The sequence below is a fragment of the Apodemus sylvaticus genome, chromosome 9 (assembly GCF_947179515.1).
Source record: "Apodemus sylvaticus chromosome 9, mApoSyl1.1, whole genome shotgun sequence".
Taxonomy (NCBI): domain Eukaryota; kingdom Metazoa; phylum Chordata; class Mammalia; order Rodentia; family Muridae; genus Apodemus; species Apodemus sylvaticus.
In genome coordinates, this window is record NC_067480.1 from 19,179,957 (window position 1) to 19,252,045 (window position 72,089).

Consider the following 72,089-nt stretch of genomic DNA (forward strand, 5'->3'; position numbering starts at 1 on the left):
TTTACTTTTCCATTTCTGTGATAAAATATATAACAATGAGCTGGAGAGATGGCTCAGCCATTATAGGCTAGACACACAACAACAATAACAACAACAACAACAATGAAAAGGACAAGGGCAGCTTATTAAAAAAGAAAGCATTAAATTGAGCTTCAAGTTTTAGAGGAGTAGAATTCATGGTAGCAGAGCAAAATTGTGGCAACAAAAAATAGTAAGAGCTCACATCTTGTTGAATGCAGGAGACAGAGAGGGCATTGTAGGAATGGTACAAGTATCTTAAGGTTATTTCCTGTACTTTTTATGATTATGAGATAATTACATAATTTATCTGCCCCTGTTTTCCCTCTCAAGTATCCCATATATACTTTCTTGTTCTTTACCAAATAAATGACCTCTGTTTTATTGATATATATGTTTGAATATATTCTTAATACACAAGTACAACCTTCTCTGTCTGAACAAATGAATATTAACATATATATATAAAACAACTGCCAATTTATAAACCAGAATAATCCCTAACCACATTCATATATGTTATTTTATCTGCAGGTAAGTATAGTCCCCATCCCACACCAAGAAAATTTCTCTTTGAAAAAGACAGTTACTACTACAAAAAAACATGCAACCAAAGGCAGAATTATGGATCCCAAATCAAATGGATACACCTATAATATAATTCTAATACCTGAGGCTCAAATATAATTGTAAAGAATGAGCAGAAAGATTTTAAGAGTCAGGAGACTAGACAGATTTCTGTGATATTGTGTTTTCTAGGAATGTCAGATGTTACACCCATTCATAATGCAGAATTTATTTAGTCCAATTTCAAAAGTTTCCATATTCTTTCAGTCTTGACACTGTTTAAAATTTAAAAGTTCAACATCTCTTCTAAGACTCAAAGCAGTCTCATACTTAAAACCATCTAAAAAATCAAAAAGCAAATTACATACTTCCAAAGTACAATAGCATAGAATATATATTACTATTCCAAAAGAAAGAGATCACAGAATAGTACGGAAATACTGTACCAAAGTAAGACCATATGCCAACAACAGGGTAATCTCCAAATTCTCTAACTTCAGGTCTAATGTTAATAAGCTTATATAGGGATGTCCTTCCAAATTTGCTGCCTGGCACATATTTTGCACTCATGGACTGGTTCTATTCCCTGTTTGCAACTCTCTTTGGCAGATATCTCTAGGCTTTTCACACAATATTAAACTCTTTTTCTTGCCCAAAACAGCAGTCTTCCACATTTCTCAAAAAACCTAAACATAAAAACAAGAAACTCATATAGCCACATTTATTATTACAGTAGACCATTTCCTAGTACCAATTTTTTTATTAGGTAGAATATCATTTCTGTTATAAAACACCATCTGAAGCAATTTGGGGAGAAATGTATTAATTTGGCTTCTAATTCTATTTCACAGAATAACAAAGAAGTAAATCAAGAGAGTAATGAAAATAAGAAAGTCATCTAGAGTCAGGAGCTAACGTCTGAGCCATGGAAGAGTATTGCTTACTGGCTTACTCTCTAAAGGTTGCTCAGATTTCTTTTTGTAACACCAAGAACCACAAGTACAATGATAGCAACACCCACGGCGAGCTTGGCATCATCATCAATAATCAATCAAGAAGATACACAACGGACTCACAGGAAAATCTCATGGGGGCACATTCTTAATTGAAATTTCCTCTTTGCAAATGACTCTAGCTTGTATCAAATTGACATACAATTTATGAGCACAATCAACAATATGTCAAGGCTGGCCAGCCAATGAGTTTAGAATTTATTAGAGTGACTTACAAATTATCCAACTTTTCCAACAATAGTGATCTCCAAATGGAAAATCTGACAATCCAGTAGCTGTTCAGTCCACAAGGAAAAATATCTCTGCTGGTATTCAGCATATGGCAGAATCCCAATATGGAATGAATGTGCGAGCGAGAATGAGAGCAAACAGGCAAAGAGCTAAAGCTTCCAACTGCCACACCCTTTAAATAGGCTGCTACCAGACAGTGTGGCTAAGACAGAAGGTGGATCATCCCAACTTAAATGATTTGGATTAAAGATGGGTCTACCCACCTTATATCATTTAATTAAGAAAAATGTCCCTCACAAGGATGCCCAGTCACCCGTGTTTTGGTTAATGCAATGTAGTCAATGATTGACAATCAAGAATATCCATCACAAGTCCACCCCTTGTCAATTAAACACATAATTACATCTCTATATTGTGCTTACTTTTCTAATAAAAACAATAAGTCATCAATATTCCTAAAATGATTTAGCTACCTCACAAACATCTTCAAAAGCATTATATATTTAACCAGGTTGTTTTTACTCCTAGCATGATATAACTATCCCACAGACAACTGAAAACCAATTATAAAGTTTAAACTATTTGGCAATGTCCTTGAAGGACTTTCTTTTATTGTCTCAAAACTTAAATACAATAACCATTGATATGCTCTTGTTATGTTACATTACATGGTAAAGAAAACTCAAAGAAAATACAAATATCTGCATAAAAATACTCATGACAAAATATGACAGAAACATTCATGTCAAATATAACCCTTATTTCTGCAACTGGTCACATGACCTTAGCTGTTATTTATAAATAGCTTCGCATCCTACCCATTCAGTACCTCTTCCTCCACCAGCAAGCACCTCAGTAGGTCTTGGCTCCTTTCCTGGAGGATTGACCCATACCTTCATTCCTGAATAATCTGTTCCCTCTATCACTCTGTCTATATTGGTTTGTAGTAGTGTCTAGTTGATTTTAATCTCAGGACATGGTAGCACCAAGATACACACATAAAGAATCTTCTGGATTCCAAACATAATCTTTCATATGTCCATTCAGGAGAAACAATCTAATTGCCCCCTGGTAATCTGGATTAGTTACCAATCCTAACACTATTATTCCTTTCTTGTTGACTTAAGGGCAGTCCAAACCAAAGTGACCAGGAAGGAGGAAGTCTTAGCTCCCAATTCAATGTAGTGTTTGTTGTGGCTATTGGTTGGCAGCAGAACTCCTATATCTGGAACCAAAATTTCTAAGCCAGGAGAACTTAAGGTCTTAAGAATAAGAATCATAAATTTTCCTAATGAGTCACTAGGTGTAATACTGAATGGAACTACTCCTTTTTCTATTACTTGGACCCATGGATGCTGGCTATGGGAGAAACTATATACTGCCTTCCAGTGAAGCCTGCTCCAGACCTCTAGGCTGCTGCCATCTAACTGGCATGGTAACTGTGTCATTAAAAGACCATTCTATCCTTCTATAAGGCCAACTGCTTCAGGATGACAAAGAAAATGGTACGACCAGTAGTTTCCATGATCATGGGCCCACTGTTAACACTTTCTTGGCTTGTGAAGTTAGCTTTTTTATCACAAGCAATACTATCTGTGAGGCAATCATGGAAAATAAGGCATTCTTTAAATGCACAGATGGTGATTTTGGCAGAAGTGTTGCATACTGTAAAGGCAAATCGATAAATCTTCAAGGAGAGAATCATCTCCATGAAGGACAAAGCATTGTCCTTTCTATGTAGGAAGTGGTCCAAAATTGTTAACCTGCCAACCTGCCACCAGGTAGCAGGTCATACCAGGGAAAGGGGCTCAGTGTTGGTCTTTGTTGTTAACAGACTTCACACTCAGTAGTAGTTGTGGCCAGGTCAGTCTTGATGAATAACATTCCATATTGCTGAGCCCATGCATAACCCCTATCTCTGAAACCATGACCATTTTGTTCATGGATCCACTGGGAAATAAAAGTTCTGCCTAGAGAAAAGGCCGTCTGTCTACAGAGAAGGACACTCTATCTTCTTGATTATTGAAATTCCTCTTCTGCTGGTCACCAGTTGAAAATCATTTGAATGGTATAGAGTTATCTTCACATCTTTTACCCATCTGGATAGATCGATCAACATAGTTTTCCCAGATGTCGTTCACACTAATTCCTGACCATAAGCCAACCTATTGACTACAGCTCATGCATCAGTGAACTATCCTTCATCCTACTAAACAAAATGCATGACCATGTGAACTGCCCAAAGTTCTGGCCACTGAGATTTCCTTTCTCTTTCCTTTGTCTTTCATGGTTCTCCAGAAAGGGGTTACAATGCTGTAGACACCCACTTCTGGATGGTGCCTGCTTAAGGTGCTCTTGCCTCTTCTTCTGCCATGAACCCTATTTGAATACAATTGCATGCTTTTTATGAGCACAAAACATTGTAAATTGATTACAAAACATAGGCATTTGGACAATTCTTTTTCATATAATCTTGGGTCTTTAGGGCCTGCTCAGTCTTGATCATGTATGTACATATTCCATTTAATAATAAATTTCTGCTGGGCATGTCCTACATTTTAGCTTGGTGGGTCAGATAATATACAACTCAAGATGGGCAGCTCAGATTACATGGTAATTAGATAGCTCATTGCCAAATGCTCAGCTTGTACAAAGGCTCAATAGTAGACCAAGAGCTGTGTCTCTAAGGAATAATACTTGTCTGCAGATAACAGTAGAGCTTTGCTTTAAAACCTCAATGGTTTCCTCTGTGATTTACCAATAAGGACCTGTCAAAGGTTCCAGACAGCATTCCTATCTGCCACTGATAACTTAAGTATCATTTGACCTGCTTAATGTTATGTTTAAAGTAGTAAATCAGCCTAAATCACAGCAGGACATGTTGAAGGGCCTCTGCCTCTTCCAGACACAACTCAAAGCCAGCAGCTTTCTTATTTACTTGCTATATGATCCCCAGTAATACTCCCAAGTGAGGAATATGCTTTCTCCAGAATCAAAAGAGGCCCACTAATCATTGTGATTCTTTCTTAATGGGGAGAGGAGCCAGGTGCACTAACTTACCTGTCACCATGGAAGAAATATCTCTGTATGCTCCAAACCATAGGACTCTTAACCATTTCACTGAAGTAGAAGGCTTTGAAATTTGGACAGATTGCTTTCCCACCCCTCTGATGTACATATGTGTTAATAAGAAATTCAAAGGGATTGCAACCTCCTGTTCACTTGCGACAAACAGAATAATGTCATCAATATAGTGAACCAATATGATGTTTTTGGAAGAGACTGATGTTCACTATCTCTTCGAACTATGTTAGAACACAGGGCTGGTGAGTTGATATACCCTTGAGGGAAAACTGTATAGTCTTGCCAACTGAAGGTAAAATGTTTCTGGTGGTCCTATTGGACAAATACTGAAAAAAAGGCATTTACTACATTAATAACTGTATTCCATGTGTAAGATGTGTCACTCTTCTCAAGTAAGGAAACTACATCTCGTATAGTAGCTACAATTAAATTTACTACTTAAGATTGTCATAGTCAATTGTCATCTTCCATAGTCCATCCATCTTCTGCCCTGTCTAGATAACTGTTGAGAGTTAAAGTCAGATATCCAGCATCTTTCAAGTCCTCTATGGTGGCACTATTTTTCAGAAATTCCCCCTGCATGGGGTTTTGGCTTTGATTTACTATTTTCCCTGGTAGACACAACTTCAAAGGCATCCATTACGCTTTACCAACCATAATTCTTACTCCAAAGATCAGAAAAACAATGTGGAAATCGACCAACCTCTAGGTATACTCTAGGTATACCTAGGTATATAGGCTCACCACAATTATATATTTAGGAACTGAAAAAATAAGTCACGATGAGTTTGGAGACCTCTTTGTTCAAAGGGTCATGCTTCAGCCAAAACTTCACTAATCGCACAAGCTCCACAAGCTCTCATTTTAATGAAGGGCTCACAATGCTTCTTGGGGTCTCACAGATCCAGCAGCAATTCAGAACCTCAATCCAATGGACCACAGAAAGATAGTTTTCTTTCCCCTAGTGTACTTACTGTTACCCTTGTAAAAGGATGCGCATCTGTCCCTCTGAGAAAGAACTGGAGAAAGAGTAACTATAAAAATCTTACGTATTTTATTAATGTCCTTCCTGAGGAAACCTGGAGTTCCATTCATTTAAGGGGCTTTGGTTCTGAAAACTGGCTCAAGTCTGGAAATTAGTTCAGGTACAAAAATTCCATCTTGTTGTGAGTTGATGTAGCCTTTCATTTGTTTAAGTATATTTTTGGTTATACAGATAAAAGAAAAATGTAGTAGGCGTTTATTTATTTTGTGCCCGGAAACATCATGGTTGTGTTTTCTACATAGGATAGGGAAGCTACACTCATGAAATCTCAATGATGTGGCTTCCTAAATAAAACCTGAACAACGTCTGCACAGTTTTCAAATACAAAAATAGATTGAAGAAAATGTGTGGGGCTTCACACATTGATGAGCAGCTCCGGGAAAATAGCAAATACCAACAGACTGAGAATTAGTCTTTTTCAAAGGTGAGCCCCCTAATTGATTACCAAATTCCAAATGGACTGCCCTAAAAGCATACACATAGGAAGAACACTAAAGGGATTCATCAAGCTTTGTGTACAAGTATGTATATGTGTGTGTTTTTGTGTGTATGTGTGTACAGAAACATATATACATATATGTATATATGTATATCCTAGATAAGCAAATATGTCATTAAGTAAAGTACACCATGAATTTGGCAAGAAGCAGACAAGACATAGGATGGATCACGGAGAGAAGGAGGGAGTCAAATTATATAAACACAGTACAAAGATATTCATTTAATAAAAATATATAAAATATCTTAACCTAAATGCATGTAATTTCAACATGGTTTTCCTAATCCAAAATAGAATCAACTTTATCTTTGTAAAGAATATTTAAAATATGTCTCTCCATATTTTGCAAAGCTCTTGACTGTCGGAGTACCTCTGGATTCAGAGTTATAGGTCACTCTGTTCAGTTCTCCTTGGGTTATTCTGCAGTCAGTCTACTAATCAGCATGCTCGCTTGGCTCTGCATGACCGGTCAGTCTTCCCGTGTAATGAGTGTCCAGTGTACCTAGGCACACAATTTCCTATAGGTAACTGAAGTATGAGAGTTACTGGCATTTTAGTGTTCTTCCTGCTCTCTCTCTTTCTCTCTCTCTCTTTCTCTCTCTCTCTCTCTCTCTCTCTCGCTCCCTCTCCTCCTCTCTCTCTCTTTCTCTCCTTTTTTGATATACTTTCTTAAGCAGTCATATTTTTTCCCATTTCCATTTGAAGAGGTTCACCACTTAAAGTTCCTCGATTATCGTATTTCCCCTGCAGTGATTTCTTCATGGAGGCCATAGAGACTAAAGGATTCTGGCTTTGAATGACACTGGCTACATGACAGGTCAAAATTACAAACTCTTCTAGGAATTACACATTTCAAATGCTAAGTATTTGGGAGGATTAGAAAGGAATTCCCTAAGATAGCCTGGTTCCAAACTGATTCACGTAAATTTCTTTTGATCAGTTCAGATAGGGCTTGGGGCAGGAGTGAAATGCAACATTATGAGTTATAGTGGGTATAGGTGAAAGGCATAAAACCCAGGACTGATAAAAATAAACATTTAAGTAAAACCTATGAGGACATATGTAACTGTGTTTTGCATGTTATAACACAGACACATAAAATATATTAAAATTCTGAAGTAGCTGAAAACTGAGCTAGGACTGGCATCATGGAGAGTACTAGAAATTTGACAAAACACTCTATTGTAGCCATACAACCACTTTCCTTCACATTAGTCTCAAATATTAGGAAATCACAATAGCTCATGCATTAAGCTATGTAAAATAATCACAGCAGAGGTTAATGGGTTTAGCCCATTTCAATTTGGATTCCTATCTTGATACACATACCATAATTACACCAATTTTCTTTTCCACACACATTTCAATATAGGAAAACCCATAAACCCTATTGTCTGGGTAAATATCCATTAATTTCCCCAATTAGATACACTTAGTATTTTGTAAAGTAGGTATGAATAATTTCAAAGGAAACTGATCACTTAGCTATTAATGCTTTCAAATTTCCGCACAGCCTTTGTCTTAATACACTTTCCAGTTGCTCATCCTGCTAGCAAATCCGAAGGCATTACAGGATTTTCCAAGAAAACAAAGAATGAGAGAAAAGGAATCTTATTCATAAAACCACCAAGGAAAACAAGCTAGATATGCAGAGATGCACAGCAGAGCCAATTTGCAGCCAAGCAGAACTGAGACAAAGCAACCAATATGGCAGAGTTCCCACTGAGGTGGCTCTATTTTAAGCAGGCACAGTGGCCATGAATAGAGTCCTTTATTCCTTCCTAATTTAATTCAGGGGGAGCAGGAGTAAACAGATTTTAATTCTGTCACCAAATGAGGTGAAACTGAACAAAATGAGTTTTGCCCTGGCAACACGTGGCAGACTTAGTAAATAGAATCTGAAAGAAGATGGTAAAAGTAAAATAGCTGAAGTATTTAACACTTGGTTTTAGTTTTTTGTTTTATTAAAATATATTTTAGCTTTACAAAGTATCTGAATTCAATACTCTGAGTTCAATTTTAAACCTAGCAGGAGAATGCAAAGCAATAGTTCAGAAACAAATCTAGCCAGGAAGTGTTTATCACATACTTATATTATCTAAATTTTATCCCCCAGTATTTTTTTTCTATAGTCTTAACTATACATCACAAATGTTTTCATTTTTCAAGCTATAGTGTGCTTACAGAATAAAGGATTTCAACAATTTCTTTCCAAATTGGTATTTGTGTGTGTGAACATTTGTGGATGGTTTTCTGTTCAATAATTTCTAACTCTGTGTCTAATTAAATTTTATGAACAGACATTAATTCTACATGTTTACGGAACTCACTGTCACATTTCTGCATATGCACCATGCACACAGCACACATTGATTATATCTACCTACCAGTCTACTCTCTCTCCACCCTTGCTCTGCTCCCAATCACCCTTCATCATTACTTACTTCCAGCAAAGGTTTGCAGTTTCTATGTTAATGTTAGCATATGAACATATATTACATTTTGGCATTAATCTATTCCAACTATAATGCAATTTTTTATGCATTTCATAGCATGAAGATAAGAGATAGGTTAAATAAACTCATACAACTCTTGGTGGCGGTTTTAATTCAGCACCCTGGGAGTCTAAGTGAAGAGAACTCAGGGCTTACCTGAAATAAAAATACACAGACATCTTTAGCTCTCTATAAGTCAGACCTTAGGCACTGTTTCCTCTTTGCAGCACTTTCCCCTGAATTACTTAAAATCTTATCACAATCTAAAAAGGTATCTGTTAGTCTCAAGATCCAGAACATTGTATACAAATAATCATGAAACACTTAAAAATCTATATAAAATGAATAGGTCCATTATATAACTAGAAATAATAAAATACACTATGTGTACCTGAACAATTATTGACACAACAATCAAAGATGATAACTATGAAGCCTCTTAAATGAAGTTAGCCATTAAATTCTGTTAGAGTTCGGACCTGTTTTGAAAACTGACTCATTTTATTTCCAGTTCTCCTGACGTCCTAGGAGAAACAACAGATAAAGATGTGTTGTGCCTCCTTGCTACAAGGAGAAACAAGCCGATTGATAAAGAGGGAATAAAATGGCAGTGGGCTTAGAAGGATCAAAGAATATTTCAGCAGGAACATGACATTTGGACACAATGCTGACAAAGCATACAGGAAGGATACCTTGCCAATGTCGAAATGGAAAATTAGGACAGGTAAGAAGCAGTGTGGGGACACTGACAGGTATCAATCCTAGTCTGAACAACCACAAAAAAGATGTCTAGAGCGTGGTTACTGTTGAATTTTGCTTCATCTTGAACAGAGTGGTAAAAAAAATGGTAATAGGTTAAAAAAGTATTCTATGCTTTTTATAATGATAAATATTTATTTCTAGAATCACTATTTTCATTTAAGTTAAAAAAAAAAAAAACTACCAGCATGTCAAAATGTCCAGTTTGAATGGTAGGGTATTTTCTCATGTATAAATAATATATTTAGCTCTTCAATTTTGTTTTACATAATGACAAAAAAAAAGCATTTAGGCAGTTAAATGAAAGTTCCCATCTCTATTTTAAGATGCAAACGTCTGGAAACATCCTTTTAGGTTTTCTTGTGGTGTTTCTTTCTGAAGTTATTCTTTTAGATGAAGATATTTCAGCCATCCTATTATAAACTGTACTGCATAAGTTTTAGACTACATTTCCAACATTTTAGAATATACTTAAAATGTAGAAAATATACTATAACGAAAGTTGTTCCATTCACCGTCTCATTATGGATTATTAGAAAAACCTCATTCATTAAATGCTGCTTGCCTTCACTTTTGATTGTTTTGTTTGTTTGTTTGTTTGTCTTTCATTTTTATTGATATATTTTTTATTTACATTTCAAATGATTTCCCCTTTTCTGGGTTCCCACTCCCCGCAATTCCCATAAGCTCTCTTCCGTCCCCCTGTCCCTCCATCTACCCCTTCCTGCTTCCCTGTTCTGGTATTCCCCTATACTCTTGCACTGAGTCTTTCCAGAACCAGGGGCCACTCCTCCATTCTTTTTGGACATCATTTAATTTATGGATTATGTCTTGGGTATTCAAAGTTTCTAGGCTAATATCCACTTATCAGTGAGTGCATACCATGATTGATCTTTTGAGACTGGGTTACCTCACTTAGTATGATGTTCTCCAGCTCCATCCATTTGTCTAAGAATTTCATGAATTCATTGTTTCTAATGGCTGAATAGTACTCCATTGTGTAAATATACCACATTTCTTGTATCCATTCATCCGTTGAAGGACATCTGGGTTCTTTCCAGCTTCTGGCTACTACAAATAGGGCTGCTATGAACATAGTGGAGCATGTATCCTTATTGCATGCTGAAGAATCCTCTGGATATATGCCCAGGAGTGGTATAACAGGGTCCTCAGGAAGTGTCATGCCCAGTTTTCTGAGGAACAGCCAGACTGATTTCCAAAGTGGTTGCACCATCTTGCAATCCCACCAGCAGTGGAGGAGGGTTCCTCTTTCTCCACATCTTCGTCAACACCTGCTGTCTCCTGAGGTTTTGACCTTAGCCATTCTGACTGGTGTGAGGTGAAATCTCAGGGCTGTTTTGATTTGCATTTCCCTAATGATTAATGATGTTGAGCATTTCTTAAGGTGTTTCTCAGACCTCTGAAGTTCTTCATGTGAAAATTCTTTCTTTAGCTCCGTACCCCACTTTTTAATGGGGTTATTTGGTTCTCTGGGTTCTACCTTCTTGAGTTCTTTGTATATACTAGATATTAGCCCTCTGTCAGATTTAGGGTTGGTGAAGATCCTTTCCCAATCTGTTGGTTGACATTTTGTCCTTTTGACAGTGTCCTTTGCCTTACAGAAACTTTGTAGTTTTATGAGGTCCCATTTGTCAATTCTTGCTCTTAGAGCATAAGCTATTGGTGTTCTATTCAGGAACTTTTCCCCTGTGCCCATGTCCTCCCTGCTTCTATGAGGGTGTTCCTTCACCCACCCACCCACTCCAACCTCCCTACCCTTGATTCCCTTACACTGAGGCATCTATCAAACCTTCATATGACCAAGGACCTCTCCTTCCATTAATGCCTGACAAGGCTGTCCTCTGCTACATGTGGAATCAGAGCCATGTGTACTCTTTGGTTGATGTCTTAGTCCCTGGGAACTCTCAGGGGTCTGGTTGGTTGAATTGTTGCTCTTCCTGTAGGTTACAAGCCCCTTCAGCAGTTTCAGTCTTTTCTCTAACTCCTCCCATTGGGTACTGGGCACTCAGTCCAATGGTTGGCTGCGAGCATCCGACTCTGTATTTGCAAGGCTCTGGCAGGACCTCTCAGGAGACAGCCATATCAGGCTCCTTTCAGCAAGCCTTTCTTAGCATCCAGAATAGTATCAGAGTTTGGTAGCTGTATCTGGGATGAATCCCCAGGTGGGACAGTCTCTGGGTGGTCTTTCCTTCAGTCTCTGCTCTGCACTTTGTCTCCTTATTTGCTCCCTTGAGTATTTTCTTCCCCTTTCTAAGGAAAAGGACAGAAGCACTTACACATTGAGAATCTTTTACAGATATTTTCTTATAGTGTAGCTGATTTTAACAGATAGCTGTTAAAAAAGCCTTTACCTAATTCAGAATAGAGACTTCCAACCATCTTGTACATTGGAAGTTAACTACAAAAACTGTAACCAACCTTTGCAGCTGTGAAGACAAAGAGCTTAATATAATTGTCAAAACTTGAGATACCTGTAAGGTTGACAAGCCAAGCCAGGCAAGTGAGTAATAACAGTCAAGATCAGTACCTAACAAATCAGAAATCATAGATGGACAGACAAGAAATTCTACACCCTATGTGGGTGGGCAGAAAACGACCAGTGCATGACCACCTTCTTATCTAGTCCAGGAGAGTACACAGAGAGCATGTGGATCTCCAACAGCTTGTCCTCTGCTAGGCAAGAGAACTAAACACTCTCCTAGTGATCCTACAGACTTCGTCCAGTTTCTGAAGCAGCACTATAAAAATTCCTTCATGGTGAAGTGTAATGATTTTGTTTTTGTTTTTGTTTTCTTGAAACTCTTCCAGTCTCATAAGTTTCTCTCACTTCTCAGTAAGTTTTAACAACATTCCATTCTGTTTCATTTTCTATTCTGTTTTATTTCCTCCACAAGGATCTCCAGCATTAGTCTTTATTGTTCTGGGATAAAGGACTTGAAACCATGTCCCAGTCCCAAGTCACATTCAGCTAAGTGTGATTTCTGGTATTCTGGGTCCTTGGGCCATGTATGACTGGACAAAAAAAAAAGATCCTGCTACATTGGAAATTTAAGCACTAATCATATATCCTTGAATTTTAATTTTTAAATGAAACTTCACCATTTAAGGCAACGGGAAGAATAGAACACCATGCAAATTATGCTCCACTGACTCCCAAATTGGAATTCAATGTATTTTATGTATGATTTACTTTTTTCTATATAGTTTGTATGTGTGTGTGTGTGTGTGTGTGTGTGTGTGTGTGTATTCATAAGTTTTATAATCACTTGGAAAAAAGAATTTTCACATATAAAAAACTAAAATACACAAGAAGAAAGATGCATTTTGGCCACATTTTCATAGGTTTGAATCCTTTGATATATTTATTCTGAGTCTATGATAAAAAATAAGAATGTGGTTCACACTCAAATCATAGCAGGACTATATGGAGATTTGTGTGTGTGTTGTGAGTGATACTTTCAGAAGTAAGTATTAAGTGAGTGTGACTTTAATTCAATCTTTTACAGAAGATTTTTGATAAAATGGGAATTTGAAAACATTAGTGTAGTTAATTTGAGACATGAAATATGTCTCAGCATTATTTTTAATCTAACATTTCCTTCCTTAACTTAATTGAATAAAGTATCTAAACCTCAGTACTTGAGGAAAGAACAGGTTTGTTTATCCTTCGACGGGCATTTCCATTGCTCGGGTTCTGTTTGTGGGTCACTCTACTGATTTCCATAGCTATGAACTTCATTACATCACATATGTCAGCAGGGTGTGGGTGGGGGAAAAGGTATGGTCATGTGGTGTTTCTAAAATGCAGAAAACAAGTCTGAATACTTTATAGAAACCCACTCTGAGAATACTAACCAGGCCCCTGCCATAACTACATTAATCCTTTCAAAAAGCAATGGCCAGAATAACCTAATTAAATTGCAATGAGTAAATCTTAACTCTACATAAGTAAAACATCCATCACTTCTTAATCATCCCATACGTGGGGACTATGTTACCCACCCATTAGCCTGGGAGTACTGAGCACATCAAAGCATAGCACCTTTGACTATCATACTTATTAACTAGCTTGGAAATTATCACAGTTCTTTATTAGCTTTTGAACATAGGTGACACAATGGAAAAATCCAGGTTCGCTTTTGTATGAGCCAGCTGACTCGTTATATTCAAGATCATATATTAAAATGTATTTATTTATCCAGATAGCTTCCTTGTGAAGCACTTAAAAAGCCCATACCTGTTTCTAAGTTTGTCTTTCCTACACAAATCACTTTTACTGCCTTCCCAAGCCTGTCAGCAGGTTTAGAGTTCACTGCACTACAATTTCCATAATGTAAATCTTTTTGTCTTTCCTTGTAAAAGTTAATTTTTAAACATTTCTGGTTTATTTGAAAGGTTAAAAATCAGTAATGAATTTTGCTTAAACCATAGTTAAGTGACTACATTAGCTTAACATTTCTTATCATTCAGGATTATACATGGATTCACACTTTAGTCTCAAAACTTATCCATTACCATAAAACCATATTTAATCTTCCATTTTAGATTCTTTCATTTTTAAAATTGATAGTTTGTTGTAGAAACAATTTACACATATTTTAAGTCATAAAATTAAACAGAATATGAGTAACATATAAACATATTGGAGATACGTTAAATTTTCTACAAACATTCTATCTCTCTAGAACTCTACAATGGGGTTATGAATGCATGATTCCCATGTTTCTACCGCTGGAAAAAATTCAAATCCTGATGTCTTACATTGTACTTTGCAAGGGCATGTCAGGTCAAGTAAAACATACATACTGTCTAGAGTAAAAAGATCATCCACAACCTATGCTATGAATTGGAAACTAAAAATATTGACGTAATGAAAAATATGTGATTTTTAATTTTTTTCATTATTTCTTTCTCGAGATACAATAATCACATTGTTTTCCCTTTCTCTTTCTTCACTCCAACTCCTCCCTGCCCTCCTTGCTCCTATTGAAATACATGACATTCTTGTATTGATTGTTTCTATATCCATGTGAATATTTTAAAGCATATATCAAGCTTCAGTACAAAGTGTGGATGATAGAAACCTTTAAGTTAAAAATGATGTAATTCTAGATGAGAAATTGAAGCTTGCTTGGTCTTCAAAAATCAGCTTACAACTGAATAGACTGTGGCATTTAAGCTTATCAAGGTTTTCTCAATGTTCACAATATTGTCATAATTACTGTTAATCTGGAACTGATACTATGATTAATAACAATATTAGTGACATTTCTCAATTTTTATCTTGGACAAAATTTGCAGTACATGAATTGAAATTTAGTTTATTTTTAATCATGAAAATAAATAATATTAAACAACAATGTATGTGGGGAGTCAGAAGAATTTGTGAAATTTAGGCTATCTTGCAAAGTTAACAATACTGAAAACTCTAATATCTTTGCACACAAGGAAAATGTGTTTTTGAAAGAGACTGGATTCATGGAATTGTCTTAACTTGGCTATTCACATAACAACCACTTAGTGATTCACATTCTCTGAACTTGTCCATTAAATCATGTTTGCCCTTTTCCTGTACTGGAAGATGAAACCCTCACTTCTGAGATTCACTATATACTTAACAGTTTTGGGAGAGGCTGGAGAATTGTCCCAAAAAGTACTTGCAGAGGACATGGGGACTCATTCCCAGCACCCCTGTGACAGCTCACAACCATCCGAGACTCCAGTTCTAGAGCATCTGTTCCTTTCTTTTCACCTCTGTGGGTCCCAGGCCTGCACACTGTACACAGGCCGATGTGCAGAAAAAACACTCACACACCCATAGAATAAAATAAATAAATAAAATGATTTTAATGTTTCAGACTGTTGAGTTTAGTTCTACACTAACTTAGGTCACCTACAAAAGTATTTGCTTGCATGAAACTAGCTTGAGATATTTGCTCCATAAACCATTATAGAATGACATATAATTTTCTATTCAATGTGATTTCTTTCCGGGGAACAACTGAATGAAAATTGTGCTAGAATAAAAATACAGCCTAACAAACATTAACAAAAATATCGTATATTTATGTGAATTTCAGCATCAGTTTTTGTAACATTTCCAAAACTACCAGAAATAGTATCATAATATAATTGTCAACTATGAAAATTATCATATTCAAGAATAAGTAAAGGAAAAAAGTATGCCAAAAAGAAACTTATCTACTAAGGAGAATACATGATAGCGTTTTATTGTAATAAAAATGAAACAATATATTTATGAATTTAATTTTTCCATTTCATATTTATTAATATATGCTATTCTTACTTCAGAAGAATAAATCTGTACTTGTTTAGAGAAAATAATTATTTTCACAATGATGAAAAATTCAGGCTTTAAACATGAACATCCTATATGAAAATTTTGGCATTTTCTTATTTAAAACACACATAGTATTTAGCATATTTTACATATAAAAGAAATCATCATAGACCTTTTGAATATTGGTAATGAACAAAGCTCCTTAACACATTTCTATTAACTGGTTTAGATACTAAACTCTCTTTAGAGGATCTCTGAGCTCTGGGACCAAACTCACAGCTATAGTTGATTATTTCAAAGACTTCTTTTTGGTTCCTCCCAATTTTTGTTATTTATAAGTAATGTCCTCCTATTTAAATGTGTTCTTTTCCTTTTCATTGTTAAAATCTCTTTCTTAAATTTCTTCTTTGTTTGTGAGTCTGAGTGTGCGTACCACAGCACAGACACAGGGGCGGGAGGACAATCTGTGGGCACCAATGCTTTCTCCACCTATGTCCAAAGGGCCAATGGCAGGTCATTGGCTTGGCATCATTAGCATCTGAGCCAATTCACCATCTCTCTTACATATGCCATTGTCCATCAGTCTTTCCCTTCCTTTATGTTTTCTTTTAATATTTCCTTTCATAAAAACACCCAGAAATATGAAAAGATATGAGAAAAAGAGCAAGTAGAAAAGGACTCTTGATAAAAAAAATCTGTGAAATGTTAACTAATATAAAATATCTAGTAACTGATTTTGGTATTATTTTTTAAATGTCTTTTCAATGCCTACTCTATATAAATACCCAATAATACAAGTATTGACTTCTTTTGTGCTTTTAGGAAAAGGAAAAAAACCCACTATTATGTAGCATATGCTTAAATTAGACTATGTTAATTTTGGAAAGAACATTATACCATAAATATTGCATATGTTGTCCCATTGTTTAGAAATCTAACGAGCAATGAAATATCATTTTTATTTACCATTTAAACTTTTTAAAATAAATAATCCCTTAAAATGTACTAAACTAAGTACAATTAATGTAAATATTTTATATACACTTTTGTAGTGTGGTAAATTCCCTATAATTGGCCAAAGAATCATTAGTTTGACGGAGTTTCTTCTACATAGTTAAACTCTTCGTCAGGTTTTATAACCTCAGCAATCACTTATGAGCTGAGGTCATACCTACCTCTATTAGTTAAGGTTTCTAATGCTGTGATAAGCTACCATGACTAAAAGCACCTTGGAGACTAAAGGGTCCATTTCTGTTTACAATTCCACACCACAGTCCATCATCGAAAGAAGTCAGGAAACCAACTCAGGCAGAGCAGGAACACGCAGGCAGAGACATGGAGAAGAGCTGCTGCTGCCTGGTTTTCTATCCATTGCTGGCTGAGTCTGCTCACTCATGCCATCCAGGACCAGCAGCCCAGCGGTGATACCACCAACCATAAACCAGACGCCCACAACAATCATTAATCAAGGCATTGCCCACAGAGTAGCATCCAGGCAATACTTTTGGATTGCGGAGGAATTTTCTCCATCACAATTAGCTCTTCCAAGATACAATTGTATCATGTTAAAAACATTAAGCCCAACAAGAGTCTTTTAGAAACAGAGACAGGTGCTTGGGACCAAATGGATTCTCTTCTATGGATACATAAACCAGCCATTCTCACATCTTACTACAAATCGTAGACAAAGTCAAAATGGCTCTTTTACTCTAGAATACGTCCATAGTTTGCAATCTACAAAATGTGCTGAGTTGATTATAATTGATTATAATACCTTAAGCTTGAAAGAAAATACTTGATTTTGAAGTTGTATAAAGTTTATTTTGAGTAACAAATATGAAGATAAAGTTGAATATTTTAATGAGGCGCCATGCAATGTTTTGAAACTTATGTTCATTTGAATGTTTATATTAGGTCATATATATATATATATATATATATATATATATTTTCATCATTTATTTATTTTTATTTTAAGTGCATTTTGACTACATGTATGTCTGTGTGAAGGTGTCAGATCTAGGAGTTACAGAGAGTTGAGACTTGTCATGTGCTTGCTGGGAATTGAACCCTGGTCCTTTGGAAGAACAGTCAATGTTCTTAATTGCCGAATCATCTCTCCAGTCACATTTTTAATTTATTAGTATAATCCTTTTGGGGGAAAAGTATCTAAAAATGAAAAAGATAAAAATTCATGTTGCACTTTAATGATGAATTACATCTACTTTAAGAAAGATGGGGAAAGTGGTATACTTTTCAATGAAGTGAAGTAAGCTTTAAATTTGCTTTCACTAAAAGGCAAATTTGTATTTTGTTTTGAACAAAAGTCTGTGCATATGAGGAAAGAAAAGTTAGTATGAAGTATAGTATGCGTTAATTAGTCTGTTAACTTTGGAAAGGACATTTCTCCATAAACACTATATGTGTTGTCTCACTATTTAGAGAAATGCACAAAATACATAGAGTAGACATTTACATGTAAACCTAATGAAGTTCTTGGAATTGTATGCTGCATGGGGATACTACACATAAATTAACAGAATTTGTAACCGCAAAGGTTATACATTTTTCATTCAGGACTGTTCTAATTTTAACTAGGCAATCTGATTGAAACCACACAGATAATTTAGATTTTACTACAGTGCTATTGCAAAGGCCAAGTATATCTTTAGTGACATCTAATCAAGAATAGACTATGGTTGGTCATTGTAGGACATACATTAAATCCCAGCATTTATGAGGCAGAAGCAGATGGATCTCTGTCAGTTCAAGGCCAACAAGGTATACACAGTGAGTCCCAGGCCAGCCAGCACTGAGACCCTGCCTCAAGAAACACAAAACAACAGTCCCAATGGCATGACTCACGTCTGTAATCCCAAAACTTATGAGTCCAAGGAAGGAATTTGCCATGAATTGAAGGCAATCTTAGGCTCCACAACAAGAGTTTGTATCTATAAATGAAGAACATAACAAAGATACTGCAAATTATGTGTTTATTCAGTTTGCGAAAATGTGGGACTTTATTTCTTTTGAAAAAAAATGTTAAATTGCTTTCTCATTCACAACGTGATATCTCCCCCAATGACTCAAATATTAGAATTTTAAACAGTCATTTACTTATATACAAGTTATATCAATCCATAATAACTATTTCTTTGGATAAGTCATTAAATAATATATTTTAAAAGGCATTGAGATAATGTGTGCCATGTGTCTATGTTCAAAGGTGACAGAAGATTTATTGTACCTACATTTTTATTCTTTGAAAATTTCATACATGTGCATATTGAACTTTGATCTTATCTCTGCTCACTATTTCCCTTGAACTACACCCATCAATCCATCTTCCTCCAAACAGTGATGCATTATATATATTGTTGTGGTTGCTGTGATCCTCCCGTGTCTACTTAGTGCTGCCCAAATGCCCATGTGTGTGAGAACATCATGGAGCATGTATACCTACTCTCCCAAATCTGACTCTCCCTCTCCAATGGTAGCCATCAATTTTCAGTAGCCCCACAGCTGGAGTGAGTGGAATGGTACTTGGGAAACACTCCACTAACATGTTAGAAATTTGAGTGGCTTGATCGTATACAGGAAAGCACAACTGGAGTTGTGTGCATCAGCCGTATAATATTGAGAGCTCGTGATATATAAATGAGAAAGATTGATATATAGGAACTATTTATGGCTGAGTTCTCAGTGATTTCTTTTTCCACTCACGTTAACCAGTTATAACCAGTTGTGGGTCTCTATATAAACCAATAAGAAGCTTCTCTGACCAAGATTGAGAATAGGGTCTCAGTATAAATACTCAAAAGGCAGCTTAACAACAGAAGGGCTTATAATATCTCCCCTGAATAAATCCCTTCAATAATTTAAGCATTAAACTTCATAGTAGAAATAGCACAAATTAAAATGCCTTTCTGTTATTCTCTATCCTCTTATTAACTGTGGCTTACAAATCTTTATTTATTAGCCAAACATATCCATTTAAAAGTTGCAAAAATGATAGTGTAATATGCAAGTTTGGATACTATTTAGAGTGTATGTGTCTCTCTCTGCGTGCGTGTGTGTGTGTGTGATAGGCCAATCAAAACAGCCCTATATTAACATTAAAACTTTGTTATTTCAAAGTCATTGTGACTTTGTGAGTAGAGGTTGTTTTTAAAAAAGCAAAATTACTGACTGAATATAAATGTATCAAAGCTTTATTAAAATTTTGTTCTGTGCTACCAGACCATTTGTTTTAGAATCAGTAGGTCTTTGAAATCATCAGAATTACTAGAAAGACAACAAAAACCAGTATAGCTAGAAGGATTTTTGAAATCTTTTAGTATTTAGAAAATTCAAATTTACTGGCTTTTAGAAATTTTATTTGCTATCACAGTATCTGATAAGATGCTATGAGTTTGAAGGCTGTAATTATCAGGACATTACTGGCAAAATGACAATATTTTTCCCTTACTAAAATTATATTTTATATGTTTAAAATGCCTATCTTATAGCTTGTTCAAAAATCATCCTGGTCTTATATCATGTATCTTGCCTTAAGAATGTTTACTAGCTCTCTAATTTTAACAAATTTCCTTCTTATACAGCCTATATTTACATCCTGGTGTAATTACATAAAATAGAGCCAAATCAAAGCAAAAATCAGAATGTAAAGAGATCCATAATGAAGACATCACTTGAGAGTCTCTGAACAGACTTTTGGAATGAATTTCAATAGTATAATATTTGAGCTACTTATACAAACTGTGTGGTACTAAACCACAAGAATGCTGTTTCAGTTTCCTATTGTGCTGTGACGGATCACAAAATTTTAGTTTCAAGCATTATGCTACTATATTATCATTTTGGAAGTAAGGAAACTGAAATGTTTTCTACCATCAAAGACAATGTATCACAGGGTCACATTCCTTCTATGGGTGTTAGTAAAGAAATCATTTCCACAGTTTTCTTTTTCTTCTTTGAGAGGCCACCACATTCTTAGCATTAATATCTTCCAAAGCCGCCTGCACCATCCTCAATTCAATCTTTCACTGTTTTCTTTCTCCCATTACTAAGAAGTTTTGTGATTATATTGATCACACCTGAGTGATGTAGGATAATCTCTGTAAACAATAACAATAACAGCAAGAAAATTAACAACCTTAGTTTCATCTGGCACCACAGTTAGCAATATTATTCGATATACTTCTTATTTACATTTTAAATGATTTCCCCTTTTCTAGCCCCCCACTCCCGGAAAGTCCCATAAGCCCCCTTCTCTCCCCCTATCCTCCCACCTACCCCTTCCCACTTCCCTGTTCTGGTTTTGCCCTATACTGCTTCACTGAGTCTTTCCAGAACAAGGGGCCACTCCTCCATTCTTCTTGTACCTCATTTGATGTGTGGATTATGTTTTGGGTATTCCAGTTTTCTAGGTTAATATCCACTTATTAGTGAGTGCATACCATGATTCATCTTTTGAGTCTGGGTTACCTCACTTAGTATGATGTTCTCTAGCTCCATCCATTTGCCTAAGAATTTTATGAATTCATTGTTTCTAATGGCTGAATAGTACTCCATTGTATAGATATACAACATTTTTTGCATCCACTCTTCTGTTGAGGGATACCTTCTATAGATAGGGCTGCTATGAACATAGTAGAGCATGTATCCTTATTACATGCTGGGGAATCCTCTGGGTATATGCCCAGGAGTGGTATAGCAGGATCTTCTGGAAGTGAGGTGCTCAGTTTTCTGATGAACCGCCAGACTGATTTCCAGAGTGGTTGTACCAATTTGCAACCCCACCAGCAGTGGAGGAGTGTTCCTCTTTCTCCACATCCTTGCCAACACCTGCTGTCTCCTGAATTTTTAATCTTAGCCATTCTGACTGGTGTAAGTTGAAATCTCAGGGTTGTTTAGATTTGCATTTCCCTAATGACTAATGAAGTTGAGCATTTTTCAAGATGCTTCTCCGCCATCCGAAGTTCTTCAGGTGAGAATTCTTTGTTTAACTCTGTACCCCATTTTTTAATAGGGTTGTTTGGTTTTCTGGAGTCTAACTTCTTGAGTTCTTTATATATATTGGATATTAGCCCTCTATCTGATGTAGGATTGGTGAAGATCTTTTCCCAATTTGTTGGTTGCCGATTTGTCCTTTTGATGGTGTCCTTTGCCTTACAGAAACTTTGCAATTTTATGAGGTCCCATTTGTCAATTCTTGATCTTAGAGCATACGCTATTGGTGTTCTGTTCAGAAACTTTCTCCCTGTACCGATGTTCTCAAGGGTCTTCCCCAGTTTCTTTTCTATTAGCTTCAGAGTGTCTGGCTTTATGTGGAGGTCCTTGATCCATTTGGATTTGAGCTTAGTACAAGGAGACAAGGATGGATCAATTCACATTCTTCTGCATGCTGACCTCCAGTTGAACCAGCACCATTTGGTGAAAAGGCTATCTTTTTTCCATTGGATGTTTTCAGCCCCTTTGTCGAGGATCAAGTGGCCATCGTTGTGTGGGTTCATTTCTGGATCTTATATCCTATTCCATTGATCTGCCTGCCTGTCACTGTACCAATACCATGCAGTTTTAAGCACTATTGCTCTGTAGTATTGCTTGAAAAATACGGAACGCTTCACGAATTTGCGCAGGGGCCATGCTAATCTTCTCTGTATCGTTCCAGTTTTAGTATATGTGCTGCTGAAGGGAGCACCACAGTTAGCAATATTTATGTGAAGTTCTGAGCAAGCCCTTGATCTCTCTACTTGCAATGGGTTCCTATGCCTTCTGTTTCTTGACCAATGTGGGTAGCAAACTGGAAGCATTGATTTGCCTCATTGGAACCAGTGGAATAAATACTCTTCAAAGAAATGTTTATATGTGTCGAGGTTTTATCTTTTACTGTCTATTGCAATGCTAAGTGGTCTTCCAAGTCCTGAAGTCTGCATGTAGTCCATGGGATCCTGCCTGCAAGTTAATTCTGATTGGCGAATAAAAATGCCAACAACAAATAGCTGGGTACATAGTTGATATTTGAGTTTCACAAACTTGCAGGAGAAATCACCACAAGAAAGAAGAAAGAAGCTGGCTCCTCAGGTAGTACTATGTCCAGTTTTCTGAGGAACTGCCAAACTGATTTCCAGAGTGGTTTTACCAGCTTGCAATCCCACCAGCAATGAAAGTGTTCCTCTTTCTGCACATCCTCTCCAGCATTTGCTGTCCTCTGAGTTTTTGATCTTGGCTATTCTGACTGATATAAGGTGGAATCTCAGGGTTATTTTGATTTGCATTTCCATGATAATTAAGGATGTTGAACATTTCTTTAGGTGTTTCTTTGCCATCCTGTATTCCTCAGTTGAGAATTCTTTGTTTAGCTCTGTACCCCATTTTTAATAGGATTTTAATAGGATTATTTGGTTCTCTGGAGTCTAACGTCTTGAGTTCTTTGTAAATATTGAATATGAGCCCTCTATCGGATGTAGGATTGGTAAAGATCTTTTTTCAATGTGATGGTTGCCATTTTGTCCTATTGACAGTGTCCTTTGCCTTACAGAAGCTTTGCAATTTTATAAGGTCCCATTTGTCAATTCTTGATCTTAGAACATAAGCTATTGCTGTTCTATTCAGGAAAATTTTCCCTGTGCCCAAGTGCTCCAGGTTCTTCCCCAATTTCTCTTCTATTAGATTCAGTGTATCTGCTTTTATGTACAGGTCCTTGATCCACTTGGACTTGAACTTTGTACAGGGAGATAAGAATAGATCAATTTTCATCTTCTACCCAGAAGATGTTCCAATATGTAATAAATACACATGCTCCACTATGTTCATAGCAACCTTATTTATAATAGCCAGAAGCTGGAAAGAACCCAGATGTCCCTCAACAGAGGAGTAGATACAGAAAATGTGAGTACATTTACACAATGGAGTACTACTCAGCTATTAAAAACAATGAATTCAAGAAATGGATGGAGCCTGAAACTATCATTCTGAGTGAGGTAACCCAATCACAAAAGAACACACACTGTATGCTTATAAGTAGATATTAGCCCAAAATTTCAGAATACCCAAGATAAAACTCACAGACCACATGAAGCTCAAGATGAAGGAAGACCAATATGTGGATACTTTGATCCTTATTGGAAAGTGGATCAAAACACCCATGGCTCACAGCCAACCAATAGAATAAGAATCGTCCCCAATGGAGCAGCTAGAGAGAGGACCCAAAGAGCTTAAGAGATTTGCAGCCCTGCAGGAGGAACAACAATATATACCATCCAGTATCCCGAGAGCTCCCAGGGACTAAACCACCAACCAAAGAGTATACACATGGAGGGACTCTGTTACATATGTAACAGAGGATGACAATTTCAGACATCAACGAGAAGAAAGGTCATTCATTGGTTCTGTGAAAGCTCGATTCCCCAGAATAGGGGAATGCGAGTCAAGAAATTGGGGGGGGGGAGTGAGCAGGCAGAGGGGGAATGGGATAGGGAATTTTTGGTACCGTGGGAAGGGGTTAACATTTATAATGTAAATAAAGCAAATATCTAATACAAAAATTAAAAAAAAAAGAAGAAAGAAGTGGCCACAGGATAGAAAAGAGCATACAGGAGAGAGAGAGAGAGAGAGAGAAAGAGAGAGAGAGAGAGAGAGAGAGAGAGAGAGAGAGAGAGAGAGAGAGAGATGAGCCAAGGGACCGGGGCCCAGAGGGCTTCCTAATTGGCACTAAGTGCAGCTGAGATAAAATATAGTAAAGTAATAATGGGACTATTTATAGGAAGGTCGATTCTTACGACATGGAAGATAGGCCGTTGCCCAGCTCCTTTGCTGCCTAAGGAATATTTTAAAATACATATGCTATGTGTCTTTCATCCAAGAACATGAATGGTCTAAGGTGGGCAAGAAACCCCATGCAAGGATTTTTAATAATTTTTACTACAATCACATATTTTAGTTGCCATGGTAAAAATGCCATGACTAAGGAAACTTATAAAAGTAATCATTTAACTAAGGGATTTCTTGAAGTTTCAATGAATTTGTCCATGATCGTGATGGCAGTAACAGAACAGCAGACCAGCAGGCATGGCTCTGGAGCAGTAGTTGAGAGATTACATCCTGATCCTCAGGTAGTAGGTTTACAGAGAGGGAGACTAGGCTTGGCCCATCCTGAGCTTTTGAAAACTTGGCAACAGGCCCAAAGTAGAGTCCAGCTTAATGCAAGGCCCCAACACCTAACACTATTACTGAGGCTATGGAGCGCTCACAAAAAGGGACCTTGCGTGACTGCCCTCTGAATGACCCAACAAGCAGCTGAAAGAGTCAGATGCAGAGTTTTTTTGCACTGAACCAATGGACAGAAGCTGCTGACCTCTGTGGTTGAGTTAGAGGAAATCTGGAAAAAGCTGAGGAGGAGGGTGACCATGTAGGAGGACCAGCAGTATCAATTAACCTCGACCCCTGAGATCTCTCAGACACTGGACCACCAACCAGGCAACATACATCAGCTGATATGAGGCCCCATATCACACCAGAGGACTGCCAGGTCTGGTTTTAGTAGGCGAAGATGCACCTACCCCCAAGACGTTTCAAATATATTATCCTATGGAGGCCCTTCTCATTTAAACTAGCATGCGTTGTTTATACAGAGAAATTTTAAAACATACTTCTTTTTTTATTATTCGATATAATTTATTTACATTTCAAATGATTTCCCCTTTTCTAGCCCCCCCCTCCCCGAAAGTCCCGTAAGCCCCCTTCTCTTCCCCTGTCCTCCCACCCACCCCTTCCCACTTGCCCGTTCTGGTTTTGCCGAATACTGTTTCACTGAGTCTTTCCAGAACCAGGGGCCACTCCTCCTTTCTTCTTGTATCTCATTTGATGTGTGGATTATGTTTTGGGTATTCCAGTTTTCTAGGTTAATAACCACTTATTAGTGAGTACATACCATGATTCACCTTTTGAGTCTGGGTTACCTCACTTAGTATAATGTTCTCTAGCTCCATCCATTTGCCTAAGAATTTCATGAATTCATTGTTTCTAATGGCTGAATAGTACTCCATTGTGTAGATATACCACATTTTTTGCATCCACTCTTCTGTTGAGGGATACCTGGGTTCTTTCCAGCATCTGGCAATTATAAATGGGGCTGCTATGAACATAGTAAAACATACTTCTAAAGCTTAGGCACATGATAGAATTGTGTGGTGGAGCCTGGGAGCCATAAAGTACAAGACAACCTAAGTTCTGCTCTTGTTTCACTGTCCACACAAGCTACTATAAAATCCTAACACTGGTTTTTATGGTAGTCTCAATTTATATGATAGTGTTTTGGGGGAAAAGAGAGCCAAGGGTGAAAGGCTGTAATTATATCATAATCTCAAAAATTAAAGAAAAGTAAAAACAAAAGTCTTAACTGAAGTATATTCAGGAGATCAATCATTGGAATAAACAAACTCTCAAAAAAAGGATTACTGGGTAAGTGTATAAAACTGCAATTGACAGTGAGAGTCTAAGTTCCAGGGTGAAGCTTCAGAATGCAGAAAGGCTTTTCTAATTTTATGGAAGTTCATTAAGATGTATGCACTTTGGTCTGTCTAATACTACTGGGTGTTACCTTTTTATTTGCATGTGCTTTACAATAAAATTTTAATTTATTATTGAAAAGGGAAAAAGAATAAATGGGCGCCAAAGACAATCTACTATGTCATCACACGCAAAGCAAATCAATGGAGAAGCTGTGATGCTTAAATGGAAATCAATGGAGAGGTAATTGTTGGAAAAATGAATGCATCCTGTTTGACATTACAGCTAGCTTTAAAGCTTTTGTAGTTGTTGAAATCTTGGCATAGAGAAAAAGTTACCTCTGTGAAGAAAAATTCTTCAATACGGATATTTGATAGGGTGACAAGATAAGGACATACAAGTCCTTTTAGAATAAATCAATACATTATATTACCCACATTCGCATTTAAAGCACAGGTACTAATCAAATACCACAGTAAGCATTCCAGAGGCGCCGCTTAGAAGAGGAGTACTGACTCAGGGAAACTGGTTTATATATTAAAATTTTATGTGCAGCATGGATCTGTAATGATAATTTTTAATACAAATATATGCAGTAAATTAATACAGCGGCTGTTCTCTATTTTAGTCAATGCCCTAATAATGACAAAGAGAAACGAAGATTTATTTAGTCAAGACTGACAGCAATACCTGGGCTGTCATTGATCTATTTTAATCCTCTAAACTAATCCGTCTACCTCCCAGCCAAAAACTCCATTGTAATTGTATTTAGGACCTCCCATGCTCTAGCTGAATTCTCATAAGGTCTCCTCACTTCCCTCCTGTTGCTAAATCTCCTATTCTTCTTTCTCTTTCTGTCTCCTAGCTGTCAGAAGTCCTGCCTTACTCTCTCTTTTGCCCAACCATTGGGTGATCAGCTTTTATTTATAAGGCAGAGAATAAATGGTAAGCACTGTTTACACAAACTTGAGACAGGAGATTCTTTTTTTTTATTATTATTGAGTATCTTCTTCATTTACATTGTCAATGGTAAAACTGTTCCCAATTTCCCCCTCCCAAAAGCCTCCCTCCCCAATGATTCCCTACCCCTCCTCCCTCCCCCTGCCTCCATGTATATGCCCCTCTACCCAACATGGTCCCACCCCCCATTTCTCCCCCCCCATCTGTTTCCCTTTGTTGTGGCCTCTATTGAGCCTTTACCTGACCAAAGACCACTCCTCCCACTGATGCCCAAAAAGGCATTCCTCTGCCACATTTTTGGCTGGAACCATGTATACCCCTTGGTTGATGATTCAGTCCCTGGGATTCTTGGGGTGTCAGGGTGTCCGAAGTCATTGCTTTTCCCATGGGACTATATACCCCTTCAGCTCCTCCGGACAACCCTCCAGATCCTCCTTTGGGGACCCCAAGCTCAGTCCAAGCTTGGTTGCTAGTTTCTGCTTCTGAATTCGTAAGACTCTGGCAGGGCCCCTCTGGAGACAGCCATGGCATGCTCCTTTTGGTACATGCTTCTCATCATAGTGTTGGGGTTTGCTGACTATTTATAGGATGAATCCCCAGGTAGGGCACTAGCTGGGTGGTCTTTACTTCAGACTCTGAGATTCTTGACATAGCATTACAATACCATGTCTGAATTGAAACAAGATTTGAGGGCAAAGAAATCAGCATTGAAAAAACACAAGGATAAACTTTACACCATACACAATAACATTATGCCTACATAGATCCTCTGGTGTAGCATGTTTGGCATGACAAACAAAGTTACTGTCCATGTGATGAGCTATTTTTCACATTTAGTACCAAACTGTTGATTTATGGTGTTATTTCCTTTTCCAACAACAACTATAAATAAAAAACTAATTGATTTTAATTGCTCCAAAATGGAACATTGCTTTAATTACATATTTTTCCTTTCAGTCCTAAAGATACTTTTTATTTGCTATATGAAATTTTAAACCATTTCCCCATACATAAAGGAAATTATGGAGGTAGACACAGCCTATAAACATGCTAACATAAGTTAAAGGAGACTTTCTTAACATTAGGTAGAACTCCTCCAACCTTAAAATTATGAAGTAGTTAATCCAGGTAAATGGTTCAGAACTTATTATGACTTAGTTGCAAGGGCAGTGTTTAGCTTTAGTGGTCATGAGCATGCACTGCATTGGCCATGAACATTGGCCATGAACATGCACTGCATTGGCCATGAGCATTGACCATGAGCATGCACTGCATTGGCCATGAGCATGCACTGCATTGGCCATGAGCATGCACTGCATTGGCCATGAGCATGCAATGTATCGGCCATGAGCATTGACCAAGAACATGCACTGCATTGGCCATGAGCATTGGATATGAGCATGCACTGTATTGGCCATGAGCATGCACTGCATCGGCCATGAGCATTGGCCAAGAACATGCATTACATTGGCCATGAACATTGGCTATGAGCATGTACTGCATTGGCCATGAGCATGTGCATTGGCCAAATTTGTGTGAATCTTTTCCACATGACAATGTAGAAATATCCCTGTGTGCTTCTCAATATACTAATTCAAAGTCAACGTTTTCTCATTTTATGAGAGTCTACCATAATTTCTCATTTTTTAACTTGTAAAAGAAAACAGCAACTCATTCTCACTATGCTTACTCAAGAGTCCACATAATAAAGAGTAGTAATATCACTACCATTTCTGTATTAACTCCACTGGTTAACTATGAGGCTATTATGTTTTATTCATCTATTACTATCTAAAGATTTCTTTATAAACTACATTAAGTTTTGTAACTGAATAAGCACTTTCATGAAATCAGTCATATTTCAAAAGCAAGATAAATTCCATTTTTAAAAACATTTATAATCATATCATTTCCTCCTTTCTTCCTTCCAACATTTCCCATGCCCCCTCTTTTTCTGACCTCTCAAATACTCTCTTCAATTCCCATTCAAGTCCAAAGTCTCCTCTTTTCTTTTGATATATAGATAGATAGATAGATAGATAGATAGATAGATAGAGATAGATAGATAGATAGATAGATAGATAGATAGATGATAGATAGATAGATAGATAGATATAGATATAGATAGATATGTTTATATCAAAATTCTGAGTAATTGCTCAGTTCCAAGAGGCTAGGTAGTTTAGCTGAACTTCTATATAAGCTGGAATCCTGAATAAGTTAGGTTCCAACAGACATGCTGGCAAGTAAGTGCAAACATTGCAAACAGGTGAATCTTCCTTCTTCCAATGTCCTTACATAGGTCTCCACCAGAAGGTATGGCCCAGATTAAAGATGTGTACCACCATGCCTAGATTTGGAACTTGTTCTGTCCCAGACTGTGCTTAGACTCAGAGATCTGCTTACCCCCTCCCTCCCTTTCTCTCTCTCACTCTCAGTCTTTTCTCCCCCTCCATCTATTCCCCTTCTCTCTCTCCTCTCTCTCTCTCTCTCTCTCTCTCTCTCTCTCTCTCTCTCTCTCTCTCTCTCTCTCGTAAAAGCTGAATATAATAAAATAGACTGCAGTGCTAACACTGAGGGGATGTTTAAGTTGGGGCATTGGAAACCGATGGATTCAGAAAATTTAGTGCCCTATCACCTTTCTAAATTTGGTTAAATTAGTGCTCATTGTGAGACCGACCCTGTCTTAAGAACTGAAACGGGGAGCCAAGAGGATGTGGACTTCTTACATCCATGTGAATACACACCTGCACACACACACACACACACACACACTCACACACCACCATGAGGTGTGATATATGAGCAACAACGATAAGAAAGTTATTGTTGGTAACTTAATTTCCCCCTTTTCCCTACTATTTATCAGCAATTGTAGGAAACCAGGGATCTGTTACTTTCATTTTTTTATACTCTTGTTTTATTAATAGATTTTTTTCTGAAACTTACACTCAAATGGTTGTTAATGCAAATTTCCTTTGATAATATAGAGATACGGCATGTTAAATTAGGCAATAAAGGGACTCTGTATCTTCATGGGCCATGGCTTCTTATAAGCATACTGGAGTAGACTACTTTATGATTCAAACTCATTTTTACCTTGACTTTTAGAGTTCATATTTACCTTGTTAAGAACAATGTCAGCAAATGTATCACTAGCATGAGATGTTCAGTGGCCCTAGAGGCTGAGTCGGATCAATGTTTTACTCTAAACAAGACAAGGCTATCTATCAGTAATCTTAAGGCATGGACGTCTAAATTGGCTTCTTGTATTACAGCCAGATGTGCAACCAACTAACAAGAGAGAGGCCGTAAATTTTTGCCTAACATTAGAGTTTGTAAACGAGCCAATTTAGCAATGCATGTTGAACTCTTTAGGCTCTAAGATTAGATGCTGCTTTGCATTTTTTTAACCACTCAGACCATCATGGTATTTTGTCATTTATTTTAACTTCTATAAGTACCAGTTTTGTTTGACAGGCAATTTTTCTTTAAAGTTAACACTTAAAAAAAAATCCTGTACTTGCATTTTGAGAGTTGTTCAAAGCATGTTGTTCAAAGTAGGTTATCTGAAGTATAGATCTGCTTTTGATGTTAGGCCTGTTATGCCAAATCAAACAAACTTATTTAAAAGCACACTATTCGTGATCGTTTTCAAAGTGAAAAGGTGGGATAGGACCTTATTGATAACACAACCATAAAGGAAGAAAAAATAGGAATTAACTAATGAACATTTATCTTTTTCCTCCTTGTGACAATATTTCACTACCGATTCACAAAAGCCAATCCTCTCTACACAGTCTTTGTGTTACTCTCAAATATTTAGCTTACTCTACATATTTGCCATAACTCAGCCTCACATAAAATATTTTACCCCAAGAATAGAGCTACCATCCTCAACAGCTCGAAAAGTAACAAATTTAAACTCTTAACACCATTCATACATCCTTAGAAAAAGAATTATATTTAATATTTCATATAAAGCTATTACAATTACCTAGAATTTTGTACATAATTCACTATATACAAAACTGTTCTTTGAAATGATCATACAGATATTCTGTATGCATAAGTATTCTGATGAAGGTGTTATGTATTCTGATAAAGAAGGACACAGATGCGGTGTCCAGCATTGATTGGGTGATTTTCAATTGAAATAACCTGAGTTATTCTGTCCAACAATGACTATGTTACAAGAAGAGCAGCAGCAGCTTCCCATGAAACATTTTTAGAAAGGATTCCCTCCAATAACTGAAAACGCCAAAGGTTTCTCCCTCGATGAGTCTGGCATCGTATCTCACTTTGACTAGTCAAGTGTGTGTCTTGAGATCTTAATAAATGATTAAATTCAAGAATCTTGCTTTATCCTATCTTGTCACTTTGGAATATATTTATGTACTTTTATTTAGGTTTTGTTTCTGTCTGTGTATATATGGATGTATATAACTTTTAAGTATTTTAAAGTCATTAACTACATGTCTTTTCAGGGATTTACATGATATAAAGACATCTAGTGAATAAAAATAAACATTAAAATATGAATGCTCATCATTTTGATAACAGCTTATTTAATTATTTGTGATGACAGTATCTGGCTTTACCACATATAATTAAAATGAATCATAGAAAATTCAATTAACAAAATAGAGACCTTGGTGACAATTAGACATTTTTCTTAAATATTATTATAGTCTTTGTCTATTACGTTTTTCTAGTATTAAAAATTCCAAAAATTTAATAGTCAATCAAATTATTTTAATAAATATTTACATTGTCTTAACACATGAAAACTACTGAGTGTTTCTTTAAAAACTAATGCTGCTTCTGTGAATGTTTTCCTGCCTCTCTTGCTGTCAGTGATGGCTTAGCCTGAATTAACATTGCTCCTTTGACTCAGAACTTGTCAAACATTTCATTTCATCAACCCTGCACTTGCCCCTAGACACAGGCAGTCAAACAGGCAGCTATAACCATTAAACATGAAAAGCATAACATTTGCCTGTAAGTACTGGAATGACACAGGGTGATGTGTAGGAAGGAACAAGCAAGCAAGTAGATAAATATATTGACAGCTTGCTTTGAACAGATCAACGCTCTTGAGTAGTTACAAGTAAGAAGCCAGCACAATGACAGCACACTGGCAGACGGGTCCTGAATAAATAGCATCCCTGTTTCCTTTTATAAACCAGAATGAAATCAAAGAAATGATGAGGATTCTGTTTTTCTCTAGACTAAGTGGACCATGGTTGCTCGTTGGATTAAAACCAGAAGCATATACATTCACGAATAATCTCCAGCTAACACCCCCACCAGACTGGCTAGACCATGCAAACGGTCATGCTCACAGTTCACCAGTGACATTTTTGTTTCTGCACTGTGTGGCTTGTGGGCTCTCAGGTATGTGGGCATCGTATTTTATATTTAAGTATGTATTACCTCTTTGAAGATTAAAATATGACTCCTAACACTGCATTCTGCTCTTTGATCATTGAGATAATTGCAAACCTCAACATTATGAGAGTAGGGACACCTACAATACTGTTGCCAAAGGGTGTATGTGAGCCAGTATCCCTGTCTCTCTGCACCTTCATCCTCATAGCTGTATCTGTAGAGATTACTACAGTGTGCTGAGTATATTTTTAGATTGTATGTGTAATTAAGAACAAAGTGGATTGGCTTCTCCATATCTAGTTTAAGTCACTTAAGATGATGTGCTTCAAATTCCTCTAGGATCTAGAGTCTAAGTGGTCATGGATGGCAATATTTCTCAAGATGATTTATATTTTTACATGCATGTATATGAGTGTGTCATTTTTTTATTCACTTATTCTACTTATTCCATATCTTTGGAATGAAGACTTCCACAAAGCAAATCTTATCTCTGCCCAACAGATATCCTCGTTTGTAAAACTTGCCTATTTTATATGACACTGTTAAAATACTATTTAGGTAATTTATCATAGCAGTAAGACTTCGTTTTAAAATCACATAGAACATTTTAAAATTATTCTGTCCTCTCTGTAGCTAAAATCACTTTTAAACCAAGAGTTAAAATCAGCTTTAAACCATCATTATTTACAAAAATCTGCTTTAATTTCTATGGATATCAACTTAATTCTGATAATATATCATTCTTTTAAAATTCCAAAAGTACTTGAAATATGCCCAATAGTGTCATATTATGTTTTAGATTTAAGCATCTATATATCTGTTTGGTCATCACACTCAGAATCTGGAAGACCTTGTTCTCTGTAGTTAGCACATATTGCTTATTCCAAAAGTAGTGCAAGTTTTAAATTACTTGATTATGAAAGTAGGTGATCTCAATTTTTCTCATCTCCAGAAAACAATTGTAAGCATATTTTGTAAGCACATATGTTTTTCAGTTACTTTTCCCATTTATTTTAAATTTCAGAGACTTGATCTTTAGTCAGAAATACAGGGAAAGAGGCAGAAATTCATGAAAAAAAAGAAGTGAAGTAAATGAAACTGTTTCAAGATTTTGGTAGTTCACATAAAATTATTAGGTATATTGTAAACATAAATTTGGGTCTGTTTCATTGTATAAAAATAAAGATAACAATGTTGTCTCATGAGTTAGTTTAAGGAATTTTAGGAAATTATTCGAATAAATGGTTAGCACAATTTAAGTACCCTATGAAGTAGAATATATTGATATTTTACTATTTATTTTCCTTCAAACAACTCTGTTATGTTACTGTCAAGTTGTGATGTATCTTCATACTAGCATACTTAGATCACTTAAGAGAGTTATCCTGGTTTTGAGATAAATATTCAGTCTTAAAAATGCATCACACATGCTGAAAAAGCATTTGACAAAATTCAGCATCCTTTCATGCTTAAAGTCTTGGAGAGAACAGGAATTCAAGGCCCATACCTAAACATAGTAAAAGCAATATACAGCAAACCGGTAGCCAGCATCAAACTAAACGGAGAGAAACTTGAAGCAATCCCACTGAAATCAGGGACCAGACAAGGCTGCCCCCTTTCTCCTTATCTTTTCAATATTGTACTTGAGGTACTAGCTCGGGCAATTCGACAACATAAGGAGGTCAAAGGGATACAAATTGGAAAGGAGGAAGTCAAACTATCATTATTTGCAGACGACATGATAGTCTACCTAAGTGACCCAAAGAACTCCACTAGAGAGCTCCTACAGCTGATAAACAACTTCAGCAAAGTGGCAGATTACAAAATCAACTCAAGCAAATCAGTGGCCTTCCTATACTCAAAGGATAAGCAGGCTGAGAAAGAAATTAGGGAAATGACCCCCTTCACAATAGCCACAAACAGTATAAAGTATCTTGGGGTGACTCTTACCAAACATGCGAAAGATCTGTATGACAAGAACTTCAAGACTCTGAAGAAGGAAATGGAAGAAGACCTCAAAAAATGGGAAAACCTCCCATGCTCATGGATCGGTAGAATCAATATAGTTAAAATGGCCATTTTGCCTAAAGCACTATACAGATTCAATGCAATACCCATCAAAATCCCAACTCAATTCTTCACAGAGTTAGAAAGAGCAATTATGAAATTCATCTGGAACAACAAAAAACCCAGGATAGCTAAAACTATTCTCAGCAACAAAAGAAACTCTGGGGGAATCAGTATCCCTGACCTCAAGCAATACTACAGAGCAATAGTGTTAAAAACTGCATGGTATTGGTACAGTGACAGGCAGGAGGATCAATGGAACAGGATTGAAGATCCAGAAATGAACCCACACACCTATGGCCACTTGATCCTCGACAAAGAGGCTGAAAACATCCAATGGAAAAAAGATAGCCTTTTCAACAAATGGTGCTGGTTCAACTGGAGGTCAGCATGCAGAAGAATGCGAATTGATCCATCCTTGTCTCCTTGTACTAAGCTCAAATCCAAATGGATCAAGGACCTCCACATAAAGCCAGACACTCTGAAGCTAATAGAAAAGAAACTGGGGAAGACCCTTGAGGACATCGGTACAGGGAGAATGTTTCTGAACAGAACACCAATAGCGTATGCTCTAAGAGCAAGAATTGACAAATGGGACCTCATAAGGTTACAGAGTTTCTGTAAGGCAAAGGACACCATCAAGAGGACAGATCAGCAACCAACAAATTGGGAAAAGATCTTCACCAATCCTACATCAGATAGAGGGCTAATATCCAATATATATAAAGAACTCAAGAAGTTAGACTCCAGAAAACCGAACAACCCTATTAAAAAATGGGGTACAGAGTTAAACAAAGAATTCTCACCTGAAGAACTTCGGATGGCGGAGAAGCATCTTAAAAAATGCTCAACTTCATTAGTCATTAGGGAAATGCAAATCAAAACAACCCTAAGATTTCATCTTACACCAGTCAGAATGGCTAAGATTAAAAATTCAGGAGACAGCAGGTGTTGGAGAGGGTGTGGAGAAAGAGGAACACTCCTCCATTGCTGGTGGGGTTGCAAATTGGTACAACCACTCTGAAAAGAAGTCTGGCGGTTCCTCCGAAAACTGGGCACCTCACTTCCAGAAGATCCTGCTATACCACTCCTGGGCATATACCCAGAGGATTCCCCACCATGTAATAAGGATACATGCTCTACTATGTTCATAGCAGCCCTATTTATAATTGCCAGATGCTGGAAAGAACCCAGGTATCCCTCAACAGAAGAGTGGATACAAAAAAATGTGGTATATCTACACAATGGAGTACTATTCAGCCATTAGAAACAATGAATTCATGAAATTCTTAGGCAAATGGATGGAGCTAGAGAACATCATACTAAGTGAGGTAACCCAGACTCAAAAGGTGAATCATGGTATGCACTCACTAATAAGTGGTTTTTAACCTAGAAAACTGGAATACCCAAAACATAATCCACACATCAAATGAGATACAAGAAGAAAGCAGGAGTGGTCCCTTGTTCTGGAAAGACTCAGTGAAACTGTATTTGGCAAAACCAGAACGGGGAACTGGGAAGGGGTGGGAGGGAGGACAGGGGAAGAGAAGGGGGCTTACGGGACTTTCGGGGAGTGGGGGGGGCTAGAAAAGGGGAAATCATTTGAAATGTAAATAAATTATATCGAATAAAAAAAAAAGAAGAAAAAGAAAAAGAAAAAAAAATGCATCACACAGTTTGTGATGGCTGTTCCTGGTTGTCAACTTGATTGTATTCAGAATTAAGTAAGACCTGAAAGGCCTGTTTAAACCTATGAGACATTTTTCCCACCTTAGGTAAATCATTTGAATTGGTAAGACAGAACTTTCAACACTGGTTTTTGGGATGGGAAAGCATATCTTATTTCTACTTCAGAACAATTTTAATACAAATGCTTTCTCTTTTCAAATTCTGTTAAAACTAATGGTATAACAGTGTAGTGTACACAGAGGAGCCACTGAAACTCATGATACAGAAAAGGCCTGATAACGGACATTTTCATTCCATTCTCTTGTATCCCTTTCTATCATTTGGATGAGTAAAGCCTCACTGTGTACTCCAAATGATGAAATATCTGCCAAATGTCTCCATCATCCTCAAAGTTTTCATCTGGATTACCATTAAATTGTTCTTGAAAATTGCATTCCCTCCACATACAGTATAATTTGATATGTCTTTCACCTAATGACATTAATTTTCCCTTCGTTTCAGTGGAATCTGAGCCACATGCAAGGATTTTAAAATAAAATATTTTTACCCCTCATATAATCAGTTTTCGTATGTATACAATAATATAAAGAGTCATTTGCATTTGGAAAACATTCTCTAAATGACTGTAATAAAGCCTTAAAGTTTTTTTTTATTCGATATAATTTTTTATTTACATTTCAAATGATTTCCCCCTTTCTATCCCCCCACTCGCCGAAAGTCCCATAAGCCCCTTTCTCTTCTCCTGTCCTCCCACTCAGCCCTTCCCAATTCCCTGTTCTGGTTTTGCCCTATATTGCTTCACTGAGTCTTTCCAGAACCAGGGGCCACTCCTCCTTTCTTCTTGTACCTCATTTGATGTGTGGATTGTGTTTTGGGTATTCCAGTTTTCTAGGTTAATATCCACTTATTAGTGAGTGCATACCATGATTCACCTTTTGAGTCTGGGTTACCTCACTTAGTATGATGTTCTCTAGCTCCATCCATTTGCCTAAGAATTTCATGAATTCATTGTTTCTAATGGCTGAATAGTACTCCATTGTGTAGATATACCACATTTTTTGCATCCACTCTTCTGTTGAGGGATACCTGGGTTCTTTCCAGCATCTGGCAATTATAAATAGGGCTGCTATGAACATAGTAGAGCATGTATCCTTATTACATGGTGGGGAATCCTCTGGGTATATGCCCAGGAGTGGTATAGCAGGATCTTCTGGAAGTGAGGTGCCCAGTTTTCGGAGGAACCGTCAGACTGATTTCCAGAGTGGTTGTACCAATTTGCAACCCCACCAGCAGTGGAGGAGTGTTCCTCTTTCTCCACACCCTCTCCAACACCTGCTGTCTCCTGAATTTTTAATCTTAGCCATTCTGACTGGTGTAAGATGAAATCTCAGGGTTGTTTTGATTTGCATTTCCCTAATGACTAATGAGGTCGAGCATTTTTTAAGATGCTTCTCCTCCATCCGAAGTTCTTCAGGTGAGAATTCTTTGTTTAACTCTGTACCCCATTTTTTAATAAGGTTGGTTTGTTTTCTGGAGTCTAACTTCTTGAGTTCTTTATATATATTGGATATTAGCCCTCTATCTGATGTAGGATTGGTGAAGATCTTTTCCCAATTTGTTGGTTGCCGATTTGTCTTGTTGATGGTGTCCTTTGCCTTACAGAAACTTTGTAATTTTATGAGGTCCCATTTGTCAATTCTTGATCTTAGAGCATATGCTATTGGTGTTCTGTTCATAAACTTTCTCCCTGTACTGATGTCCTCAAGGGTCTTTCCCAGTTTCTTTGCTATTAGCTTCAGAGTGTCTGGCTTTATGTGGAGGTCCTTGATCCATTTGGATTTGAGCTTAGTACAAGGAGACAAGGATGGATCAATTCGCATTCTTCTGCATGCTGACCTCCAGTTGAACCAACACCATTTGTTGAAAAGGCTATCTTTTTTCCATTGGATGTTTTCAGCCTCTTTGTCGAGGATCAAGTGGCCATAGGTGTGTGGGTTCATTTCTGGATCTTCAATCCTGTTCCATTGATCCTCCTGCCTGTCACTGTACCAATACCATGCAGTTTTTAACACTATTGCTCTGTAGTATTGCTTGAGGTCAGGGATACTGATTCCCCCAGAGTTTCTTTTGTTGCTGAGAATAGTTTTAGCTATCCTGGGTTTTTTGTTGTTCCAGATGAATTTCATAATTGCTCTTTCTAACTCTGTGAAGAATTGAGTTGGGATTTTGTTGGGTATTGCATTGAATCTGTATATTGCTTTTGGCAAAATGGCCATTTTAACTATATTGATTCTACCAATCCATGAGCATGGGAGGTTTTCCCATTTTTTGAGGTCTTCTTCCATTTCCTTCTTCAGAGTCTTGAAGTTCTTGTCATACAGATCTTTCACATGTTTGGTAAGAGTCACCCCAAGATACTTTATACTGCTTGTGGCTATTGTGAAGGGGGTCATTTCCCTAAATTCTTTCTCAGCCTGCTTATCCTTTGAGTATAGGAAGGCCACTGATTTGCTTGAGTTGATTTTATAACCTGCCACTTTGCTGAAGTTGTTTATCAGCTGTAGGAGCTCTCTAGTGGAGTTTTTGGGTCACTTAGGTAGACTATCATGTCGTCTGCAAATAATGATAGTTTGACTTCTTCCTTTCCGAATTGTATCCCTTTGACCTCCTTATGTTGTCGAATTGCCGGAGCTAGTACCTCAAGTACAATATTGAAAAGATAAGGAGAAAGGGGGCAGCCTTGTCTGGTCCCTGATTTCAGTGGGATTGCTTCAAGTTTCTCTCCATTTAGTTTGATGCTGGCTCCCGATTTGCTGTATATTGCTTTTACTATGTTTAGGTATGGGCCTTGAATTCCTGTTCTCTCCAAGACTTTAAGCATGAAAGGATGCTGAATTTTGTCAAATGCTTTTTCAGCATCCAATGAAATGACCATGTGGTTTTTTTTCTTTGAGTTTGTTTATGTAGTGGATTGCATTGATGGATTTCCGTATATTGAACCAACCCTGCATTCCCCGGATAAAGCCTACTTGATCATGGTGGATGATCGTTTTGATGTGTTCTTGGATTCGGTTGGCAAGAATTTTATTGAGTATTTTTGCATCTATGTTCATAAGGGAAATTGGTCTGAAGTTCTCTTTCTTTGTTGGATCTTTGCATGGTTTTGGTATCAGCCTAATTGTGGCTTCATAGAAGGAATTAGGTAGTGTTCCTTCTGTTTCTATGTTGTGGAATAGTTTGAAGAGTATTGGTGTTAACTCTTCTTTGAAGGTCTGATAGAATTCTGCACTGAAACCATCTGGTCCTGTGCTTTTTTTGGTTGGAAGACTTTCTATGACTCCTTCTATTTCTTTAGGCATTATGGGACTGTTTAGATGGTCTAGTTGGTCCTGATTTAATTTTGGTATTTGGTATCTGTCAAGGAAATTGTCCATTTCCTCCAGATTCTCCAGCTGTGTTGAGTACAGGCTCTTGTAGTAGGATCTGATGATTTTTTGCATTTCCTCCGTTTCCGTTGTTATATATCCCTTTTCATTTCTAAGTTTGTTAATTTGGATACATTCTCTGTGCCCTTTGGTCAGTCTGGCTAAGGGTTTATCTATCTTATTGATTTTCTCAAAGAACCAGCTCCTGGTTTTGTTGATTTTTTGTATGGTTCTCTTTGTTTCTACTTGATTGATTTCGGTCCTGAGTTTGATGATTTCCTGCCTTCTACTCCTCCTGGGTGAAATAGCTTCTTTTTGTTCCAGGGCTTTCAGGTGTGTCATTAAGCTGGTAATGTATGCTCTCTCCATTTTCTTTTTGGAGGGACTCAGGGATATGAGTTTTCCTCTTAGCACTGCTTTCATTGTGTCCCATAGATTTGGGTATGTTGTGTCTTCATTTTCATTGGGTTCCAAAAAGTCTTTAATTTCTTTCCTTATTTCTTCCTTGACCAAGGTATCATTGAGTAGAATATTGTTCAGTTTCCACGTGTATGTTGTTTTTGTTGCTATTGAAGACCACTTTTACTCCATAGTGATCTGATAGGAGGCATGGGATTCATTCGATCTTCTTATATTTGTTGAGGTCTGTCTTGTGACCAATTATATGGTCGATTTTGGAGAAGGTACCATGAGGTGCTGAGAAAAAGGTATAATCTTTTGCTTTAGGATAGAATGTTCTATATATATCTGTTAAATCTAATTGGTCCAAAGCTTCAATTAGTTTCATTGTGTCCCTGTTTAGTTTCTGTTTTCCTGATCGGTCCATTGAGGAAAGTGTAGTGTTGAAGTCACCCACAATTATTGTGTTAGGTGCAATGTGTGCTTTGAGTTTCAATAAAGTTTCTTTTACGAAAGAGGGTGCCCTTGCATTTGGAGCATAGATGTTCAGGATTGAGAGTTCTTCTTGTTGTATTTTTCTTTAGACCAGCAAGAAGTGTCCCTCAGAGTCTCTTTTGATGATTTTGGGATGAAAGTCAATTTTATCTGATATTAAAATGGCTACTCCAGCTTGTTTCCTGAGACCATTTGCTTGTAAAATTGTCTTCCAGCCTTTTACTCTAAGGTAGTGTTTGTCTTTGACCCTGAGGTGTGTTTCCTGTAAGCAGCAAAATGCAGGGTCCTGTTTATGTATCCAGTCAGTTAGTCTGTGTCTTTTTATTGGGGCATTAAGTCCATTGATGTTAAGAGATATTAAGGAATAGTGATTGTTACTACCTATCATTTTTGATGTTATTTTTTAAATTTGATTGCTTAACTTCTTTTGGGCTTGATGAAAGGTTACTATCTTGCTTTTTCCAGGGTGAAGTTTCCCTCCTTGTATTGGTGTTTTCCTCCTATTATCCTTTGTAGGGCTGGGTTTGTGGATAGATATTGGGTAAACTTGGTTTTGTCCTGAAATATCTTAGTTTCTCCATCTACGGTGATTGAGAGTTTTCCTGGATATAGTAGTTTTGGCTGGCATTTGTGTTCTCTTAGAGTCTGCATGAGATCTGCCCAGGACCTTCTAGCCTTCATAGTCTCAGGTGAAAAGTCTGCTGTGATTCTGATAGGTCTTCCTTTATATGTTACTTGGCCTTTTTCTCTTACTGCCTTTAATATTCTTTCTTTGTTTAGAACATTTGGTGTTTTGATTATTATGTGACGGGAAGTATTTCTGTTCTGGTCCAGTCTGTTTGGAGTTCTGTAGCCTTCTTGTATATTCATGGGCATCTCTCTCTTTAGGTTAGGAATGTTTTCTTCCTTAATTTTATTGAAGATATTTGCTGGCCCTTTAAGTTGTAAATCTTCACTCTCATCTATGCCTATAATCTTTAGGTTTGGTCTTCTCATTGTGTCCTGGATTTCCTGGATATTTTGGGTTACAAGCTTTTTTCATTTTGCATTTTCTTTAACTGTTGAGTCCATGGTTTCTATGGAATCTTCAGCATCTGAGATTCTTTCTTCTATCTCTTGTATTCTGTTGTTGATATTTGCATCTCTGTCCCCTGATTTCTTCCCAAGGCTTTCTATCTCCAAAGTTGTCTCCCTTTGAGTTTTCTTAATTGTTTCTACTTCTGATTTTAGATCCTGGATGGTTTTGCTTAGCTCCTTCACTTGCTTGTTTGTGCTTTCCTATAATTCTTTAAGAGATTTTTGTGTTTCCTCTTTCATGACCTCAGCCTGTTGAACAAAGTTCTCCTGTATTTCTTTAAGTGTTTTCTGTGTTTCCTCATTATTGGCTTTTGTATTCTCCTGGATTTCTTTCAATGATTTTTGTGTTTCCCTTGCAAGGGCTTCTAACTTTTGATCCATTTTCTCCTGAATTTCTTTAAGTATGTCCTTCATGTGTTCCTTTACCAGCATCATGACCAGTGATTTTAAATCCAAATCTTGTTTTACTGGTGTGATGGGGTATCCAGGACATGCTGGTAAAGGAGAATTGGGTTCAGATGTTGCCATATTGCCTTGATTTCTGTTAGTGACATTCCTGTGTTTGCCTTTTGCCATCTAGTTCTCACTGGTGTTAGTTGGTCTTGTCAGTGCTGGACTCACCAGTGCAAGCTGCCCCTTCCCAGGTGGCCTCTGGTGCACAGCTTACCTCCTGCACTGCCTGGAGACAGGGTGCTGTTGCCCAGTCTGTTCAGATCCCGAAGCAGACACCCAAAGGCTCCTGCTGGTGCCTGCTGGATTCACCGGAGCACACCGACTTCTCCCAGCTGGCCACTCAGAAGCCCCTCCTGCCTCTTGCAGGACCTGGAGAGGACCTGGGTGTTGCCACCCAGGCTGATCTGGATCGGGAAGCGGAGAGAGTTGAGCTGAGGGCTCTAGCCAGAGGCCTCAGGACTGGGATCCAAGCTTTGGGCCGCAGGAGCAAGCCATGCTGCGAGCTCCTAGACTGTCTCTGGGTGCACACCGGGTCTCCCGCACTTCCTGGAGACCAAGTGCTGTGGCCCTGGTCGTTCAGATCCCAAAGCAGGCACCCGAAGGCTCCCGCTGGGGCCTGCTGGATTCACCGGAGCACACGGACTTTCTCCCTGCTGGCCTGCTGATGTGTTCTTGGGTGCCCTTGCAGCTCTAGTGTGCTTTGCCCCAGATTGTGTCTGTGAACCAGATGGAGCCCGTGTGCACCCCCGGGGAGCGCAGATGGTTTAAGCTGCCAGGACCTCACCCCGCGTGCTGATCACTCTGCTGGGCAGCTGATCCCCCAACCAGGCTGGCGCACACAAGGTTAGCCTGACCGCCCAGGCCCTGGGTCCATGCAGAAGCCTGGGAAGCCAAGGTCTGAGCAAAGTTCCCCTCGGGCTATGACTGTCAACGGGGTCTGCCAGGTGACCAGGATGGCGGGCGTGCGCATTCTCGTTCCCCGAAAGCGCCGGGAGAGTCTGCTGGGCTAACAACCTCCTGGGCAGGTTGACACACAGATGGCCCACCAAGCCACCCAGTTCTTGGGGTCAGTCAAGGGCCTGTTGGGGCCTAGACCCCCGCTTTGTTAGCCTCAGGCTACGCTTGTTAGCTGTCTCTGCCCTCCCGAGCACTCTGGGTCCTGTAGGCAAAATGGCGGCGTGCTCACCGGCCAGGGCAAAAAATCCTCCTGGCTGGGTTGGCACCCTGATGGCCCCCCGAACAGCCCAGGGCCTGGGTGTAGGCCAATGCTCGTCGGGCTCAGACCCCCATGATGTTGGCCTCGGGTTATGTTTGTGTACTTCAGTCTGTCCGATCTCTCTGGAGTCCGAAACCAAGATGGAGGTGAGCCTTTCCTGACTGGCGGGAGGCTGAGTTCTGAAGTGGCTTCTGTGCAGCAAAAGGCACCACAAATCCGCAGCTGCTTGCAGCCTGACCACCAAGGTCAGTGGTCGTGGGCGCCGGGCCTAACTGGACCCTGTGTTGCCTTGGTTCCACTGCTGATGGCCCTTCAGCTGGACCAGCCACTGCTGCACTGCCGTCACCGCTGCCGCCACCCAAGCCTTAAAGTTTTGACAAAAGAAAAACCCTTTGTTTATAGTTCAATAATATCATTACACTAGGAACAATCATTAATAGGAAAGAAGCACTAAGAATATGCCACTGCTTATCTGTTATTTGTTCCATGAGCAATTAATATTAAGCAATTACTGTTTTGCTGCTTCCTAATATAGGGGTTAAACGAAGAAATTGTATCAGTGAGATTGCCACAAGTCACATCGTGGGTTTATAAATATATGAAATGACACTCTCAGCAAAGAATACATTTAAAATTCCAATAGTTATTCCTCCCTAGACTACTTTATCATTTTTTTTCACACAGCACTGAACTTGAACGTCTGAACAATTATTAAAGTGTACACAGAATTAGTTGTTGTCTTAGTCAGGGTTTTTTCTATTCCTGCACAAACCTCATGACCACGAAGCAAGTTGGGGAGGAAAGGATTTATTCAGCTTATATTTCCACATTGCTGTTCATTACTAAGGGAAGTCACGACTGGAATTCAAGCAGGTCAGGAAGCAGGAGCTGATGCAGAGGCCATAGAGGGATGTTTCTTACTGGCTTGCTTCCCCTGGCTTGCTCAGCTTGCCTTCTTATAGAACTCAAGACTACCAGCCCAGGGATGGTACCCCACACAATGGGCCCTTCCCACCCACATTGATTGCCAAATGAGAAAATGCCTCACAACTGGATGTCATGGAGGCACTCCCTCAATTGAAGCTCCTTTCTCTGTGATAACTCCAGCTTGTGTCAAGTTGACACACAAAGACCAGCCAGTACAGTTGTATTCTAAGAATTTATTTTCCATTTCTTATTTGATGTTTTGCTTTTTTTCCATCATCAGCTCATCTGAAAACACTTAACCACTTGACTCCTTTTACCAGTTACATTTATAGCAAGCCAATATCACTTTACTAAGACACTCCTAAACATTCTCACTGAGGAAGGGGTCATTCTGGCTCATAATTTGGTGGGACTCTCCATTATAATAGGAAACTCATAGCAGACGAAATGGGAGGCGGCTGGTCATAATGTATCTACCTTTCAGAATCAGATATGCCTGCTGTAACTCAGCTCACTTTCTACTCTATATTTACTCAACGACCTCAGGTCATAGAAGGACACCACCTGCCTCAACTACTCTCATCTAGAAAATCTCTCACTGACATGATTATAGGTTTGTTTTTACAGAGATTCAAACTCCAATGAAGTTGATAATCAAAAATCATTATCACAACTACAATTACTAACAATATTTCCTGCTGCTTCACCTATACCAGATCTATAACCCTATTGAACAAGGACCATAACATTTAGCTTTCCTGTATCTATAAACAAATGAGGCACCGCGAAATAATAATGCAACTATATTTTAGAAAAATACTGCTTTTTGTTGCAGGTAAGAAGTGCTGGTGCAGTTCATTTAACTTTTTTATTATTATTATTTGGTGGAGTTTTCCTTGAACAATTTATTTCTTACTATCTTCATAGTTATTTTAGGGATCTCGGGTAAAAAAAACATGAACTAGATTCATCAATGAGAGATTTGGAAAAGAGGCTGCGACAAACACTGTGCTTTGAGTCCTTCTACATAGTCTGTGGATTTCAGCCACACTAATTAGGAATTTGTCCCCATATCTGGACATGGCAGATGGAAATATTTTCTTCAAATAGCAAAAACAAACAATAATTTTATAAGTTAGTGAACAATAGTGAAAGAAAAAAATTTATAGTAAACTAAACTAATTTATTAGTTTGAGGATGATATTTTTTTATCTAGACCATATCACTTTATCTAGACCACAATCACTTGCACAAAGAATTCTCAACAGAAGAATATCGAATGGCTGAGAAGCACCTAAAGAAATGTTCAACATCCTTAGTCCTCAGGGAAATGCAAATCAACACAACTCTGAGATTTCGCCTCACACCAGTCAGAATGGCTAAGATCAAAAACTCAGGAGAAAACAGGTGCTGGGGAGGATGTGGAGATAAAGGAACACTCCTCCACTGCTGGTGGGGTTGCAAGCTGGTACAACCACTCTGGAAGTCAGTCTGGCAGTTCCTCAGAAAACTGGGCATGATACTACCGGAGGACCCCGTTATACCACTCCTGGGCATATACCCAGAGGATTCCCAAGGATGTAATAAAGACACATGCTCCACTATGTTCATAGCAGCCCTATTTGTAATAGCCAGAAGCTGGAAAGAACCCAGATGTCCCTCAACAGAGGAAGGGATACAGAAAATGTGGTATATTTACACTATGGAAGGCACTCAGCTATTAAAAACAATGAATTCATGAAATTCTTAGGTAGGTGGGTGGAATTGGAGAATGTCATCCTGAGTGAGGTGGCCCAATCACAAAAGAACACACATGGTATGCACTCACTGATAAGCGGATATTAGCCCAGAACCTTGGAACACCCAAGAAACATTCACATATCAAATGATTCCCAAGAAGAAGGAAGGAGAGGCCCCTGGTCCTAGAAAGGCTTAATGTAGCAATGTAGGACAATACCAGGACAGGAAAACAGGAAGAGGTTGATTGGGGAACAGGGGGAGGGAAGAGGGCTTATGGGTCCTTTAGGCAGGGGGGATCCAGGAAAGGGGAAATCATTTAAAATGTAAATAAAGAATATATGGAATAAAAAAAAAGAAAAGAAACAGGAGTTCATGAGACAGATCACTATACACTTTCCATTTACTTTGATCTGGTCCCAAATATCCATTAAGTGTTTCTTGTAATCCCCCAAACAGGGCACTGGGTTGCAAATTGGACCAAAGGCTGACATAAATTTAGATTTTTTTCATGAGACAAACCAGAGCTCCTGGCTTCCCATGGTGTGATTAAAAAGTAGTCATCCTTTGTAGGTGCACTGAAAAGCTGGCATTTACAAAGCAGGGAAGCTTTTCTGTTACATACGCGTACATTCTGTAATTAATCTTCCAGGGAACCTCAGTGGTTTTCATGTAAAACCGGGCACCCATGCAGAAGTCCCGGCTGTCTTTTCCTCTAATATTGCAGCAACAGGGACTGGTTCTGAAGCAATGAAGACAATGCCATGTTCTGAGGCAGATTGCTGACATAGAAAATTTAATATGAAATATTCGTTCTGTGCAAATTAATCCAACAGTCATTAGAGTGCAGAGGACTTCCCACTCTTTGCCTGTGGTGGTAGGTAGACAGCAACTCTTGCTTTGCATTTCTGTTCAACACTAGACTGAAAACTTTCTGCAGTTCTTTAAAGCTGTTGCTGCTGGAAATCTGCTTCAATGTCATTCTTCAGTCCAATAGCTACTTGATTTTTTTTTTTTTTGTCTACACAAAGGGCAATGGATTTTGGCAGGGTAAGTTCTTGGGAGATAGTGAATATACTGTTTCTATTGACAGTATTTTAAAAAACAGTATGGTAGAAAGTATGCCGTGTGTGTGTGTGTGTGTGTGCAATTTATGGAGGAGAACATGAATCCATCAGTCTATCCTGTCCTTATTTCAGTTTGTTCTTCCAGCAATACATGAGTACAACAACATATATACACATATATGTGTACACATATACACATTTACATGTATACATGTGTCCATGTGTACATATATACACATATACAAATATACACACATGTACACACATATGCATATATCCAATACTATATATGTATACATACATACAGTAATATATCTATAATACCTTTTGTAAATATGCATTTACAACTGTTGAATGTTAATGCTTACTTCATTTTCTCTGTTGTAGCTTACATGGTAAAATGGCTTCTGTGGTCATGAAAGGGGAGAATGTAAAGAGATATGTCAGCACAAGATTCAGTTCAAAGTATGTCAATCAAAAACAGTAATGTAGCAATGTGTTCAGAAAGCTGCGATTGTTCAAACTAGAATATGACTCCCAAATAGAACTTCTGCTAAGGAGAATGACAGACATTAATAGATCTATAAGGCACCAGACAGTGATGACAACTGAGGGTAAAAAGATGCCTCACCTGTGTGCTGATGCTAATTGTGGCTGAAAAGGAAAGGTGACAATAGCTGTGTTCGCAAACTCCCTGGTAAGAGTACAGTCACTTAACTCAGGGGCATACATTGCCACTATAGGAATTTTCATGAAACCTGTTACATAATTTATAACCAAAGTTGTGCATGCTGCACATGGTCACTCCTCTCCTGACGCGTACAGTTGCATAGATACCTAACTATAGATCACTGTTTCTTTCATGCCATTTCCATGTTCAGAAATCTTAGAAGTGAAAGGCAAAAGTCTAAGAAGCAGTATTATAGAAGAGCATTCATTACCTTGGTTGTATCTTCAGTGTGCAGTGACTGAACCTAGCTAGTTCTACCAGCTTTAAATCTGAAACTAAGATATATTTATTTACTTTTTCAAGATTAAATTATTTTCTTCATTAATCCAGTATTTGAAAACATGTTGAATAAGGATTTGAGATATGTTTGTTAGGATTAAATGAAAGAAGATACTCAAAATATTCTCCAGAACATGCTAACCAACAGGTGGTGGTAAAATGTAATGATTTACAATGTAGATATGCTCTTGATATACAATAATTTAAAACATGATACAGACTTAATATGACCATAGATCACACTAAAATTCTGGTTAATATAACCTAAATATTTCTGTTAAGTTTAAATATAAATTTCTTAAATTTTACACAGAATCAGCTTGTACAAAAATTATAGAAATAATATCAAAGATCATTAGATGTGTTATGTCACCTCTTTGAAAAGAGAAGTCAGTGTATTAGCCATAAGAAAGGTCTCTTTCTCATAGAAAGACAGTATCTCTGGCAAAGCTTGCATAAATCAGGATTTGTTTAATATAAATTGAGAAAGAAAAAAACAAGTTTCTCTTTATTGCCAATTTTTCCTTCGACTTAGAACAAAGTAAGGTACTATTATTAAAAATATCAATTTTTATATTGTTGGTAAATTTGTGATATTCCTTTCTGACAGTGTTACAGCTACTGCCCATTTAAATTAAAAAAAACAAGCATCAACTTAATTAAGAGGATAAAAGTAATGTCATTTTGACATATACACTCATCACCCAAATTCCCAGATAACAATAAATTCTCCAAAATTTACTGTTAATGACACATTAGCAGACAGGAGTTCTGTGATTGATTAAGTCTATTATCAAAGGAAATTACTCAGTTGTTGACTCAATTGAGTGAGAAGAAATTCTAAATAATTAGAAAAGGTAAAATCACTGGTTTTTAATCTGTATTATAAGTACAGCACTGTATTATAAGTACAGTATAATATAAGTATTATAAGTACAATATAAGTAAATACAGAAGCTGTATTATAAGTTGGGAAAGATTTTTCCCAACACTGTAAAATCTGTAAAAAACAATATTGTCTAAAATATGTCTAAAAAATGGAAGTGCAGAAAATATAGGAGCATATGGTGTTAATCTTATATATAAATATAAATTATATAAGGTATATATATAATTAATATATAATATATAGTATACATATAAATTATAGAAATATACTTTGGTTTATATTTATATATCTGTTGAAATTCTAATATGTATTTAAGATAAGCTATTATGTATACCGATGCTTAGATTTTGCAGGTATTTTGTATGTGCACTGAAATTCAGCAGAGCTTTTGTTATGAGTATGCCAATTATATCTTTGGTAGTATAATACATAGAAATTAGGTGCTTTGCTTAGGAAAGTCCAGCAGTCAGTAGTAGGGATGGGACATAAATCTGAGGCTCTAACTATAGTGTCCATATTCATTCACCGTGGAGATGTCTGCATAATTGCCTATATTCATTCACCGTGGAGATGTCTGCATAGTTGCAACATCGACCTTGGGAGGCTCCTTTGAGATAGCCCAAGTTATACTTGTACCTTCATGTGAGCCTAATTACTCATAACTGATAGCTTCAAGAAAGTGCCTACATCCTTGTGCTTCATCTCCCAACTAAATGTTCCTTTGCAGTTCCAATTCATTTACTTATCTATGGTTCTCAATAGCCATCAAGGTCAATGAAGCACAAATATTCCAGAGCATAGAAGTGTAAATCAAATTTATTCCCTCTGTTTCCCAGATCTAATCAATTAAAAGATTGATCAAAATGTTTAAAATGTTGATATCATAATCTCTGGCCATTGAATATTTTTATTATTAAACTTTGTCTTAGTCAGGGTTTGTATTCCTGCACAAATATCATGACCAAGAAGCAAGTTGGGGAGGAAAGGGTTTATTGAGCTTACATTTCCACACTGCTGTTCATCTCTAAGGGAAGTCAGGACTGGAACTCAAGCAGGTCAGGAAGCAGGAGCTGATGCAGAGGCCGTGGATGTTTCTTACTGGCTTGCTTGAGTTCCAGTCCTGACTTCCTTTAGTGATGAATGGCAGCATGGAAGTGTAAGCTCAATAAATCCTTTCCTCCCCATTGTGTTTCTTGGTCATGATGTTTGTACAGGAATAGAACCCCTAAGACAAATTGGTACCAGCACTGTGGGGTATTTCTGTGACAACCTGACCATGTTTGGGGGAGGACTGTGGACGGACTTTAGAACTTTGGGCTAGATGATCCATTTGGTGTTAAGAGCTCTGTGGAATTTTGTGTACAAACTTGGAAGATGATTTTGAGAATAGCTTGGAAGATAAAGGCCTGGCTTGTGAAATTTCAGTGGGAATATCAAAGACTCTTATCAGGGTCAGGTTTTGATTGTGAAGATTCTTTGGTTTTGGTTAGCTGGATCTGAAGAATCAGCTGTGATTAGCAATATACCAGAACCACTAAAGCAAACCTTTATGTTACTGGAACTATTGATGCTGGTTAGTTGGAGCTAAGAAATTAGTGGTGATTAAGAGACCAGCATCACTGAGGTAAAATATTCTGGGAAGTGTTTTCTGAGAGCACAGAAGTTGTGTTCCAGAGATAACCACGGTTGTATTTTGTGCTGTGGCTGGACTTGGTAATGTGTAAGAGTCACCCAGGTAGTACTGGTTTTGAAGGCATGAAGGGGTCATGAAGAGCAGCTAAGGCTCTGCATGATGAGAGGCTGCAGAAGACCATTGGTGAAGGTACAACCTCAGTTGCAATTGATGGCCCAGGACTGAAGGGGTCATGAAAAGGAGTTGAGGCTTGGCACCATGAAGAGAGCCTATGAGAGGCTATTGGTGAAGCCTAGTTACAGTGGAAGACAGCAGTATTTTGGAGATGCCAATACCATGAGATGACCACCAAGAACAGCAGCAAAAGTGGAGTACAGGCATCTGGAGCCTAGAAGACAAAGTTTGTGCTACAAAGGGCAGAGCTGGAGAAGAAACCCAAGCCCTTTGAGGAGACCGGTGAGGAGATGGTGAGTTGGATCCTAGACATTGAACCATTGGAGTTTGAGTTTTGCTTTTAATTGTGACTGTGCCCTGATATTTTTCCCTCTTGAAGAAAGCATTTTAGTGGAGTCCACAGTGAAGAGACTGTGAATTTTTAAAAGACTATGAATTTTAAAAGATATTGGATTTTAAAGGGATTGAACTTTTAATATGTAAAGACTGTTGGGCTTTTAAAGTTATTTTGTTCTTGGGATGAATAAGAAACTAAGGGCTGAGGCTTAATAGTGATGTGTCTGTGTGTCAAATTGACAAGGGGTCAATTGTACTGGCTGGTTCTGTGGGTCAACTTGACACAGACTGGAGTTATCACAGAGAAAGGAGCTTCAGTTGGGGAAGTGCCTCCATGAGATCCAGTTGTGAGGCATTTTCTCAATTAGTGATCAAGTGGGGAGGGCTCATCATGGGTGGGGCCATCCCTGGGCTGGTGATCTTGGGTTCTATAAGAGAGCAGGCTTATAGCCTCCAGTGGCTACATTTGAACGGGGTACCTGGACAGGAAGCTGGGAAGAAATGGGAAGGCAGCAAGAAAAAGACAGAGACCAGGACAACCCAATTGCTATTCGAGGTCCAAAGTTTAATGGATAACTGAGAATTTAAGGTTGTGGGGGGGAGACACTTCCCCCCAAGGTTCAAGAGACTGCTCAGCAGTGTCAGCTCCACAGCTTGGTGGGTGTCAGCTCCACTGCACCACTCTGCTCAGTGGGTAGCCTGCTTGATTCAGGAAGCTGTAGATCTGGAAGAACATTAGACTTTACCTTGGTCCAAGCTCCTCCCCAGGTGGGCGAGGCTTGTGGCTAACTGAGGCCTGGAAAACCCTGCTCAGAGGGCTGAGGGGGGAAGGGCACACAAACTGAGCAGGCCAGGGGAAGCAAGCCAGTAAGAAACATCCCTCCATAGCCTCTGCATCAGCTCCTGCTTCCTGACCTGCTTGAGTTCCAGTCCTGACTTCCTTTGGTGATGAACAGCAATGAGGAAATGTAAGCTCAATAAACCCTTTCCTCTCCAGCTTGTTTCTTGGTCATGATGTTTGTGCAGGAATAGAAACCCTGACTAAGACAAACATTTACTGATATTTTGTCAGATCAAATTATTCTTATCTGTTGGGCCTTGATACACGTTACAAGTAAGCATCATCCTTCTTCCTAAAGCCATTGAATATTTCTTTGACATGTTGCATATTCTTTTTAAAATAAGTAATTATTTTTCTACTTTTATTTACCAAGTTTTCTTTGTATATTTTAAAATATAATTATGAAATGTGAAGCTAGGAAAATATATATTGTTTATATATGTTTAATAATTGTCAACTTAAGTTCAGAAAATTTATGTGTATTTTGATCTAAACAATTGTCCATTTATATGTTTTAGGATTTGTATTTCATTGTTGTACAATTTATTATACAAATGCTATACAGCTAGGATTTTTATAACATTGGCAGTTGTGATAAAGCTATTCAATAGTAAAACTAAAACAATTTATGTATGTAAGAAGGTATTGGATGAAATTAGAAACTATCAGTGTACTGCTGCATAAAAGGTTAACTTTGCATGTGTACATATGAGAAATGCTTAATAGACCCAATAGGGTGTGTGTGTGTGTGTGTGTGTGTGTGTGTGTGTATCTGTAAGGAATAAATGTAAGCAATATAAAAGAAATTACAAATGTAACCTAGCCCGGAGTGTGTGAGTGTGAAATGTGATAAAGATGAACGCCCTGACTCAGTGAATGCCTCAAGTTTAATTGACTAAAAAGAAACCAAGAAGCCCAAGTCTGGAGAGTGTGGAGATGATAGGCCTGGTGTCATATAAAGTGGTGCTGTAGGACTGAGCTGAAAGAGACTTAAAATCCCTGTCTGACAGGTAAGGTTTGGCTCATTCCTGAGAACTCCGACAAAGACTCTTTATGTTGAGAATGACCCATTCCAGAAGCCAGCCCACCTATTCCAGACACCCCAATGCTGGACCAAGGCTCCAGCAGGTATCCAAAGCACAGTGAGGAAATGCCTTGGGCTTTGCCTGTGCTTCCAGAACTAAGCTACCATGCTTACCAGACCAGAGATAAGTGTGTGTGTGGGTGTGTGGGTGTGTGTGCGCTTATGAATAAATACTAGTGTAACTTGATCTATGGAGTCATAGGCACTTTCTTTCAACTCTCAGCTCGATCCCTAAGCCTGATTTGTGGCAGTGTCTGTGAGTATCTTACATCTAAGGTAAGAGTCTAATGATCATAGATATCATAAATTAGGGAGGAAGTAGGGTACATAAAACAGAATGGAAGGGAGGAGCAGATGTAGTATAGGTGTAGGTAGATGTAATACTCATGTATAAAATTCTGAAAATAATAAAGAAGTTATTACAACATAAAATGTATTTCCTTTCTGCTCCTTCAAGGGTTGATAATGTCAGGATTTGGACATTCATTCTTATAAGTAACCATGGAAAGTTAAGCCCATATACTTGAATTTTATGTTGCACACTAAACTAATTTTTTTCTTTTATTAATTGCTAATTCACAATTATAACAAGAATATCTAATTGTCATCAACTTAACAGATGAGCAAAACTGGGCTTGCTAAAAGTGAAGCAGTTATGTTTTATTTGCTTCCTGTAATGATGAGAAATGAAATATACAGCCTTATGAATTACTTATTTGTTTTTTTTTTAAAGCCCATATTTAACTTTTATATTTCAGGAACTGGAGCAATAGGTGAGAAGTTTCAGGTAAAAACAACAACCTGAAGAGAAGAGATGAGAGAGAGACAGGGGCAGACAGATAGACAGAGACTGCGAATCAGAGACAGAGACACAGAGACAGACAGAGGGAGACAGACAGAGACAGAGAGGCAGAGAGATACAGAAACAGAGATTAACTGACAATGGTATGGGGTTCTTACATCTCAAAACTGACTCCAATTGATGCACCGCCCTCAACTAGGCTACCCCCTCCTGATTCTTCCCAGAGATGCACCAACTGTCACCAAATATTCAAATACTTGAGCCTATAGCAATGATTTAACCATCACACTATAGTTGTATTTTCTCATTAGCAGTCATAAAATAAAGCTAATCATAAAAAGTAAAAGTCTTTGACCCATTTTATACTTTCTTTCACTTATAAATTATAAATCAAGCATTAGTTACAACAAATTAATTTTTCCTAATTCAGTCAACTATGTTCAAGATTAAAGAGAAAAACAACCTGGACCTGATTATTTTATAGAAATTATGTTTTGGAGTAATTTGTCTGCTTTTCTAGAGGGCACAATAGCATATAAACTTCATAATTAGTTTTATATTATTTAATTCTTAAATAAACTGAAGAAATTGGTAAGTACATGAGTTATTGCTTTATAAGAATTTTTCTTACAGAACAGAGTAATGTCAGCAGGTCTGAATTTTTAACTTAATCTTTGAAGGCTGAGAGGTTTTTATAATTATAAAATAATTTACTCTCACATTTCACAGCAGAATATGCATTAATTATTTTGTTATTCATCATAATTAAATAGTTATTAGCTTTTCAAATGATTCTAGGAGAATATTTTAAAGAGCTAAAATATATACCAAAATCATTTATAAAGGAGTTTATAAGCACATATTAATTTGGTATCATGAATTTTTCAAGCATCAAACTTAAAATATTTAAAAATATGAACTTTACATTTTGATATTTTTGATAGATCATGTAATTATCATGTAATCTTAAAGACAATTAGAATGTCTAAATACATACTCAAGTCCTATGCATTTGCAATTATTTTTGTGAACCTTATTTAAATCCTTAGATTTTAATTTTTAAACTTGGCAAGCAAATTTTTATTGTAGAGATTTCTGAATACTACTTTTTGAAATATAGAAATCTGTTCAGAATATCTATTCTTTATTTAATTATTTTCTCAATTCATTTTGCATAAGAGCTGTATACATTTCCTCCATTATATCCCCATGTATGTTTTGAGTCATATTAACATTGGCTTGTAACATAATGAGAATCTATATGCAGTTGATTGAGATATAGAGACAAAAAATCTATAAATTCATCTTTCTGACATATTGGTTAATGTTGAATGAAAAACATATTTTCAATTGCTACATTTAAAGACATGAGTCACTAATATTTTTATTTGTTCTAGAAATCATAAAATCATGGATGCCTGTTAGTGTAATCCCTAACATTATTCTCTGTAGTGATGTCTCTATGTACCAAACCCACAGGAGAGGCCATTTATCCTTTGTATAAAAATTGTTATTTCTTTTGTTATAGAGCCTGCTTATCAAGCATTTTTCTTTCAATAATGCCCTTTAGCTGTTTATAATGAAGAAGATTAGAGAACAACTTGTGGGAGTCACTTATTTTCTCATGGAGAGGGACGTGGGGATTAAAATCAAGTCAGCATGCTTGGCAGTAAATGATTTAACCCAATGAACTATCTTGCCACTATGAATAAGACCAATTTTTTCACCTTAAATCAATTTTTTTATTATTTTCTATATTCTATATGCAGTATCTTCAGCATATGAGATTCTTTCTTCTATCTCTTGTATGCTGTTGTTGATATTTGTATCTATGACCTTTGATTTCTTTCCAAGGTTTTCTATCTCCAAAGTTGTCTCCCTTTGTGATTTCTTAGTTGTTTCTCCTTCTGTTTTTAGATCCAGGATGGTTTTGCTCAGTTCCTTCATTTGTCTGTTTGTATTTTCCTTTAATTCTTTAAAAGATTTTTGTGTTTCCTCTTTCATGACTTCTGTCTGTTGACTCCATTTCTCCTGCATTTCTTTAAGTGATTTTTGTTTTTCCTCTTTATTGATTTCTATCTGTTGACCCCTATTCTCCTGAATTTCTTTAAGTGATTTTTGTGTTTCCCTTGTAAGGGCTTCTACCTTTTGATTCATGTTCTCCTGTATTTCCTTAAGATATTTATTTATGTCCTTCTTACATTCCTCTAACAGCACCGCGGCCAGTGATTTTAAATCCACATCTTGTTTTTCTGGTGTGTTGGGGTATCCAGGACTTGCTGTTGTGGGAGAATTGGATTTGGATACTCAGTTATTGCCTTGATTTCTGTTAGTATTGTTCCTACATTTGCCTTTTGCCATCTGATTATCTTTGGTGTTATTTGGTCCTGTTGTCACTGTCTGGTGCTTGAACCTCCTGTAAGCCTATCAGGCTATTTCTGCTCCTTTGTATGACTGGGTTTCCCCTGGCACAGAATGCTGATGGGCTGCTCTACTCTTGGGTGCTGTTGGAGCCCTGGTGTGCCTTGCCCCAAGGAATGTTATACTTGGGGTTGTCTCTGTGTACCTGGTGTTGCCTGGCAGAGGTTGGGGGAACCCCTTCCAGGTGCTGATCATCACTCTGCAGGGCAAATGACCCACACAATAGGGCTGGTACATAGACGACCCACAGAGTCATCTTCCCAGGTCTTGGACACAGACAGAAACCTGGCGGGCTGTGTCCCAAGCAATGTTAAACTTGGGATTTCTGTGTACTTGGTGTTGCCTGTCCTGTCCTTCTGGGAGTGGAGATGGCAGCAGGGAGTCCCCAATAAGACCAATTTTAAAGCTAAACACAAAGCATTTTAAGATGCCTTTATATTTTCTCTTCAAATAAAATTTAAAACTATTATATCAATCTTGTTACCATAAAGAACTTTTATTAATGTTTAATCTTTAATATGCCAATTTTTTAAAATTTTATTCGATATATTTTTATTTACATTTCAAATGATTTCCCCTTTTCTGTCCCCCCACTCCCCGAAAGTCACATAAGCCCCCTTCCCTCCCTCTGTTCTTCCACCCATCCCTTCCCACTTCCCTGTTCTGATTTTGCCTTATACTGCTACACTGAGTCTTTCCAGAACCAGGGGCCACTCCTCCATTCTTCTTGTACCTCATTTGAAGTGTGGATTATGTTTTGCATATTCCAGTTTTCCAAGCTAATATCCACTTATTAGTGAGTGCATACCATGATTGATCTTTTGAGACTGGGTTACCTCACACAGTATGATGTTCTCCAGCTCCATCCATTTGCCTAAGAATTTCATGAATTCATTGTTTCTAATGGCTGAATAGTACTCCATTGTGTAGATATACCACATTTTTTGCAACCATTCTTCTGTTGAGGGATACCTGTGTTCTTTCCAGCTTCTGGCTATTATAAATAGGGCTGCTATGAACATAGTGGAACATGTATCCTTATTACATGCTGGGGAATCCTCTGGGTATATGCCCAGGAGTGGTATAGCAGGATCTTTCAGAAGTGACATGCCCAGTTTTCTGAGGGACTGCCAGACTGATTTCCAGAGTGTTTTTACTAATTTAATATGCCAAAATTTAAGAAATATATTTTAGATTTTTGTATTTTAAGGGTATAGCTGGCTTAGATATGTTATTTTTGAGTCAAAGGATTTTTTTGTTCAATAATTTTGAGAAAACACTCTTTCTTAGATACTTTATATTTTTATACACAAAGACTTACATAATACATTGTACATGCTTCATAATTGATACATCATTTTGTTCAGAAAATGATGATAATCTTTCTATGCCTACCTAGTAGAAATAAATTTTTGCTGAATATTTGTGGTTCATAGTTGGATAAATATGATATTGAACATATATTTTATTTAATGTATGTATGTATATATATCATTATTCTGAAAAGCTTAGTTAATATTCAGCAACAAAACCCTTAAAGATATTATACCAGCAATTTAAATACTTCTGATCAGTAAATTAACAGCAGTAAAAATTGTAATTGTCATTCCTTTTATTTCTCAAACTGTAACTAAGTATAATTATTCTATTCAAATGCAATATTCAATGCATAAAATTCAAATGCAATAAAATGCATTTGAATGATTGTTCTGAGAGTGAGCTAGTGTTTACATTGTGGTGAGTGGAGATCTTTCAATCTACAAGTTTTATCATTCTGTTCTACCATACATATTGCTTATTGTGAGAACTTACACATTTAGATATAGTCTCTCAGTAAAGTGTGAACTGGCTTAGAGAACACTGTTTAAAGTTAATACTGTGATATTATTGTGTTAGAAATATATAGTACAACTGACTTTTAAATTATTTTTATTCAAAATAGATTCTCCTTTCATACAATACATCCTGACCACAGTTTCCCCCGCTCTCTACTCTTTCTAGCTTCTCCCTATACCTTCCCTCTCCTTCAGATCCAGTCCCTCTTCAGGAATGAACAGACCTCCAAGAGAAAACAACCAAACAGGACAAAACAAGATATAATAAGAAAAGGCAAAAACCCTCATATTGAGGCTGCACTAGGCAACCCAATAGGAGCAAGAGGCCCAAGAGAAGGCAAAAAAGCATGAGACATCTTTGTTCCTATTGTTAGGCATTCCACAGAACACCAAGCTAACAGCTACAACCTATGTGCAGACGACCATGCATGCAGGCCCTGTGATTGTCATTTTCGTGTCTATTAACCCGTGTAAGGCCAGCTTGGTTGAATGGTGAACCAATTTCTCTTGGTGTTCTTCATCCCCTAAGACTCCTAAAATCTTTCCTCTCCTCTTCGGCAGGGGAGGGAGGGGTGTTTTCCAGATCTACATTGTAAGTGCAGAATTGAGCAAGCTTAAACTTCTGTGAGTTATATAAAGATAAAAAATTTTTCACTTTTTCAGTTTTATTCTTCCAAGTTTGAATGAAACACAAAGGGGAAAAGAAAAGAAAAAATAAAAAGGTTCTTTAGCACTTTAGGGGTGACTATTTTTACAAATTTCCCATGTTTATAAACTCTCCAAATTGCCAATCAAAGAAATTGTCTGCCTAAGTCTATACTAAAATGTTTAAAGAAGATACAGAGAAATCATTTCTTTCTGTCTTCAGATACAGGTGTTTTCTATTTATAAACGTGTGCTGCATAGAATTCTGTAGTAGCAATTTAGCATCAATTTATTTCAACACAATATTAAATCAGAAAATTAGTTTTTCATTATCTATTAACCTTAGCTACCTTATGAGTAAATATAATATGATAGAGAAATCAGCATTACAGTAAAGGCTTATATACATGAGATATTTTTTAGATAATATTCTCAGTATTTTAATTATATAAACGATGTTTTATCTTTTATTATAAAACAGCCTTTTTAATTAAAAGAGCCTTTCATACTTACTTTTAGACATATATTTTCAGATATTTCTAGGACTTCAATTTAATTTCCAAAACACTTTAAATCATAAGCATTACTTTTAATGTGAACTTTAACCTTAAAGGGATAACAACACCCAAGAAAACACAAGGAATAAATAAGATAAGCAAATCAAAAGACTGCAGAACACATTAGGAAAAAAAAGTAATGGGAGTCAACAAATACTGTTCATTAATAACTCTCAACATCAGTGGTCTCAATTCTACAATAAAATGCAGAGAATAACAGACTGGATTAGAAAACAGGATCCATCCTTATACTTCATTCAAGAAAATACCTTAACAAAGAAAGATGTTACCTCAGGGTCAGAGGTTGGAAAAGATATTCCAATCATTAGACCTAAGAAGTACACTGGTTTAGCTATTTTAATATTTGAAAAAATAGACTTCAGAGGCTTCTGACCCTGAGATAAGACCTCAGAAAATGGAAAAATCTCCCATGCTCATGGATCGGCAGAATTAATATAGTTAAAATGGCCATCTTGCCAAAAGCAATACACAGATTCAAAACAATACCCATCAAAATCCCAACTCAGTTCTTCATAGAGTTAGATAGAGCAATTCTCAAATTCATCTGGAATAACAAAAAACCCAGGATATCTAAAACTATTCTCAACAACAAAAGAAATTCTGGGGGAATCAGTATCCCAGACCTCAAGCAATACTACATACACAGCAATAGTGTTAAAAAAAAAAAAAAAACTGCATGGTATTGGTACAGTGACAGGCAGGCGGATCAATGGAATAGGATTGAAGATCCACAAATGGACTCACACACCTATAGCCACTTGATCTTGGACAAAAGAGCTGAAAACATCCAGTGGAAAAAAGATAGCCTTTTCGACAAATGGTGCTGGTTCAACTGGAAGTCAGCATGCAGAAGATTGCGAATTGATCTATCTTTATCTCCTTGTACTAAGCTCAACCCCAAGTGGATCAAGGACCTCCACATAAAACCAGATACACTGAAATTAATAGAAAAGAAACTGGGAAAGACCCTTGAGGACATGGGAACAGGGGAAAAGTTCCTGAACAGAAAACCAATAGCTCATGCTCTAAGATCAAGAATTGACAAATGGGACCTCATAAAATTACAAAGTTTCTGTAAGGCAAAGGACACCATCAAAAGGAGAAATTGGCAACCAACAAATTGGGAAAAGATCTTCACCAACCCTACATCAGATAGAGGACTAATATCCAATATATACAAAGAACTCAAGAAGTTAGACGCCAGGAAACCAAATAACCCTATTAAAAATAGGGTACAGAGTGAAACAAAGAATTTTCACCCGAAGAACTTAAGATTGCTGAGAAACATCTTAAAAAATTTTCAACATCATTAGTCATTAGGGAAATGCAAATCAAAACAACCCTGAGATTTCACCTCACAGCAGTCAGAATGGCCAAGATCAAAAACTCAGGAGAAAACAGGTGCTGGTGAGAATATGGAGAAAGAGGAACACTCCTCCAATGCTGGTGTAAATCAGTCTGGTGGTTCCTCAGAAAACTGGGCTCCTCACTTCCAGAGGACCCTGCTGTACCACTTCTGGGTATATACCCAGAGGATTCTCTAGCATGTAATAAGAATACATGCTCCACTATGTTCATAGCAGCCCTATTTATAATAGCCAGAAGCTGGTGTCCTTCAATGGAGGAATGGATACAAAAAATGTGGTATATTTACACAATGGAGTACTATTCAGTCATTAGAAACAATGAATTAATGAAATTCGTAGACAAATGGATGGAGCTGGAGAACATCATACTAAGTGAGGTAACCCAGTCTCAAAAGATCAATCATGGTATGCAGTCACTGATAAGCAGATATTAGCCTAGAAACTTGGATTACCCAAGTCATAATCCACATATCAAATGATGTCCAAGAAGAACGGAGGAGTGGCCCCTGGTTCTGGAAAGGCTCAGTGCAGCAGTATAGGGCAATACCAGAACAGGGAAGTGGGAAGGGTTGAATGGGGGAACAGGGGGAGGGAAGAGGGCTTATGGGACTTTTGGGGAGTGGGAAGCCAGGAAAGGGAAAATCATTTGAAATGTAAATAAAAAAATATATCAAATTAAAAAATATAAAAAAAAAATGAAAAAGAAAAAATAGACTTCAAACCAAAACTCATCAGAAGAGATAGGGAAGGACACAACACATTCATCAAAAGAAAATTCTCAGTAAATACCTGCAAACCAAATCAAAGAACAGATCAAAAGGACCATGATTAAATAGGCTCCATTTCAGAGACACAGGAATGATCCAACATACATAAATCAATAAGTGTAAACACCATATAAGCAAACAGAAAAAAACTTCATGTTCATCTCATTAGATAAAGAAAAGATAAATGACAAAACCCAACATATCTTCATGATAAAATTCATAAAAGCATTCAGAATATAAGTGGTATACCTCAACATAATAAAGAAGTTCACAGAAAACCCATAGCCAGCAACAGCCTAATAGTGAGAAACCCAAAGCATTTTATTGGGATATACAGTGTGAAGTTGTGCCTCTGTGTATCCAAATACGAATACTTTACCAGCAAAGAGCTAATGGTCCATCACCCATCATCACTCCTCTCATATTTTATATTGACTCCTTCCTCACCTGTCTAAGGCAATCTAGGATTTTATCTGATTGGCTTTAATAAAGAGCTGATGAGCAATAGCTGGGCAGGAAGTAGAAGGCAGAACTTCCAAGCAGAGATAAGGGCTATTGAGAAGAATCCACAGATGTAGATTTGCCAGCAGACATGGAGGGAACAGGGAGATAGCAGTAGAACAGAGAGGTACAGAGCAAGACACACAGAGGGTCATAGGCTAGGTAGTTTAAGAAAATTAAAAAAAATAATAAAGGAAAAATAAGTGGCTGAGAAGTACTTAAGAAAAAATTCAACATTGTTGTTGGGCATCAGAGACACACAAAGCAAAATTACTTTGCGATTTTATCTTATACCAATCATAATATCCAGGATCAGTAAGACAAATGACCGTTCATGGTGGCAAGAATGTGAAGTAAGCCACTATGTTTATAGCTGCCTTATTTATAATAGCCAGAAGCTGGAAAGAACCCAGATGTCATTCAACAGAAGAATGGATACAGGAACTGTGGTATATATACACAATGGAGTACTATTCAGCTATTAAAAACAACAAATTCATAAAAAAATTCTTAGGCAAATAGATGGAACTACAAAGTGTCATCCTGAGCGACGTAACCCAATCACAAAAGAACTCACATGGTGTGCACTCACTAATAAGTGGATGTTAGCCCAAAAGCTCAAAATAAACAACTTACAATTCACCCAGCACAGGAAACTCAAGAAGGAGAACTTAAGTGAGGGTGCTTTGGTTCCTCAAAGAAAGGGAACAAAATACTCACGGGAGTAAGAAGGGAGACAATGTATGGAGCAGAGACTGAAGTAAAGGCCACCCAGAGACTGCCCTACCTGGGGATTCGTCCTATCAACAGTCACAAAACCCCAACACTACTATGGACGACAAGAAGATTATACCAAAAGGAGCATGTCATGGTTGTTTCCAGAGGAGCCCGCCAGAGCCTTACAAATACAGAGGCAGATGCTAGCAGCCAACTATTAGACTGGGCATGGTGTCCCCAATGGAAGAGCTGGAGGGTGGTCTAGAGGAGCTGAAGGGGTCTACAGCCCCATGGGAATAACAATGATGTAGGCTACCCAGAAGCCTCAGGACTCCCAGGGTCTAAACCATCAACCAAGGGGAACACATGGTTCCAGTCAAAAATGTGGCAGAAGAAGGCCTTGTCAGGCATCAGTGGGAGGAGTGGTCCTCAGTCAGATGAAGGCTCAGAAGATGCCCCCAACAAAGGGAAATCGAAGGGGGGAGAGGTGGGAGTGAGCATATGCTTGGAGGCAGGGGGTGGGAGAAGAGGTTGAGGGGCTTGGGGGAGGGGGGAAACTTGGAAAGGTTTCATCATTTGAAATGTAATGAAGATCATATATATTCAATAAAATAAAATAATTAAAAAAACAAGAATGTGGAGTAAGGAGAACACTCATCCATTGCCCATTGTTCATAGGGATGCAAATCTGAACAGCAACTAGAAAAATAACTGAAGTGAGGGTGGTCCTCAGGAAGCTGGTAATCAATCTTCCTCAAGATCCAGCTATTCCAACGTTGTACATATACATAGACCCAGATGATGCTTCATTCTACTACAGACATACTGTTCAATCATTCACAATCATCAGAAATTGGGAAGGACTTAGATGTCTATAAAAAAGGATGAATGGATAAAAATGTGGCATGTTTACACAATGGACTCTTATTCAGCCTTAAACAAAATGAAATTCACAAGTAAATAGCAAAAATCACCTTTCAGACCCATAAAGACAAATATGGACATATTATCTGTTAAATCAGTGATAAGAAAGATACAATCTGTAGAGCCACAGAGATTAGTTGTAGAGTATGAGACAAGGAAGAAGAATAGATCTCCTTAGGAAAGGGAAATCAAATAAATAATAATAGTTTAATAAGCTGAGGAGAATGGAATGGGAGGGTCAAATGAAGAGGGGAAGGAACTAAGAGTCATTTGAGGGGTCATATAGAAATATGGTACAGTAGATGCTTCCTTAAATAAATACATATATGAAGTCAATCGAAATGAAGTTGCCTAGTAACAAGGGAAATAGAGGCATAAATATTTTATGCCATGACAGCAACCTAAAGATTACATTTTAAAGTGCCTTTTTAAAGATCAATTTTAAAAAGTAATATTTTTAAAAAGAATAAACCATATATAACTATAACCATTTACTTTTATTGATCACATACTATACAGCTTTTTAGGCTGATTTCTGAATCTAAAGATAAAAATCTGCATTGACTACATACTGTTTCAGATGAGTCTATTTACCACATCGTTTTTCATAATTTCATCCCCCAAATACTTAAGGAAAATTTTAATGTTTTCAATGATGGCAACAGAAAAAATTATGTTTCTATTTGGGGGAAAATGGCCAGGTTTATAATGTAACATTTCTTTTAGAGTTTTTATTTCTATTTTTAACATTTACACTAACATAAAAACTTCTGAAATTTCCATACATACTTTGACCATACAAATCCTGGCTTATTTCACTGTATTGATTATTTTAGTATGAATGGGTTTGATACCAAGACATTTACTCCCATGTCTTGTTCTCTCTACGATATATTACCGTTTTCAGTTCATAGAGTTCACAAGGAAAACAAAACTCAAGTCAGTCGTGAAAATGACCAAGATCATTCCAGATGTGCAGCATCCACATATGCCAAATAACTTTAAGAAATTTTCTTATCTAATTTTTAGTTTGAATTAATATTTATTTTGATTTTTTGTTCTTGTTTTTTTTTTCGTTCTTCTTTTGAGTGTATTTTTTGAAAGACAGCCCCTGACCTTAATACTGCTGCCACCATGATAGAAGGGCTTGGAAGCCAGCATGTAGGCAGCAACACCAGCAAGAACAAGAGCAAAGTTCTAATCCATCCAAGTCCGTAGTTCAGAGTTCTGGAAAAGTCCTTGCATGTACTAACCTTGCTTCTTTTGACTTATGTATAACTGTTTTCACTAACTGAGGATTATCAATCCAGGATGTAGATTTTAAAAGTCTACCATGTAAAATTGTCAGAACCGTCCTTGAGCCCTGAAGACCCAGTTTAGTCACCAGCAGGCCTATAAAGACTTCTATTGGCTGAAGCCTGTGTTAAGCACTATTGTCTGGTGGATACATTACAGCAAAAGAGAAAGAAATAAAGTTGTATGGATAGAATAGTCAGGAAGACTTCAGGAGGGTTGGGATGGAGAAATAATGCTACTAAAATATCTTGCATGAAAAAATTGATAAGAATAAATTAATTACAAAGCATTATTTGAAAATCATCAATATGGATTAGTAGCCAGATTACTTTTTCTGTATAAACAAAACCCTCCACCTACAATCTGTCCTGCTTCCAAGATGGTGGTCCAGAACTTGTGCAAGTGGCCAGCTAATATTGGGTTTCACCTGAAGCCAGTGCCACAAGAGAGAGCTCATACCTACACTGCCTGAATAACTATGTACCTGAGATTTCCCAGCCCAAAAACCTTAGGTGGAACCAAACATGATTGGCAAAAAAAGAAAATTAAGAAAGGATTTCAATTGATATTCTGCTATACTCATAGATGGGTGCCTTCGGGAATAGAAAGGAGATGGTGAAAGATCCACGGGGAAACATCATGTAGAGAATCTACATTGGAAGTCTCTATTGGATCCCTCTCCTTTAGAGATCAGTGAAGCCCACTGAGGAAGGACTGGAAAGATTGTAGGAGTTAGAAAAGATAGAGGACACGAGGAGAATATGGCCTACCAAATCATCTAAGCAGGGCTCACAGAAACGGAAGTGGCAAGCCCAGGGTCTTCATGTGTCTAGACCTACTGTATGGTATGGCAGTTAGCTTGGTGGTTTTGTGGGACTTCTGACAGGGGGAGCAGGTGTGTCTCTGACTCTTTTGCCTGCTCTTGGGACTCTTCTTCCTACTAGAATATGAGGCTTTTGCTTTGCCTCATTGCTTCCTGTTTCCTGTTTGGCTGTTGTCTCTTAGAGATCTGCTATTTTCTGAAAAGGAAATGAAGGTGGGATGGATCTGGGGAAGAAGGGAATGGGAAGGAGATGGGAGGAATGAATGGAGGAGAAACTGTGACTGAGATTATTATATGAGAAAAAGCCTATTTTCAGTATAAAAAAATCTGTTGTGCAGCATAGGTGATAGACACAGCTATTGTTCTTTTTATATACACGGTAAAAAATATATAGTTTGATTCTGCAGGTTTGCATACAGATTTTCTCAGCGTCACTTTAAAATGATTATGCCTTCTGTGTAATGTGCATTTTGGACAAATAAGCTAAGAAGATCTGACCACTGAAGAATAATGTGAACCAAAGATGACTGCCAGGAGTTGGTCATAATCTTCAAGTATTGCTTTGATATGAAGCTAATAGACTCAGTATTAAATGGCACATCTTTTTTCATGCTGAAAAGTGTGTAAACTACTTTTATAATTTTGTTTCATATAAAGGTAAGACTTAAGTTGGAATGAGCTTCATCAAGTTTTTTGAAGTGACATAAACATAATCACAAGTTATTAATGAAACCAAGAAGGATGCAGGCAGTGTTGTCACATCTCCCTAGCACCTGTGATGATGCCCTGTCTGGCTGTAAAGTTCTGAGCTTTGAGATATTTAATTAGACTCTTCCAATGCCAGATATGTGTTCTACCTCTATACTGTTATTGACATGTGAGAGCTTAAAGTTTCAAATCAAAATGTCAAACTCTATATGTATCTGCCAAAAAATAGTATCTTCGATGCATTCTATGATAGGAAATCTGTACCTGTGAAATTTCAACAATACAGGGGCCTAAACAGGTCCTATTAATGACACAAAAGGGAAAGGGGATACAATTTATTTCAATAAAAAAATAGGTAAAATTGTAAAAACTAAATGTTTTAGCTCTAACTAATAGAAAAAATGATTAGTGAGTTATGGCTTGTTCTCTTACAGAACAACAAAAATACAATATAAAGACAAAAAGATTATCTGAAATAGCTCTAAAATAGAGATCATTAAAATATTTCAGTCAAAAGAAATTCTGTACTGTACTTTCATAAGGATTGTTATTTTATTTTAAATAAGCATATGCTTATTTTATTTGAAAGATCTCTGACAGTATTAGAAGTTATCAGCTCACATGTTTGTCTCTTGCTATCATGAATTTACAGAGTTATAAATAATTCCTAACTCGGGCAGGTGAAGTGGCTCTAGATTTGAGCGCTCTATCATTGGCTGCTCTTGGAGAACACCAAGATGAAAATTTCAGTACCCATGAAACATAGCTCATGACTGCCTGTAATGCCAACTTAGAGAATCCAGCACGTACTGGTTTAAAAGGCCCCCTCCACCCATGTGCATTTATATATATATATCATACACACTCATTTACCCAGATACATATAATAAAAAAATTACACTCTGAACTACTTAGTCTTTTCATATTTGTTCAAATTTAAAATGACACTTTTCAGAATCCAATCTGGATAAATTCATGCTAATAATGACAATATCAATAACTTAGGGTATAATATATCTTATTACCTGTTCAATATGTTTATCAATAAATCGTGTATATAATAAAATGCTTTGCTATCTGCCTTTATTTGAAAAGATGTAAAATATCTCTAGGAAATTCTGTTGGAAAAATTAATAAAGTAAAATAAATTATATACACCTCATCCACTTCTCAGATACAGAGTCCTGTGGAGTCTGAACTCGAACTACAGCCAGGAACCCCTTCTCCCGACCAGGATACCAGCCTGCCCACCTATCAGCTGCTTCATTCACCTCTGAACTAAAGGACCACTGGAACCAGAACTAGAATCCCAATTAAGTAGAGACCAGCAAAGAGAAGTAACTCCTCCCACCTCTCTCCCTGCCATCGGCTTGTCTTATCAGCCACCCTTATGAGCCTGGGCTCCAGAGTCTCAGAACTTCAACAAGGGAGCCCCAGAGCCAGCAAGCCCACCCACCCACCTGAATACGTATTAACCACCCCACCCACCACTAGCCTCCAGTAACATATGGAGTCAAATTGTGAAACCCAGATTGATCTAAGAGTTGAAAACTGCACAACCTAATAAATCAGGTAACAGCAAAGAAATGTTTAACCAACCATGCAGCAAAGACAAGAACAAAAAATACATACTAAGAAACACCAACAACAACAACCTGAATCCAGAAGGCCAAGTGTCAACACAAAAGCACAAACAATATTCAAGACAATATGTCTCCTGAGAGAGTAATTTAGATGTTACACAAGACTGTGGGCTAAAAGGAGCAATTATAAATATGTTCAAGAAATTCAAAGGCTATATCAATAAATGCCTACCTAAATGCAGACAGTAAAAACACTAACATCTGAATAAAACCATGACTATAATTCATGATATGAATGTAGAATTTTATAACATACAAGGACTTCTGAAGAACAACCAAATTAAAATGAAATTCAAAATAAAAATCTGAGAAATTCAAAGAAGAAGGTTATAGAAACATGTCACTAACAGATTGTTTCAAGTGGAATATAGACAAGGTAAGAGAAGTAGATCATTTTGTCAATGTGAATGCTTAATTTAAAATCTAAATAAATATATACAGAATTAAAGTTTTTATTTTTCATTAAGCCAGATCTACAGTATACTCTAGAAGGAAGATTGAAGAAAATATTCTAGGGTGCAAGAAATACAATATCCAGAACAATTAAGCAAAAGAAGTCAAAGATAGCAAGACTAGAAACAAGAGTATGACAGAAATTTATAGACATTGTTTAACATGCAATATTAATGGTCATAATTCCCCAATAAGCAACATAGACTAACAGATTATATTAGAAAACAGAACCCATCTCTTAAGCTGCCTCCAAAAAACATATTAACCATCAACAATGGTCAAACTTTTAATGTGAAAATTTGGAAAAAGTTACTGGAAGCAAATGGAACTAAGAAACAAAGGTAGCTGTTTTTTTATTTGACAACATTAATTGCAAATCAATACTTGTCAACAGGGAAAAACACACTATACTCACTGAAGGAGAGAGCCAACAATACAATACTATGATTCTAAACATTTACATGCTAATCATAGATGTGATCAATTTCATAAAATAAATGGTATTGAATTTAAAATCACAGACTGACTCTAACTTGCTGATAGTGGGTACCTTCAATGTCCCATTCTCACCAATACACTGATAATATAGACAAAAACTAACTAGAAAGACTTAAAGTTATTTAAAATAACAATCCTAGTGATTCTAATAGACATTTACAGAACATTTTATTTAACCACTGAGGAATATATTTACTACTCAGCAGCCCTTGGAATGTTCTTCAAAACTTATGACATATTGGGAACAAAGCAAGTCTTCACAAATAAAGGAAAACTGAAATGACATCATGTATCACACCTGACCACAAAAATACAAAGTTGGATTTCAAAACTAACAGAAACACCAGTAAGTACACAACTCATGGAAAACAAATTACTGAGCAAAAGTTATGTCAAGACAGAAATCAAGAAAATTAAAGTTTTTAGAATTGAAAGAAAATGAAAATACGACAAAGGAAAATATATGGAACAAGGGAAAAGTTTACAGCCTTAAGGTTTTACATCAAAATCATGAGAGATCTCATGATAGTTAAATATTGATCTCTTGAAAGCCTTTGAAAAACTAAAACAAATTAAGGAGTATGTGCTAATAGGTTATAAGACCAGGATTGAAATAAATTAATTATAAATTAATTATAACAGAAAAAACATACCTTGTTGGTAATCAACAGTCCACTATCTGGACAGAGGTCCAGTCAATAAGAGTGAAATTATGGCTAATACTGGAAACCTACCCCGCTACCTAGGGCTAGTGGATTGTGGTTCTTAGAAGAGATACATAGACACACTTCCCTAATCCCCAACTACATTCTAGGTGTTTGTTCTTTTACACACAGATATGTGTGGTCCTCGCCCCATGTCAAGAAAATTGGTCCCTGCAAAAGATGGACAACATTACAGAAAAGCACAATCATTTGAAATGCAGATTCATAGTCACAATGAATACATCTATAAAACAATTTCCATATCTAAGGCTTGAGAATATTGCAGAAGAGGGGGCAGAAAGATAGACTGAGCCAGAGAAACAGTGTGTTGTGAGATTCTGTCCCCTAAGAATATCAGGAACTAAACCCATAAAGTCTTAGCAACTAAACTGCCTAAATAAGAGCTGAAAAAGGAAAACAATAAAGACTTGATAAAGTGGACAGAGAAAAGATCACAAGGCCTCACCCTTACAAAGAACTGCAGGCAACAAAGGGATTCTGAGAGTTGGAGAAATATTCAGAAAAATGAAGAGACATTTTCAAGTTATTTTTATGAAGCTATTATTTTGATATCAAAAACCAAAGAATCAACAAAAATAAGACAATTATAGAAGGATGTCATTTTAAATATGTATCTACTTAAATCAGGAGCAAAATTAACGAGATATTCATTCTCTCTGCTCCTTTGTTCTATGAACATAGTGATTGAAAACTAATCTAAGGCCATGAGACAAATTAAGAAGGAAAGTTGTCCGGTTGGGAGTTCTGCTGCCCAGATCAGCCTGGGCGGCAGCACCACATCTCCAAGTCCTACAAGTGGCTAGCTGGGTTTCCGGGCGGCCAGCTGGGAGAAGTCAGTGTGCTCCAGTGAATCCAGCGGGCCCCAGCGGGAGCCTTCGGGTGCCTTCTTTGGGATCTGAACAGCCTGGGCAGCAGCACCCTGTCTACAAGCAGCGCAGGAGGTAAGCTGTGCACCAGAGGCCAACTGGGAAGGGGCAGCTTGCACTGGTGAGTCCAGCACTGACAAGAAAAACTAACACCAGTGAGAACTAGATGGCAAAAGGCAAACGCAGGAACGTCACTAACAGAAATCAAGGCAATATGGCAACATCTGAACCCAATTCTCCTCTACCAACATGTCCTGGATACCCCATCACACCAGTAAAACAAGATTTGGATTTAAAATCACTGGTCATGATGCTGGTACAGGAACACATGAAGGACATACTTAAAGAAATTCAGGAGAAAATGGATCAAAAGTTAGAAGCCCTTGCAAGAGAAATACAAAAATCATTGAAAGAAATCCAGGAGAATAAAAAAGCCAACAAGGAGGAAATGCAAAAAACACTTAAAGAAATACAGGAGAACTTTGGTCAACAGGCTGAGGTCATGAAAGACGAAACACAAAAATCTCTTAAAGAAATACAGGAGAAATTTGGTCAACAGGCTGAGCTCATGAAAGAGGAAACACAAAAATCTCTTAAAGAATTACAGGAAAACACAAACATGCAAGGGAAGGAGCTAAGCAAAACCATCCAGGATCTAAAATCAGAAGTAGAAACAACTAAGAAAACTCAAAGGGAGACAACTTTGGAGATAGAAAGCCTTGGGAAGAAATCAGGGGACAGAGATGCAAATATCAACAACAGAATACAAGAGATAGAAGAAAGAATCTCAGATGCTGAAGATTCCATAGAAACCATGGACTCAACAGTTAAAGAAAATGCAAAATGCAAAAAGGTTGTAACCCAAAATATCCAGGAAATCCAGGACACAATGAGAAGACCAAACCTAAGGATTATAGGCATAGATGAGAGTGAAGATTTACAACTTAAAGGGCCAGCAAACATCTTCAATAAAATTATGGAAGAAAACTTCCCTAACCTAAAGAGAGAGATGCCCATGAATATACAAGAAGCCTACAGAACTCCAAACAGACTGGACCAGAACAGAAATACTTCCCGTCACATAATAATCAAAACACCAAATGTTC

The 72,089-nt window shown here is 37.3% G+C and overlaps 2 pseudogenes; both read right to left on the reverse strand.

Moving 5' to 3' along the window:
- Window positions 1-3,297: 3,297 nt before the first annotated feature.
- Window positions 3,298-52,316, reverse strand: LOC127692787 (S-formylglutathione hydrolase-like; annotated as a pseudogene).
- Window positions 22,643-22,736, reverse strand: LOC127693209 (uncharacterized; annotated as a pseudogene).
- Window positions 52,317-72,089: the final 19,773 nt, after the last annotated feature.